This window comes from Hypomesus transpacificus, chromosome 24 (assembly GCF_021917145.1).
Source record: "Hypomesus transpacificus isolate Combined female chromosome 24, fHypTra1, whole genome shotgun sequence".
NCBI lineage: Eukaryota > Metazoa > Chordata > Actinopteri > Osmeriformes > Osmeridae > Hypomesus > Hypomesus transpacificus.
In genome coordinates, this window is record NC_061083.1 from 80,962 (window position 1) to 153,050 (window position 72,089).

The 72,089-nt window shown below is 41.5% G+C and overlaps 1 protein-coding gene across 1 annotated transcript; it reads right to left on the minus strand.

The window, feature by feature from the left end:
• Window positions 1-34,677: 34,677 nt before the first annotated feature.
• Window positions 34,678-55,421, minus strand: znf131 (zinc finger protein 131). Its single transcript, XM_047048380.1, has 9 exons — window positions 55,319-55,421; window positions 53,968-54,108; window positions 53,694-53,795; window positions 42,343-42,487; window positions 41,978-42,104; window positions 36,860-37,048; window positions 36,300-36,675; window positions 35,888-36,018; window positions 34,678-35,761 (listed from the first exon to the last, which is right to left on the minus strand). The coding sequence occupies exons 2-9, from the start codon at window positions 54,092-54,094 to the stop codon at window positions 35,303-35,305; spliced, it is 1,656 nt and encodes a 551-aa protein (XP_046904336.1). The 5' UTR covers window positions 54,095-54,108; window positions 55,319-55,421; the 3' UTR covers window positions 34,678-35,302.
• Between the last annotated feature and the right edge of the window lie 16,668 nt (window positions 55,422-72,089).

Genomic DNA, 72,089 nt, shown 5'->3' on the forward strand with positions numbered 1-72,089 from the left:
CAGAGGAGAGTGTGGTTGGACATGGAGTCCATGATCACTCTGAGGGAACATGGATACCACAGGAAACTAATTAGAACCAGGAGGATATGGAGGGTACTTGGATACTGCTGAACTTTATCAAGCAAAACAGCTCACCAGAGATGTGTTCACCACTCTCCAATCACATTTATAAAATCATCAACTTCTTCAATGAGTAGAATCGACCCTTTACAAATATTTCAATCCAATTAAAGTGCATACCTTGGAAGGATCTTTGAAGCAGAATATTGATATGAAATCAATACGAGTGTGCAAGAATGCAACAAGATGTCGAGAGCTATACAAACAGTAGTAAATACGCAGGAGTATATCGCTGGTGTGTATCGCAGGTGACTGACACGATTGACTCATTTGACCAGATTTTCCTGACTGTGTTCTAATTCTAAAGTATGACATCACAATAGGTTGCTAAGAAATAAGAAATGCTCCTTTTCGGATAACACTTTACAGTAACATTACATGCATTAAAACTTGTACTCGGTTAGGGTTAGGGTTATACTCACATATATGAACTAATGATGCATGCTAATCACAAACTAATGAAGAGCAAACCTTAACTATGACTTCATGTGAGAATGATGACCATCTTCTTTAAAATCAAATCCTTTTTATTGTCACTCAACCATATACCGCAGTTCCAGGCAACATAGCAGTATAACGATTACTCTAGATTATCATTCACGCTTAACACAAGTTACACATCTGTTACACAACACAATGTACAATATACAGGAGATAAACAAAAGTGGCGTGGCGACATGTAGCTGTCGGTATATAGTCATTTGCCACTATGTTATGAGAGCAGTATAGAATGTGAACTCAGCCTGAGGCTGAAAAATACGGTGCAGATATACAGTATATAGGTATGTATCGTGAGCGATCAACAGTTCAGAAGTTTGATTGCTTGGAGGAAGAAGGTGTCATGTAATCGGCTGGTGCGGGTCTTGATGCTGCGATACCGCCAACCTGATGGTATACTATTTCTGCAGTGACAGAAGCCCATGGCTCGGGTGGCTGGAGTCTCTAATGATCCTCCAAACTTTTTCCACACACCGCCAGGCCTACATTTACACTTTGTCATTTAGCAGACACTCTTATCCAGAGCGACTTACAGTAAGTACAGTACAGGGACATTCCCCCGAGGCAAGTAGGTGCCTTGCCCAAGGACACAGCGTCGTTTGGCACGGCCGCGAATCGAACCGGCAATCTCAGGGTTTCATTGGGAGGGTCAACTTTTCTTTCGGGTCTCTATGTGAAATCGTAAAAAACATGGGGGTCCACAAATGCTTCTATTGTCACGTGAACCTGTGATATTGTATGGAGTCTCTATTTCCAGCTCTCCAGGGTCCTGCTGCGATGTGCACCCTGGACTCCACAAAGCCATAACAAGTTGGACACCATCATCATTTTATAACTCTACTTTGTGTTTCTGTAAAATTCTGTTTGACATCATTACAATTCACAATCTGTTTCCTCTTCATATCCTACATGATGAGGTTGCTTCGGTCTTTTGTTGCCTAGACCTTCTCCATGAATAAATCTTGTTTGACTTTGAAGACCAACCGTTATGTGAAGACACATTTTTCATCTTTGAAATGTGAAAATACAGATTCAGTGGAAGAATTACAACCTGTTTTCCAGGTCAAGGGGATGAATTTACTACATGTCTGACCTCTGCGGGGAGCAACTCTGTTAAGCTATACTTATAGACCTCCCACCTTAGCCCTATTGTACTAGCAAACTATAGGTCAGTGTTCGGTACTATACTAGAGGACAGCGTAGCCTCACTATACTAGCACACTATAGATCAGTGTATATTATTTCACTGGTATGGGTGAATTATAGATAAATATGTACCACCATTGTACCACATGAAGCAACCCAAAATGTCACGCTACACCAATACATTCAAATATTTTTTTGAATCAAATAGAATATGGAAAGGGAGATTGAAAAACAATTGTGCATTGAAGATTCTATTGTGTCATATCTACAACAATTGTACACACTTTCCTCCAATAGGAGACAATCTCCTTGATTAGGAGAGGATTTTCAGATGTCAAGGACATTAGGAAATAGAAGATTCACTTCAGTATTAGATTCACTACATCAACTGCATATGTTGTGCCATAGTAAAGGCATCTTCAGTTCAAGTGTAAATACTCTTCTCCGATATAGGAGATCACATCCTTGACTTCCGCCTGAACAAGCTGCATAGCCAGGCTGTGCAGCTCTTCCTCTTCCTTCGGGAGTCTTTAGGAGAGTAGCCGAACGTCTTCCCCAGCTCCTGGAGCTCCGTGGGCAGGGCCCCGTTCTCGGTGTAGATGTCGTGGAGGCGCTTCCCCCAGTACTCACGGTCCTGTCCAGAGACACAACGAGCCCAAGGTGTGTATGGGTGCATGTCTATGTGTCTGAGAGTGTGAGTGTGTGTCTGTGTGTGTGTGTGTGTTGCTCAGTCAGCTTACCTTTACCACAGGGGTGCGGAGTTCCTCCAGGGTGTCTCTCCTGTGCTTCTCCACATGCATCTCCAGCCAGGTCTGGGGCCTGTCTGAGTTGGCCTCTCTCTTGACAGGGAGGTTGATGCAGTAGGGAGTGTCGTCTCCCTTCTTGGTGCCGCTAGCGAAGTGGACAGAGGGCTTCAGGTTGGCCATCAGCTTGGCAGCGACCATGATGCAGAAGATTACAGCTAGCTGTGGAATCTTTAGCAGGTTGGCTCTGTTTAGCTTCATGGTGGGTAAGAAGCTGGACGCTTCCTCTCTCATGGACCAGGCTATAGCCTGGCAAAATGTGGTCTCCTCTTCTGGGTGGGTGAAACGCCGCAGGGTGTTTAAGAAGACACGGTTGCGTCTGTACCTCTCTGCCTCCCTCTGCACCAGGAGGTGAGTGTGCTCCACCAGCGCTTCATGAAAGTCCTGCTCCTTCCTGCGTCCGGCTGTGGTCCAGGGCCAACAGTGGTGCTCAAACACACCAGTCAGTACCTGCAAGGGGAAGGAATCTTTAAGGTATGTTGACCTTATTTTGCCTCCTTGTACACTTGCAGTTTATTAAACACAGTCAGCGAAGTTGGGAAACATGTCAACATTTTTTCCAACCCTTGTGCTACCTTAGGGTAATTTTGACCCGCAGCTATGTCGTGACAACTTTTCATGATAAAACATAAAGTGAAACATTTTCTTTATCCTTTGTAGGGTATCAGGGTCGTTATGATCCACAGCTATGCTGTGACAACTTTTCATAATAAAAACATAAAGTGAAACATTTTCTTTATCCTTTGCACGGTATCGGGGTCGTTTCGACCCATAGCTTTGTTGTGATAACTTTTCATGATAAAAAAACTAAGTGAAACATTTTCTTTATCCTTCGCGCGGTATCGGGGTCGTTGTGACCCATAGCTTTGTTGTCTGCGTCGTTGTCTATTACATCACCCTCGAGCTGTCTCCGGGTCCTTGTGACCCCCCTGCCGTGTCTGCGTTGTGTATTACAACACCGCCACTAATGTGGCATTGTACTAATTTGTTTTGCTCCTTGTTTATTCTAAAATAAGGAGGAGGAGGGGGAGCAGGAGGACCGGCATACACCTGGTCCAAGTCACTAGTCTGAAACCTAGTTTCATTCTCAATATAATGTTTCAGTGCTTTTGAAACCATCATGAGTCAAAGTTGAGTCATAATTGGTGTGTGATGATGATGATGATGACAGTGATATAGACACATCCCCAGACTACCAGCACTAACTGGGAGGGAGGGTGAACACCTCCAAAATAATTGAAACTAACACACACACACACTGTGTGAGGATCATTGTCAACATCTTTGGGAGCCGACAGGTCGGCGTTGCGTCCTTATTGTTCTTCTTCTTGTTCTTCTTGTTCCTCTTCTTCCTCTTTTTCTGATACATTCTCTGCATGGCGCTCTTCCACATCTTCTTCTTCTGACACCTCCTCTGTCTCCTCTTCAGTGTCACCCTGCTCGACATTTGCAAACATGTGCTGTAGAACTTGGAGTGCAGTGAAATCCTCAGCCATAGCTGCATGACTCTAGAGGACGGCTGGCTGCTGCTGACCTGACCCTAACCCACTGAGCATGTATGTAAGTAGTAGCAATTCCCCATACAACAGTTGCAGGAGTGGGGGATGGGCGCTCATGTCCTCCGACCGAGTTGCAGGAGTGGGGGATGGGCGCTCATGTCCTCCGACAGAGACCAAGGCCGCTGGACGGGTGCTCATTTGTCCGACCGAGACGAGGAAGTGTATTTTATCCGACAGAGACCATGGCCGCTGGACGGGCGCTCATTTGTCCGACCGAGATGAGGAAGTGTATTTTATCCGAAAGAGACCAAGGCCGCTGGACGGGCGCTCATTTGTCCGACCGAGATGAGGAAGTGTATTTCCCCCAACCGGGATGAGGGAGTGCATTTTGTCCAACCCAGAGACACAAGGAAGTGTAGTCCTCCTACCAAGACTTGTATGGGCTCTGGGGGTGAATGAGAGAGAGATATTAAACTCCACTGAAGGGAGAAGTGTACTGAGCTCCACTCCGCTCAGCAGAGGAGACAGAGACCCAGGCTCCGCTCAATCATGTCCTACTATGAGGTATGCAGCAAGGTCTCATTCAGCTTTCTTGTTGTTGTTGTATTTACTTATCTATGATTTGTAGGTGTACATTGAAGGTAATTTTACAACTGCTGCTCCCCAAAGGAAGGTCTCACAGTCACAATGTGGCAGGTCTGTCTAGTTCATTGGGGTCTTTGAAATCAACCTTTAGATAAAGGATATTTATAAAAAGGATAAAGGATAAAGGAAAGTTGGCTTGAAACTGCTTATTCTCTCTCACTTCATCTACTAGTGTCTTTCTATGTATCTCATGACTGTTGCCATCTCTCTCCCTAGAGCATATTGAGTTTGACTATGACATGAACGACACTGGTTCTGGTGACTTGGGGCTGACCCTGGAGGATCCGTGTGACCCGGATCAAGTGATAAGCCCTGACCTCCGGCGAGTGTTCCTCCCTGTGGTCTATGGCTTCATCTTTGTCCTGGGCATCATTGGGAACGGCCGGGTGGTGATGGTGCTTGGCTACCAGCACAGGTGAGCATAAAGATGGACGATGAAGACAATGACAAAGATGTTATAGTAGTTTAGTTCATTAGTAAGTTTAGTGAGTTACTTTGTAACTTTCAGTGCAACTAAATTTTCTTGAAGAAAATAACATTCTGGAAGTCTCGCAGTCAGGTTTCAGGAAATATCACAGTACTGAAACTGCTCTCACCAAAATAATTAGCGACCTCAGACTAAACTCTGATGCAAATAAAGTCTCTATCCTTATCCTTTTAGATCTCAGTGCAGCATTTGATACCATTGATCACAACAACCTAATCATTAGACTGGAAAAGCTTATTGGGTTCACGATAGTGTATTGAACTGGATGAAATCCTATTTCACAGGAAGGAAGTTTTATGTTAGTTTAGGAGACCATAGGTCTAAGAAACATGAGAACTGCTACGGGGTCGCTCAAGGAAGCTGCCTAGGTCCATTACTTTTTTCTCTTTATATGTTACCACTCGGTGACATAATCAGAGAACATAACATGAATTTCCATAGCTATGCGGACGACACACAACTATATATATCCACTGAACCCAACGATGCAACGGCCATCAATTCCATTAACAGCTGCCTGTTGGCAATAAATAAATGGATGAATGATAACTTTCTTAAATTAAATGAAGACAAAACTGAAGTCCTACTATGTGGCCCCAAATCCAAAAGAGAGATGCTTACTAAGAATCTAGGAAGTTTAACCCCCTGGCTTAAACCAGAGGTGACAAGTCTTGGTGTAATCCTGGACTCAGATTTGAATTTCAACACCCACATTAATAAAGTGACCAAAACTGCTTTCTTTCACCTGAGTAATATAGCAAAGGTACGACCATTCATAAACCAAAATGATGCAGAGAAGTTAATTCATGCTTTCATATCCAGCCGGCTGGACTACTGTAACACACTTTTCGCTGGTCTTCCCCAAAAAACCACTGAAAGACTACAGCTCATTCAAAATTCTGCAGCTAGATTATTAACCAAAACTAAAAGGAGAGAACACATTAGTCCTGTCCTAGCTACTTTACACTGGCTCCATGTTACCTTCAGAATTGACTTTAAGGTCCTATTCCTCACATACAAAGCTCTACACGGACAAGGACCTAGCTACATTGCTAACTCTCTTATAAACTACACACCAGCTAGAACACTGCGATCATCAAGTGCAGGCCTATTAAAGGTCGCCGGAAGCAGCCATAAGAAGATTGGTGATGCTGCCTTTGCCAATTATGCCCCAAAACTATGGAACAAATTACCCATAAATATCAGAGAAGCAAATACGCTACACATTTTTAAAAGAGCTTAAAACCTACCTTTTTACCAAAGCATTTAACAAATTTTTATCTCAGAAGGGCCTTACAACTGGTAGTAGTTATATTATTGTTTTTATAGATTTGCTTTGTATTCCCGCAAAGATTGCGGCTTGTGTTTGACTTGCACTATTATGTGTTACATTTGATCAATTTTGTTGAGTTATTGTATTTTGTTATTCTATATCTTTTATTTTTATTATTATTATTATTTTTATAATTTTACTTTATTTTAGTTTTTTATTTTATTTTAATTGAGAAACCACAAAGACTGTGCAAGAGTGCATGTGTTTTGTTATATGGTTGGAAACTGCAAGTGCAGCTCGGATCTAAGACGGATTTGAGAGACCGCAGATAGAGTGCGGCCTGTCTGGGTTGTTATATGTTTGGAAACTGCACGAGGCAGCTCGGATCCAAAACGGATTCGAGAGACCGCAGATAGAGTGCGGCTTGTCTGGGTTGTTATATGTGTGGAAACTGCACGAGGCAGCTTGGATCCAAGACTGATTCGAGAGACCGCAGATAGAGTGCGGCTAGTCTGGTTTGTTATATGTTTGAGATCTATTACTTTTATCACTTGTATTAATGTTTTTGTTGATTTTATGTAAAGCACCTTGAGCTGCAATTCCTGTATGAAATGTGCTCTATAAATAAAGTCTTACTTACTTACTTACTCACCAACTCCCTAGAAAGTTCACGGAGATCCTCCATTGTCACTATCCAGGCACTCTACTTCAGATCAAAGTAATGGATCAGACTATATTCGCGCTAGCCCCACCCCATTGACTTTGATGGGCGAGTTTGACAGATAACACAATTAATGAAGCACTGAAACACAACTCGTTGTGAAATGTGCATGAAATGTAGCCTGAAATGTAGCATGAAATGTAGCATTGGGAAATGTAGCAATGGGAAATGTAGCATTGGGAAATGTAGCATTGGGAGATGTAGCACTGGGAAATATAGCATTGGGAAATGTAGCATGAAATACTTAAATAGTGAAATAAGAATATATAAAAACATTAAATGAATTGGTATTTAATTAATTCATGACACATTTAAGAACACATTTATGTATTTAATGTGTATTTTAATTCATGACACATTTAAGTAAATATTTAATGGTGTATTTATTTATTTAATGGTGTATTTATTTAATTCATCGTGGCACTTTTAGTCCTCAATAGGCTTGCCCCCGCCCCTCGGCTTGAAGCAACGGCCCCGGTGGATGTATGTGGTATTGCATTTACGGTTAGGTTCCCGTGTCTTCCGGTCGTTTTTATTCTATTAACTCCAGTCAACATTTACAAAACTATCTCACACTACTAGCTTTTTCATAGAAGAATTTTTCCAGATTTTTACTAAGTTTGAAACCAATCCGAAATGGGTAAACTAGCACCCCATTTATTTGCCTACGTCAATAAACGTTGCCTGCAAATGTGCTCGCGGATACTAACAGGGCACAAGCACAAAAGTTCACATTGGCCGATAGACGATTTACATTGAGCTGAATGAGCCATAGACTTAATGAATGAGCACAGGGAGCTAGTTTAGCAAATGGTTGTCACGCATACATAAAATGTTGTTAATATAGTTTATTCCCGTTATTTTAAAACAGATTAGATTCTTCGTAAAAACGTTCATGACATGATGGCAAATATATTATGTTAAGAGCGAGCATAGATTGTTGACATGTTTATCTGGAGCAAAGACGAAGAATAATACTTTAACTGTTAAACCACAATTTATATATTTAAATAATGTTAGTCTTGCCTTCAGAAGCTTTTGTTAAACACACCCATTATTCTTTTTTTGATCGTGTCATCCAGCCAGACTGCTTTTGTGGGACAATGAAGGTCCTCAGTGATTATGTTTCACCCCCACTTACATCTGATGGAAACGTCTTGTAGCCTATATGGTTCTGTGAATAAGCCCCTTTAAAGGCATTTTAGTAAATAAAGTATATTTTAGGCACAGTTCTCAAGCTTTTATTTATTACGTTATTACCAAGTCTTGTTAGATCAAGTTATATCCATTAATAGGCGTTTGGTTTTGTAGGATGAACATAAAACACTGGCCACATTTCTACACTGATGATAAATTGAAGGCAGTGTGAATTTCGTGGCATTTCGTTTGAATATAAAGTTGACAGTAAGCTATGGTAAGTCTGCATTATGGAAGATTTCGGTTACCAAAATAACTATTATGTTTTCTTTGCCTGGCGAGAACAACGACGGAGCTGTTCATGTTAACAGTTTATTTCATCCGATACAATGCGTTGGAAATCATACTCATATCACAAAGAAAAAAACGACATATGAGATGAGTTCCATCTAGAATAGCTCTATATTTAGCCCTATATCCTATTTCTAAAAAACATATGAAAAGAATACTATACAGTGACAGAATACATTTCCGTTAAGTTTGTATCATGTGTCTGATTCTTATCGGACTTGTACCCCATTCTGCCCATAGATTCTGCAACTGCAATGCCTTAGCTCACACGCTCGTAACCATATCAATCTATGCTCGCGACTGGTTGTCGCAAAGTATGACGTGTACAGCTAGTTGCAAGCGTGCACGAGGTCTCGGAGCTAGGGAAAAAAAGAGCCACTGTTACAGCTAGACCGGAAGACACGGAAGTGGAAAGATGGCCGCGTCCAGTCTTGCGCTGTCGCTTGCCTCTGAGCATTTTTCATAGAAATGAATGGGGACCCCATCTTGGAAGACAAAAGTAGCTTACTCTAGTTATATTAACTCTATGGAAATAGGAGCTGCTCATGTTCGGCTCCCATTTCCTGACAGAGCAAGGAAAACAGGCGTGCATTCAATGGCAGTGCCTTGATAAAATTGACTATTTGCACTGCCTACTTCCAGACACTCAGGCATTTTTTTGGATGCGAGCAAAAAAATGTGCCGGTACTGAAATCATTGGCAAATCATTATGAAATTTGAGATTTCTACAGAGCAAAACAAAACTTGGGAGATATTGCTGGGACAACAACAATTTATTGTTAGCCTATTTATTAACAACATAAATTCATAGCCTCGGGAACATATTTTATCAGGGGGGTGGCTTAATGTTGCAGGGCGGCAGGGACGGACTAGGAGTAAAAATAGGCCCTGGACTTTTATCCAGACCAGCCCACCAGAACCGGCCCCCGTATACGCCACCACAGCTGCTGCAAATGCATACATAGTCTGTGTTTGATGTGATGCTAGTTCTGGAGTTCGATACTGAAAGGCCAACTTTTTTGGCCTTTATTTGAGCGGCAAATAGTTTTATGTTGTGTAAAATAAAAATGGCAGTTTTTTAATTGGTAAAACCTTGTCTAGTGAAAGTTATGTCTTTTTTTTGTTCAGCCCCACCCCTTACGTTTCTCATCCTGGTTTTCCATTGTTTTTCTTCGCCCGGTGTTCCAGATGGCCAGTGGCTACTGCGGGGCTATTCCGCGGTGGTGGATTTTAAAGTCATATCATTTTTAATTCTCGTGCTGTCAGGGGGTGCTGCAGCACCCTCAGTACCCCTAGTTCCCACAGCCATACATAAATGTATGTATTTATTTAAACAAGTTTGAAGCTCATGATTCGTAGCCTACCCGATGTTTCTGGTTGGACTTGGACCTCTGTTGGCTTGTCTGGCTCTGGCACACGCGTTCTTTTAGTGCCTTTCTGAAGCCAGGCTAACATAATTACTTACAAACGAAAGTCGTTTCGTTTCTAGGTTTGAAAGCAGCAGTGAAAAATGTGTTTTACTCGGGCATCAGCTGATGCTGTCTAGATAACTTTTTCGAATCTAGCGTACCGGCACGCAAGAAAAGGTGCCGGTACGCTTAACAGTAAAATGTAGAGGTGCCGGTACTGCGTACCGGTGAGTACCGGCCCACTTCGAGCACTGGATGCAAGAGATTCGCGATGAATCATGCAGTGGGTCCACTTGGCTAAAAGGGCTAAATGCTGGACACGAGTGACCAGGCCGCTAATCCTCCCAGTCATTGCACGGGCCCCGTCCATGCATATCCCCACACATTTATCCCAGGATAAATATATAAGAGATGCTTGCATCTCTTATATACCCATCCAGAACTTCAAACAATGCCTTGCCAGTTGTGTGCGCTGGAAGAGACCGACAGAAAAGAATGTCCTCCTCGATATTAAAATGTTTAACATATCTGACATAGGTAAGGAGCTGGGCTAACCCTGCAACATCAGTTGTTTCATCAAGCTGCAGGGCATAGTACTGGCTTTGCATGATGTTAGCTAGCAATTGCTCCCTAACGTCGCTTGCCATGTCGGATATTCGGCGGCTAACGGTGTCGTTAGACAGGGGGATGTCACCAATCTGCTGGGCAAAACTGTCTCCAAACATAATTTGACATATGCCCTTGGCAACAGGCAAGATCAGCGCCTCGGCAATGGTGTGAGGTTTTCCTAATTTTGCTACTCGTTGCGAGACGTGGTAGGACGCTTCCAGACATCTGTTTGACACTGTTGTGTGTTTCCTGATGTTGCTTTATTGTTGGGCAAGGCAAGACCATTTTTGTTTGAAAAAATCTAAAGGTTTTATTTTTTCATGTTGGGTGTTTTGTCTCCAAATGGTGCTTGAGCTTACATGGCTTCATGCTATCATTAGCTAGCAAGTCCGCGCAAATTACACATTGGGGCAGCGGTTCAGAATTCGTCCCAGCCACAGTTAATTTCAAATTGAAGATAGCTACCATCATATTTACGTGTTTTGGACTTATTAGTGGTTGGTGCTGACGACGCATCGTCGCCACAACTCTTTTCGCACGCGTGACAAACTTATCCATTGGAACTAGCCTACTATGGAAGTAGGTCTACAATCACCGACTTCTGAAAGGTGCCTGCAGTGTGTGTGACTCAAGCCCCCACCCCTCGGCTTGAAGCAACGGCCCCGGTGGATGTAGGTGGTATTGCATGTACGGTTAGGTTTCCGACTCTTCCGGTCGTTTTTATTCTATTAACTCCATTCAACATTTACAAAACTATCTCCCCCAATAATTTTTGTTTGATTCTCGAACCTGGCTCACACTACTAGCTTTTTCATAGAATAATTTTCCCAGATTTTTGCTAAATTTGAAACCAATCCGAAATGGGTAAACTAGCAACCCATTTATTTGCTTAGTCAATGAAAGTTGCCTGCAAATGTGCTGGCGGACACTAACAGGGCACGAGCACAAAAGTTCACATTGGCCGATAGCCGATTATGAGCTCTCGGAGCTAGGGAAAAAAAGAGCCACTGTTTAAAGCTAGACAGGAAGACACGGAAGTGGAAAGATGGCCGCGTCTAGTCTCGCGATCTCGCTTGCCTCACTGCACCACTGAGCACTTTTCATAGAAATGAATGGGGACGCCATCTTGGAAGACAAAAGTAGCTTACTCTAGTTATATTAACTCTATGGTGTGACTGAGTGTGACAGTGAGTATGGCTATTCATAGATGCCACCTACGTCACTTCCAAACAGAACGCTGCCATATTTAGTACCGATCTCGCTCAAGATGGCCGCACACACTGCTTATTTAAATGATGAACAGCGATATGTCGAAAAAGTGTCAATTTTAGGCTCCGATCCTTATTTGTTACCCCCAGTTTTCTTTCGTCCCTTATTATCTGCCCCTCACTTGCCTCAATTGGCTTTCCATGACATCTATATTTACCTTGTACATAATCCCTCCCCATACAGCGGGGACAGCTTGAAGGCGTTCAAAAGTACCGATGCCTATCAATATGCTGTGGCTGGATGGGTGAAAGACGAAGTGCGGCATATGTCCACCAAGGATTTATATTTAATCATGGGAAATGTAAGTATTAAAAAATATGTATATTTTGGTGGTAGTTTACGCTGACTAGGTATTAGCGAGTTGTTTGCTAAGTGGCTAACAGATAGGTTAGCACTCATCTTAGTGCCACTTACATGTATTGAATTGATATTACAGTTGTGTGTAGAATGCAAAAAGCAAAGAAAACTAGAGAGCATACCATTTCTGGGGAAATTGTGGGGTGTGCTTGCGGCTGCCCCAGCTGCCCATAGTCTCCTGGTGTTTACATATTTAAAAAAGCATTTAAGTGTATGACTGCAGTTCTGACCATTGTGTTCCCGTGATAATAATTTTGTAAGAATTACATGTATCACTCAGATGGAGGATGTGTGATATTAGTTGGTTGGAAGAGAAGGAGGCCAAATGTAGCTCATGAAGATGTAGTGCTTAGTAGATAACTTAGTAAACTGTAATCAGATATAAACAACTTGTTGGTTGCCCAACAAGAGGAACACACAGCATCTGCTTCTTCAACTCCTTAATCCTCTTGAGGCACCTGGTCATGAGGTTGTAGGCTATGGGACGTCTAATATTGCATTTGTCTAATTATGTGTAGGACAGTGTTTCTCAAGTGGTAGGACATATTGATTCATAAAAGCATCTTAATGAATCAACGTCAATATATTAATGTTTTCTGTTATTTTAAAGCAAGCTCAGAGACGTATGAATGTGGAGTTGCTCGCTATATAGAGTAGGACACCGTGAGCTGAGTACTCACAATGTAGCCTACGTGACGCCGCTTTTTATGACACACTTCAAATATGTAAAGATGGTACCATTTTACAACCCCATGGTTGTAAAATTACAATGGCACTTTGAACGGTCTAATTGTTAATTTTTTTACATTTTGGGTGGCTCTTAAAAGAGTCGTTGTTGTGTGTGCTGTGGCTAGCACAGGAGTCGTCGGAGACCGTCTTGGATGTTTCCCAAGAACACATTGTTTCCAACGTGATCAAGGTGGACACCGTCGGGTCGGTACATCCACACGAAACCGTGTCGTATTTGGGGGTGTTTGAATGCTCCCCATCCCACGGTCGGCCAGGAAGCTAGACACCGCTGCGTTGACTCGACGTCTTGCCCTGTCAATACCAGAAGCGCTGGTGCTCATCTGATACCTCCAGACGCAGCGTTCCAGGATATCCGAAAACACCAGCAGAGTGTTTGGGAACATCTCCATGATGGCCCCCAGGTCTTGCTTCATCCGCCTCGTCAGGTGTAGCCCAGTCACTTGGCTGAGGTTGTTTCCCCCGACGTGGAGCACCATTATGTCCGGGCTGGGAAGCATGCCACGCTTCTCACGGAGCTTAGGCACAAGGTCTGCCCACCTCATGCCCCTCACCCCTACCCTACCCATTCAATATGGCACTCCAGTGCAAGGTCGGGGTACAGTCCGACTTCCTCCGCGTGTTGCGCAAGCCAGTATACCAACGAGCTGCCAACGATCCAGACGTGGGGACGACTTTGGTTTTCCATGGTGTGATATGATCCAACATACAACATCTGCCTCTAGCTGGCTTCCCGCTTTTCAAACAATGCAAGGCTAACATCTGCCTGTTTATTTGCCGCCTGTGTCTGTGTTGTTTTTATTCACAATATTCTCATTGGTTGGCCTAGAAGACAAATAGCTCTATATTATTTCTGAGACACTCGTGTCCTATTTTGTAATTTTACCACCCTGATCGGCATCATTTGAGTCATGAGGGCAAGTTCAGGCTAGTTGATTACTTAATGTTTTGTTTCATTATGCAAGATAGAGGAGCCTAGTTAGAGAAGGATTTAGCAGTTTTATTATTACATTAGCCTATTTTATTAATAATTTTCAGAGTAACCTCAAACCTTTCTTTTGTTTCTTTGACCTAACATTTTCTTTAAGGGCTTAGTGGTCTCGGTTTACATCATTATTTATAGCGACATCATCATTTATAGCGAGCATTTGATACCGAGGTTGTCTATGTAGTCCAAATATTAACAAAGTTTTAGGGGAGCAAAAAGAAATAATAATAATATTAATAATAATATATATGTGAGATAACAATGGTTTGTGCTCGCCCAACAAGAAATTAAGTTGGTATCCAGATGCTTATAAATGAATTAATTGATATATTGAATTGATATTACAGTTGTGTGTAGAATGCAAAAAGCAAACAAACAAGAAATTAAGTTGGTATCCAGATACTTATAAATGAATGAATTTATGTATTGATATTACAGTTGTAAGTGTGTAGAATGCTAAAAGCAAACAAATAAACAAGAAATGAAGTTGTTATACAGGTACACTTTTATAAATGAATTCATTGTATTGAGTTATTACATTCTTTTTTTCCTTTTCTTTGTCATTGTATGTTTTATTGTCTGTAAATGTGTTTTTAGTCATGTGACACATTTGATCCATACATCCACAAATGGACAATAAACAAATAATGATTAACAATTGCATGTATAGTAGTTGGTCATTGTAGTTCAGAGTTCAAACAAATACATAAGAGACAATATGTACATTAAATTTACAAGGAAAGCAATTGTACCACCTCTCTACTCTGTAGGGACAACAGATGGACAAATGTTACAAAGAGCACAGCAGACTGTTGCCATTTTGTCAATGGAGACCGGTCCTTGTGTGTTGGCTTGGCAGAGGGACAGAGGGATGGTGGTTTGAAGAATAGTGTACTTATTCCTCACCAAGCCAATGACTCGCTTGACATGGATCCGGACGGCTGCGAGTCCCCTAGTTGCCTCTAGCTCCAATGGATGCATCTGTTGCTTGCCTTTGGTAAACGCTGGTATTTTCAATTGAGCACAATACAGACCCACTGTCTCTTTCCCATTGAAGCCTCTATCAGCTAGAATGACATCTCCTGGTGACAATTTATCAAGAAAGCCACAATTTTCCATTATGTGCTTGTCACTTGTGCGACCACCCCATCCTTGTGGTGTTATTGAGATCAGATATTTTGCAGTGTTGTGGTGCTTATACCGTGAGTATGTCTGTGCATGGAATCTGAGTTTACTTGGCTTTTCTATAAATATTTCGAAACAGTCAATGATGGAGGTGCAGTTCTTAAAGTTATTTCTGAAACACATTGGGAGACTGTTTAGAATTTGTTCTTTTGGTGGCCATAAGATTAGATCGGATAATCTGAAAAACATTACATCTAATGTGTTATTGAACACTCTGGTGACAGTTGACTTGGATATTTAAAAAAAGTAAGCAAAAAAGTAAAGCGTCACATTAAGCCTCAGTCTCATTAATGTTAGGATCAAACATTGGAATGGGGAGATTGATAGTCCAACTTTAAGATATTCTGATAGAAAATTAAACACAACCATTAATTTGGCGACGGATGGAAGACCTGTGAGTTCCAGCACCATGGTGTCATTATCCCTGAATGCCTCCTCATTCAAGGACCTCTTCTCTGCCCGGGCCCTTAACTCACGGACCTCGGCTCTGAGCCAAGCACACTCACTTTCCAGTGCTGACATCGTAGCCTGGCAGGATGGATTCACGCATGGTTCTACGATGCCAGGGCCTGTGTCTGAGTTTGAATAGTTGTGGTCAGTGTGATGGTCAGTGGAAGTAGTGACCTCATGCTCCTCCACGTCGTTCACATTGGTGGTTGAAGGGTCAGCCAGACTGCTGATGGTCTCACGCATCTTGCGCTTCATCAGCTGAGTCTGTTTAAACTTTTTGAAGGAGTAATGTTGCTTTTCCCTCTCCCTCACCGAGGTGTGTGCAAAAAGGCTGGGCACAAAATCAGGGCTCCAAAGGATTGTCCTGTTTTGTTCCTTAAAAATCAGAGCACAGTAAAAGGATTAAAAGATTACATGTGTTAGACATTGTCCAACCTAAGTAAATATCTCCCTCTTAGAACCTATGTAGGTTGCAATAAGGGACAGATAAGGAAAAGGGGAGGTTTTAAATGACTGGGTTTGGCCCAATAATTAGTTCCTTTTAACTGCTTGGATAGCACTAAGCAAATGATGGCTGATAAATCTGTTCATGAAGTACACGGGTTAAATAAAGGGACTTGCATAAGTAGACTGTCTAAGCGAAAAATGTCTAAGCTAACTAATTTCAGGATTTGTGTTTATGTGAAATATGGGTTTAAAGGAGAACCGGCCAATTTTTTCGTAAATCTTGATCGCTAGCTATAAATATGCGAATACTGTACATAAGGCAGCAAATACCAATACAATAGCCAATACAGCTAGCAGCTAATACAACGTGATGTTTACAAAACGGGTGAAACTGTTGATATATTGATATGGTCAATCAAGTTCTAATGTTCTCTTGGTTCTCCAAACATACTGTAATGTTATAACGCTAGCTCTTGTTGTTAGCCGTTGAGGCAAAGGCTTACCTAACACGAAGTGTTCATTGCATAGTAAGGTGTTAGAAGTGGGTGTCCAATGATCTCTTCGAATGACAGCTAACCATATCTTTCTTCTTTCCTTTTCTTTTGGTATCACATAAAACAGCAGTCCGGGTTTTCTCTTTCGGCTGTTGTTGCAGCCAACTGCACAACATATTGCAGGCATTTCTAGTGACGGCTGAGTTGGTACAAAAGATGGCTGAGGGAGTCAGATGGCTGAGCGGTGAGGGAGTCGGGCTAGTAATCGGAAGGTGATGATGTTGTGTCTTTGGGCAAGGCACTTCACCCTACTTGCCTCGGGGGGAATGTCCCTGTACTTACTGTAAGTCGCTCTGGATAAGAGCGTCTGCTAAATGACGTCAGGTGAATCAAGGTGACGTCATGTGAATCAAACGAATAGCCTATATTCTCAGGACAAGAACACAAGGACAAATAAATTGTTCAAATTTAAATTAAAAGAGATGCTTATAAGTCATTGGTCCGTGGCAACACCGCGTGGACATGCGCAGCTCATTACCCTTGATTTCAGCTACAGTCAGCGGCGTAACAAGGACTTGGCGGGCCCGAGTGCAGATCTCACCAACGGGCCCCTTACCGACCTATCATCAGGCGAAATTATTGAGTTTTCAGTTTAGCGATGCGCAATAAAAATTTAGGCTACTCATGATGTACAATTAAGGGTAACGACTGCTCCTTCTATGTGAAGATAGATGACGGTTTTCAAAAGTGAACGGCTCTGACTCGCGAGTCTCTGGCTCTAGATTATGCTTGCTACAACACGGAATGAGCATAATGGAACAGTCAGTCATGAGCCGACGTATCTGCGACGTTTGAAATAGAGCACAGAGATGAGAAGAAAATCTGATCATTTACCGAGGCTTATCCGACGTTATGAATGACGTTTCATCTGTCATGTGTGCTATCTGGGTACTAGTAAAAAAAAAAACAGTCACTTCGATGGTGAATATTTGATTTTATGTTCGTTACATATGCTAGTTTACATTTAGTCTATCTAGCTTTAGCTATTTTCCGACTACATCCTACACATAGTTACTATATCTAACCTGGCCGCTGCCTGGTAGCCTAGGCCTATATGTGCATTTTTATGACGTTTAATAGCGGTGTCAACTGCATACACCAGACAGTAAACGTTATGTAATTATTAGCCTACCCTGGTGGCTGAGTTTCACACTCATTGCTGTTGCCGGGCTGGGGTCAGACGTAGCGTCCTCTTCAACACGCTTCGCCACAATCCAAATGAGGATAGTTTTGACAGCTTTGCCACCCTTACATCTTGCTCTTTTCGTTCCTGCCGCTTTCTGGAGCCACTTTTATGTTAAAGGGCATGGCATGGGGTAGCCTAATTTGCTTCAAAACGCTAATGCAACACAATTGTAGTATCCCAACAACAACTGGATGGGAACAATCGTGTGTGGGTGGGCGGGAATCTTTGACAACAATATTACCCAGACATCCTTGCTATTTTTCGAGGGCAATATTACTTAATAAAAACGACATTTGTTTCATTCAGCAAAAGGCAAATGAGGAAAAAATAATTATTTGCTGTTGTTAACACTGACTGTTTTTAAATGTTTATTGGACAGATGATAGCTCGTAATTCTGAATAACTGACACCATAATTGAGAAATATTTGCGAATTGATAAGAGTGGATCATATGTGATCTACAATGTGCAGTATTACAGCTGTGCAAGGGGCCCGGTCAGATTGCCTTAAGGGGCACGGTCAGGTTGTCTAACTTTTACGGTGAGATCGAGGACGGGCCCCCTTTCGCCACGGGCCCTAGTGCAGCTGCACTCCTTGCACTCCCTACAGTTACGCCACTGGCTACAGTGCGGTCGCGGAATGTGCCGCTCCGGCCACGGAACATAGGCCGAATCCCAATACTCCCTAGGGCTACATAGCCCTAGGGAATGGGACGCCACTTGGTTACAGGTACGTCATCTAGCACGTATCGATATCTCCAAAGCAAGTAGCGTTATGCACTGGTATTAGACGAAATTCCCTGCTAATGGAGTTTACTTAGAACTGTAGACATGCTAGTCAAAGAAATGCGGGACTGTTGTGCAATTCAGAACTGTAACATTAACGTACCAAACTAGCGATTTTTTTAAACGTTTCAATTAGGAAAATGGTTGCAAATATATATGTTCATGACTGTATATAACACAAAACAAGACTGTCATAACTTTTTTATCAATTAATTAAGCCGATAATATAACATGTATCGGACTCTCTGGATGATTTGGTCGCCATTGTTGCCGGTCGCGCAGTTTTCACATAGCCCTAGGTTTCAAGTAAGCTCCCGATCTTACTTGGTTTTAAGGGGTGTATACCCCTTAGGCCGAATCCCAATACTCCCCCTTACCCCTTCCCCTTCCCCTTAATTTACCCCTTCCCCATGGCCCTCGAAAGTAAGGGGTAAGGGCTACATAGCCCTAGGAAATGGGACGCCACTTGGTTACAGGTACGTCATCTAGCACGTATCGATATCTCCAAAGCAAGTAGCGTTATGCACTGGTATTAGACGAAATTCCCTGCTAATGGAGTTTACTTAGAACTGTAGACATGCTAGTCAAAGAAATGCGGGACTGTTGTGCAATTCAGAACTGTAACATTAACGTACCAAACTAGCGATTTTTTTAAACGTTTCAATTAGGAAAATGGTTGCAAATATATATGTTCATGACTGTATATAACACAAAACAAGACTGTCATAACTTTGTTATCAATTAATTAAGCCGATAATATAACATGTATCGGACTCTCTGGATGATTTGGTCGCCATTGTTGCCGGTCGCGCAGTTTTCACATAGCCCTAGGTTTCAAGTAAGCTCCCGATCTTACTTGGTTTTAAGGGGTGTATACCCCTTAGGCCGAATCCCAATACTCCCCCTTACCCCTTCCCCTTCCCCCTTCCCCTTAATTTACCCCTTCCCCATGGCCCTCGAAAGTAAGGGGTAAGGGCTACATAGCCCTAGGAAATGGGACGCCACTTGGTTACAGGTACGTCATCTAGCACGTATCGATATCTCCAAAGCAAGTAGCGTTATGCACTGATATTAAACAAAATTTGCTGCTAATGGAGTTTACTTAGAACTGTAGACATGCTAGTCAAAGAAATGCGGGACTGTTGTGCAATTCAGAACTGTAACATTAACATACCAAACTAGCGATTTTTAGAAACGTTTCAATTAGGAAAATGGTTGCAAATATATATGTTCATGACTGTATATAACACAAAACAAGACTGTCATAACTTTTTTATCAATTAATTAAGCCGATAATATAACATGTATCGGACTCTCTGGATGATTTGGTCGCCATTGTTGCCGGTCGCGCAGTTTTCACATAGCCCTAGGTTTCAAGTAAGCTCCCGATCTTACTTGGTTTTAAGGGGTGTATACCCCTTAGGCCGAATCCCAATACTCCCCCTTACCCCTTCCCCCTTCCCCTTAATTTACCCCTTCCCCATGGCCCTCGAAAGTAAGGGGTAAGGGCTACATAGCCCTAGGAAATGGGACGCCACTTGGTTACAGGTACGTCATCTAGCACGTATCGATATCTCCAAAGCAAGTAGCGTTATGCACTGATATTAAACAAAATTTGCTGCTAATGGAGTTTACTTAGAACTGTAGACATGCTAGTCAGAGAAATGCGGGACTGTTGTGCAATTCAGAACTGTAACATTAACATGCCAAACTAGCGATTTTTAGAAACGTTTCAATTAGGAAAATGGTTGCAAATATATATGTTCATGACTGTATATAACACAAAACAAGACTGTCATAATTTTTTTATCAATTAATTAAGCCGATAATATAACATTTATCGGACTCTCTGGATGATTTGGTCGCCATTGTTGCCGGTCGCGCAGTTTTCACATAGCCCTAGGTTTCAAGTAAGCTCCCGATCTTACTTGGTTTTAAGGGGTGTATACCCCTTACAGTGCGTTCACACTGCAGCGACGCGAATCGCTTGCCATCGCTTGCCTTCCCACAGTTCACCACGCTCGGGGGCGTTTCAAACAGATAAATGTAGAATGTAGTTCTCTAAAGTCACTGTTGTACAGTAGTTGTCATGGCCAAGTGTGCAGACTTGGGTTTACGTAGTTGCAACATCGATCAAAATACAGCTTGTATACAACATACAAAACTGTTTAATAGACATACACGTTGACATGTGTAAAAAACGTTTTACTATATTCCTCAGTCTCTGCTAATCTGTCGATACGATAGGGAGTTCCAGCCGGGCTAGCTAGCTAGTTACCACAGAGCAAAGTTATGTAATGTGACTAAACTGACAGGTACAAGCACCCACAACTTCGGCAAACCTTGCGCCATGCATTGTTTTAAAAAAATTAACATCTCTGTACAAATACAGTTATGTATCGTACAAGACTGGGTAAGCAGCCACACAAACGATTAGTTTCTCCTCCACCTTGAAACCTAGAAAGCTAAAAAAATGTTAGCCATGGTTGCTACGTTACGAGAAACAAGAAAACACTCCGATTGGCCATCGCTAGCGAAAATCGCTCCTCATTTGCATAAAGTTTAGAAAATCTGAACTCTGTTGCGTGGCGTCGCTACCCACAATGCACCACGCAAGCAATTCGCCTGGCTTCATAGGAAATGAATGGAAAACATGTTGTCGCTCGCATCGCGTCGCTGCAGTGTGAACGCACTGTAAGTCTTAGCCCTTCCCCTAGCTCCAAAAGAGTATTGGGACACCACTAGCTCTCACGGGAACGCGCAAAACTAAGGGGAAGGGGTAAGGGGTAAGGGGGAGTATTGGGATTCGGCCTTAAACTTAGCCCTTCCCCTAGCTCCAAAAGAGTATTGGGACACCACTAGCTCTCACGGGAAGCGCAAAACTAAGGGGAAGGGGTAAGGGGGAGTATTGGGATTCGGCCATAGACGCAGAGGGGAAATGCAGAGGCAGAGTGGACGCAGTCTGTAATACTTTAAACTACTTGTTTTTATACTACTTTAAATGCAGAAAATACACCAAGAGTACATAAAATATGCTTTGTCTAATTGAAATTTTTTCTTGTAACGTGAATGGCGCCGCACCCCCTTCCGATCTCTATTTCTAGCATGTGTATTGACAGGGAGAGCCTAACCTGTCAGCTGTGTTGTCGATGCCTCGAGAGAAAAGTGGAAGTAACCAGAGCTTGCCGTGAAGCAGTAGCTCTGGTTGTACGTTGTGTATGACGTCAATGCCATTTTCAAAGTTTTTTTTAGAACAGAAAGGCGACTTTAAAAAATCCAACACCCCGTGGTGTGTATTTTTTTTGCCTCCCCTTTCGATTTCAGAATTCAAATTACCAGACAAAAAATTATATCCTGAGAAAAGTGGATTTTGAGGGGTATAGCTCCATAGACCTCCATTCATTCTGCACTCAACCGTTAGCGCCCTCATATGGAACTTGAGTGGAACTGCAACCAGTTCAGAACCCGGAAGTTTCCCGAGAGTGGGAGTTCTCTCTTTATTAGACATTCTCTGACCAAGTCACGCTAAGCCTGACAGTTAGCCTGCCCCGGATCAGACTAGTTTCGCAGCCTAAGTTGCCATAGTAACCGAGTTTGACCTACGTTGAGCTAGCTTTATGGAACCGAAATTAAAAAAACTAGAAATGAGTCCGATTAACTGACATAAGTCTGGCTTATTCGGTAAACTCGCTTTATGGAACAGGCCTCTGGGCACTGTACGGCCCACGGGCCACAACCGGCCCACAGGCTGTCCCAAATCAAAAATTTCAAATAAATGTTTTGAGCTGTAGTAAATATGTAGTCCTGAAAGAGTGATCACCGATCAGGCGATTTACAAATGTGCGTTTGCGCAACCCCACCGACAGGAGAGTTAGCTGTTGGTTAGCCCTGGAAAATGAAAAACGAAAGGTTGATACAGAATGTAGAGTTTTTAACAAGAGATGGACTTCTAAGTATCTGTTTACTGAGGTCAAAGTCAAAGCTGTGTTCTTAGTTTTGGAGAACAGGTCGCTGTGTTGAAGGATTATAATTTGAATCGCACTAAGGGACTAGAGAAAAAAACGAACGCGGACATAATAAGAACTTGACTGATTCAGCGCGGGCTGATGGTTAATGGTTTGCTAGTTAAATTGCAGACCCGGATCATCACCTGTCAGCTGACCTTCGCATTTCCACCTCAGACATTCAGCCAGATTTTGATGCACCTGTTCAAGCCCACTGGATTCCTCTCGCAGAACAAAATTAATTGGAAAAAAGTATTGCTTTTGTATAAAGTTGATTAAGTGCATATCTTTAACATACTGTTTGTGAAGATTAACGAGTTACAAATAAAATGAAACACTGATGTAATGATTATTTTAGTTTTTACTAGTGCTATCAGTTTAACGCATTATTAACGGTGTTAACGTACACCCATTTTAACAACGTCAATTTTTTATCGCACGATTAACGTTCTTTTTGGCCCAGCAATTGTTGTAGTCTTTTCACATGCTGTTGCAACAACTGCTGACGTTCGAAAAACTACAACACCACACCAGATGTAGCTACACCGGAAACAAAACAACAGGCACGCTGTACACACTTGTTTGGGCTTGCGAGCCGGCTAAAGAGTATTAACTTTTTGGACGCTTTGAGTAGATGGCGAGCGCGAGACGCCGAAATGGATGCCAATAAGATTCTGAATGCAAAGTTTACTATTTAAAAGTTGTCAAATGGTCCCATTGACAAGAGCAAATTGCAATATAAATAGCAAATTGTGAACTGAGCTATCATCGCAGCACGTCTAGTCTGAAATACCACTTGATGGCAAAGCACACAGCTGATGCGAATTCTCCACCCCCCCGTCAAAGCTAGACGGTTGCAATGTTATTTTCAAGAAAAAAAACCATTTGCACCAAGTAATCCGATCCACTTTTCCATGTTGATAAAAGCATTAAAATGAGGAAAAATAATTGGAGAAAAAGAAATCAAGGGACATTTAGAATAGACAAAAATGTGCGATTAATTGTGATTAATCGCAAGTTAACTACAGTGCCCTCCAAAAGTATTGGAACAGTGAGGCGAATTCCTTTATTTTTGCTGTAGACTGAAAACATTTGGGCTTGACATCAAATAATTAACGTGAGACCAGAGATCAACGTTTCAGCTTTTATTTCCAGGTATTTACATCAGGATCTGATGCACAACTAAGAAAATATCACATTTTGTTTGAATCCACCCATTTGTCATGTGATCAAAAGTATTGGAACAGATATACTTAAAACATATTTAAGTGAATAAGACTTAATATTTAGTTGCAAATCCTTTGCTTTCAATAACTGCAGCAAGTCTGTGACCCATTGACGTCACCAAACTTTTGCATTCTTCCTTTTTGATGCTTTCCCAGGCTTTCACTGCAGCCTCTTTCAGTTGTTGTTTGTTTTGTGGGGTTCCTCCCTTCAGTCTCCTCTTAAGCAGGTAAAATGCATGCTCTATAGGGTTTAAGTCTGGAGATTGACTTGGCCAGTCTAATACCTTCCATTTCTTGCCCCTGATGAACTCCTTTGTTGTTTTGGCAGTGTGTTTTGGGTCGTTATCTTGCTGCATGATGAAGGCTCTGCCAATCAGTTTGGTTGCATCTTTCCTTAAATTGGCAGACAAAATGTTTCTGTAGACTTCCGAGTTCATTTTGCTGCTGCCATCATGTGTTACATCCTCAATGAAGATTAATGAGCCCGTCCCAGAAGAAGCCATGCAAGCCTAAGCCATGACATTACCTCCACCGTGTTTCACAGATGAGCTTGTGTGTTTGGGATCATGAGCAGTTCCTTTCTTTCTCCAAACTTTAGCCTTTCCATCACTTTGGTAAAAGTTAATCTTTGTCTCATCAGTCCATAAAACTTTGTCCCAGAATTTTTTAGGTTCATCTCTGTACTTTTTGGCAAATTCCAGCCTGGCCTTCCTATTCTTCTTGCTAATGAGTGGTTTGGATCTTCTGGTGTAGCCCTTGTACTTTTGTTCATGAAGTCTTCTGCGAACAGTAGATAGTGATACCTTCACTCCTGCCATCTGGAGGTTGTTGCTGATCTCACTAACAGTTGTTTTAGGGTCTTTCTTTACAGCTCTCACAATGTTTCTGTCATCAACTGCTGATGTTTTCCTTGGTCTACCTGTTCGACGTCTGTTACTTAGTACACCAGTAGTTTTCTTCTTCTTCAGGACATTCCAAATGGTTGTACTGGCTATGGCCAATGTTTCTGCAATGGCTCTGATTGATTTTCCATCTTCTCTAAGACTCACAATTGCTTGTTTTTCACCCAAAGACAGCGCTCTGGTTTTCATGTTGTTTTCACCTCTGAATACAGTCTGCATAGACAAAACCTATCTTACCCAATCTGAACCTGAGTGTAGACATTCAGTGGTATTTATTGATTGAATAATGTATGTAATAGGACACACCTGGGCAACAAAACACACCTGTCAGTCACATGTTCCAATACTTTTGCTCACGTGACAAATGGGTGGGTTCGAACAAAAAGGTGATATTTTCTAATTTGTGCATCAGATCCTGATGTAAATACCTGGAAATAAAAGCTGAAACGTTGATCTCTGGTTTCACATTCATCGTTTGATGTCAAGCCCAAATGTTTTCAGTCTACAGCAAAAATAAAGGAATTGGCCTCACTGTTCCAATACTTTTGGAGGGCACTGTATGACATTAATGCGATTAATCGCGATTAAATATTTTAATCGTTTGACAGCACTAGTTTTTACTGTTACTTCGATAGTCTTTTCCTAGTTGACCAACATGTAAAATATTTATATAAATATTTACAGAATATCCTTATTCTTCTGATAGCCAGTAGCAGCTAATCAAAACATATACTTTACTGCTGTTTACAATGGGGGAAAATGAATAGTGAGCTGAATTAAGTTCAAGTTATTATTGATCCGGTCCTCCAACACATTTCAAGTTTCTCATGTGGCACCTTTTCAAAATTAATTGTCCACCCCTGAGTTACGGAGCTGGGCCATGGAGCTAACGCATGGAGCTGGGATTTTGATGCTAGGGAGAGTGTGGCAAATTGGTTTTGTGTGGCAAGAAAGCCAAACTAGAACATGCATTTCCTGCTGAAAATGCGTTGGAATGCTGAAATCTGAAAAATCTGAAAATACCAGAAATGAGAAAAAACCTGCAAGCTGAAATTAATTTAAAAAATGTGTGACTCACTCTAAAGAGGCAGAGTGGTAGCTGAACTGCATCATCTAACAAAGCTAAGAGCTTAAATAACCTACAATGCGGGAGAAGCTGAAAGTTGAACTGTTAAACAGAAGAAGAAGTAGGCTAGCTAGTTGTAACAATAATATTATAGTTTTAACAGCTGAAATTAGTTGGGATAGTAATATCAGTAGCAGATGTAGCCTATCATTGAGTGCCTTTACTCGGCTTTCTTAGTAGGATTCAATGTGTTGATTGAATGAAACATACAACATACAGGAAGTCACAGCGACACTTTGTTGCAGAAGGATGATGGTGCAAGTTTTGTCCGTGGAGCATACAACGATTAATAAAAAGAATCATGTAGACGTGTTTGAGTAATCACATAACTAATTACACATGTAAACAGAGTAATCGTATTATTGGCATAAAACAACATTGCTATATAGGGGGGGGGGGGGGGGTTAGGGTTAGGGTTAGCATTTAATTATCACGTCAAACAATTACACTGCACTAAACTGTAAGTGTAAATGTAAAGTGAAAATAACAAAACCAGTCAGTATGATGACTTGAGCGAATATCATTCATTCACGTCTTACTAAAACAGCGGCCACGCGAAAGGGAATAAGGAAACTGTTTCCTATACTAAAAAATACAATGCGGGTCACGTGAAAAAAGGATCCAAAGACTCGTAGAAAGACCGAGTCGGGGAAGGAACTAATCATTCGTTTCCTCTAGCTACAGAGCCTATGCAGGTCACGTGAAAAATGATCCAAAGACTCGTAGAAAGACCGAGTCGGGAAAGGAACAAATCGTTTGTTTCCTCTTGCTACAGCCTATGCAGGTCACGTGAAAAATGATCCAAAGACTCGTAGAAAGACCGAGTCGGGAAATGAACGAATTACTCGTTGAGAGGACTCGTTACTCCCGAGTCCTTATAAGGATTTGTTCAAAATGAACGAATCGTTCACGAACGACACATCACTAACCAGGGGTCTCATTTATAAAACTGTGCGTAGGATTCTCACTAAAAGTGTACGTACGCCCAAAAGCCTAAAAGGGCGTACGTACTCAAAAATTCAGATTTATAAAACCGTGCGTACGCACACCTGTACGCAATCTTCCCTTTATAAATCACAGATTACCCACAAGTGTGCGTATGTGAATCAGCAATGTACCCCGCCCTGAACACGCCCATTTTTAACCATAAATAGTCAATGCAAAGCACCTCATGAATGATAATCTAGTATCTCATCATGACCCTGGCATGCGATTGTTCTTTACGGTGAATCATAGCGCATGACAACTTCTCAGACACTGTTAGCCCATTGGTGGAGCCCGAAAACTCCGAAAATTTGGTGGCCTGTAGATCACCAATTAAAAAAAACTGTGCAGTGGCGTCAACTGTGCCAGTGATACCGCGAGTCGAGATACAATTTGAAAACAAAAGCGCTTTGTTATGAACAGTAGATTAAAGTCTGGACTGATAACGAGGACGTAGAGTGTAGCGATTCACGGGAGCTTAACGACTGTATTTCCAGTTTTTGACACATGAGGATATTTGCACAGTATTAAATAAATATATTTAGTTATACACTGTGTTCTGCAGTTATCTAAAGGTAGCATATGTGATGTTATCCTGTATTCGATGCCGAATCTCCCCCTCCTGCACCCCCATAGTGGACAATCTGATTGTAAGGAAGTGCTGAATTTTGATTACAAATTTGAGTTGGATTGTACAAGGTTTTTATGGAACAATTATCACTCAGTACAAGCGCAATCAACACTGCTGGATGTAATCTTCATGATAATCATGAAATTGAATGAAAAAAAACGTGTACGAGGGAAACCAAATATATAAATATTACGAGTAATGTTCTTCCCACATTCAATTTCTGCAGTCTGACTACAGTTTACGGTGATCTGCGTCGCCAATTCCAACTGTTTCCAAAATGTGCGTAGGCCTACGGGAGGGTCAGAGTTTGCGTGGAGGACCGCACATTCTCCCGTCAAGTTTGTTTGTTATAAATCACAACCTTTGCGTGGAAAGTGGCGTACGCACATTTTCAGCCCCGTTTAGTGCGTACGCAAGCTTTATAAATGAGACCCCAGGGGCGGATCTAGAAAAATATTCATGGGGTGGCAAGAGGGTGGCAGGAGATTTTTAGGGGTGGCACCCCCATGGCAGAAGTATATATACTGATTTAATCGCAGTCATATTAATCAAGGTCTATTTGGAATCAATGTTTATTTGGAATGCCCCCAAATTAAGATGTTTTAACTCAAAAACATTAGGCTACATTATTATGGCACGTTATTAAAGCCTTAAATCAAAGATATTGAGGAAACAAATCAACATGTATGTTTTCATTGATTCAACCCAACCGAAGGTTGGACAACTTGGTCAGCTAGTAGTAGAAGAATGTGCAAAAAGTTTGAAGTTTGTATGGTTGAATTTGACAAAGATATTGAAGAAACACTGAAAATTGTGTGTATTCAAATATCTGTTAGGTTTTTCGGCATTCAGACTGTCTACTTTTTTACCCTGGTCCCTAAATATGACACGGAGCCTGAACGGAGGTACGAATATGAATGTCTGTTGAATCTCGAATATAAAACAGATTTCACCTCAGTCTCAGCGCATTGGGGAGGGTGATTGGAGTTGTCTAGTGCTGCATTCACTTGCAGTGGGATATTAACAGGCCCAAACGTAATTCGCGAGAGCAGAATTCCGACAAAAACCAGCGGAATTTCAAATAGAATGCATTGGTCTGAGGCAAACATTTAATGAACTTGTCCACTTATTTTACGTCTCTATTCTTTCAAAATAATTAACCTTTAAACAGAGCCCATTGCCACTGATGAAGAAAGTGTTTCGTCCGTCTCTTCCTAAACGGAGTGACTAAATTCAGTTGAGTTCTGGATTTATCAATCTGCAGATTGGGAGAGAAAACCAGACCTCTGACAATAAATGACAACACAACACCAGGCTTAGGTCTCAATGATGTCTCTCTCAGCTCTGAAGGCCGGAGGACCATCTTTTATAGTGCACAAGAATGTAAACATAGATAGTGACAGTCAGGCAGTAATGACGTTACAACAGTCTCAGAGAAAGAGATTCACTGCTCCCAACACATGACAACTCTCAGACTAGAATTCATTGGTGGAACTCTCCTTGTAATCATGACAAAGGACGTTTAACCAGTTCTTTCTCCTGATCCCGAACATCTATTAATCCTGACACATAGACACAATCTACTCTTATTAATAGCAAGTTTACATGAGAATATACTAACTAGTATGTAATGACTAATTCTATTGATTAGTGAATAATGTAAGCACACAGGAACCAGGAATACCAGGCATACATACACGCCCCGACAACTCCTTATAAGGGCACGCAAGAGCAGTGACGTATGCAATCAGAATCGACACAATTAAGAAAGCTACAGGAACGCAAGTCATGTCCAAGCGAAAAGCAACCGGTGCACAGGTGTGCAACATCATACCAGTAAGATGAGCAGTGGAATTGTTCTCCACTGGATCTAACAGTGTGCACACTAACAAGGTTAGTTATTATAATTATTTAAATCCGAGGATGTCTGTTATGGCAAGCCGTTTTATCATTTAACCAACAAATTCTTGATATCCAAAATTCGAATTCTTGATATCAAAAATACAATTCTAAGCTTTTTTAGTAAGTATGATAAGCCGTGTTATCATTTAACCAACGAATTCTTGATATCTAGAATTCGAATTATTGATATCCAGAATTGAATTCTTTATATCCAAAATTCGAATTCTTGATATCCAAAATGCATTGGTTAAATGTTAAAACGGCTTGCCATAGTCTGTAGAGTTGATGTGAACGCAATCACCAACGATTTCTCATAACTTAATTAACACTTCAAACACTGAGTTTTCTTAAATGAGATTCCTTTGATCCTTGTGTTTTTTTAAGGAATGGCATTTGAGACAACTCTTGCCGATTTACGACTGCTATTTCGAGTTTGGAAAGTGTTCTGAACAGAACAAATCCCAGATGAGAAAACTTTCTTGAATGCCAAATGTTTTCCTAAATTCAATTCAGAAGAAATTCCTTCTTAAATTCTTAACTGCGTTTGAAAATGAGTATGGAGTTAGATTAGTTTCATAATTCAAACAAACGTAACAAGATTCAAACAAACGTAACATGATTCACAAATGTATTTCATGATTCACAAATAAATGTAACGCGATTCACAAATAAATGACCCCATTACATTTGTTTGCAACCTGAAAACACAAGTTACAAATCGGAGAACACGAGTTACAAATCGGAGAACACGAGTTACAAATCGGAAAACATGAGTTACAAATCCCTGCATTCGTTGGTGTGAATTTTTGGAACTTTCCTGAGGCCTGTTCCATAAAGCGAGTTTACTGAATAAGCCAGACTTATGTCAGTTAGTCTGACTCATTTCTAGTTCATTCGGTTCCATAAAGCTAGCTCAACGTTGTTCGAACTCGGTTACTATGGCAACTTAGGCTGCAAAACTAGTCTGGTCAGGGTCAGTCTAACTGTCAGGCTTAGCGTGACTTGGTGCTTAACCAGACGTTCCTGTAACACTGACCCTAACGGGAAAACTATGATTTACAACGTATATTCTCGTTTTCTTTTTCTCATCAGTTCAATATGTTCCACATTGATAGAACATCAACCTAAATAGCCTACATAGCTACATTTAGCCTATGCATTGAACAATGATGAACAATGCTTTGATAGGCTACAAATCATAACCGTTAGATGTATGGATGTTAGTTTGTGATTTCAAATGTTTAGGCATCAGGCATAGGCCTATATCTCAATCTAAATTATCAGAGTATATTTATCATAGCAATATAATTGTTAACAGTAGCCTACAATTGCAAAACAAACCTAAATCCACCCTCCATTTTTCCGACACAAAAACCATGCTACTAAGTTAGGCTACTGGATAATGTATTGATTAATAGTAGGCTATTTATTTTAAACAATGTCAAAAAAGATGAGTTTAGAGGGTGTTTTTTAATCAACGAAGTAAAGGTCTAAAAAGGTCCTCCTACGTAGCCTATTGTTCACGACGTCAATCATGGTGTGTCATTTTATTTTGATTAAAGCGGTGGATGAGGGAGCAGTCATTGTCATAGAGTTAATATAACTAGAGTAAGCTACTTTTGTCTTCCAAGATGGCGTCCCCATTCATTTCTATGAAAAGTGCTCAGTGGCGCAGTGAGGCGAGCGAGATCGCGAGACTGGACGTGGCCATCTTTCCACTTCCGTGTCTTCCTGTCTAACTTTAAACAGTGGCTCTTTTTTTCCCTAGCTCCGAGAGCTCATGTAAATCGGCTATCGGCCAATGTGAACTTGTGTGCTCGTGCCCTGTTAGTATCCGCCAGCACATTTGCAGGAAACTTTCATTGACTAAGCAAATAAATGGGTTGCTAGTTTACCCATTTCGGATTGGTTTCAAACTTAGCAAAAGTCGAGAAAAATTATTCTATGAAAAAGCTAGTAGTATGAGCCAGGTTCGAGAATCAAACAAAAATTATTGGGGGAGATAGTTTTGTAAATGTTGAATGGAGTTAATAGAATAAAAACGACCGGAAGAGACGGAAACCTAACCGTACATGCAATACCACCTACATCCACCGGGGCCGTTGCTTCAAGCCGAGGGCTCGGTCATTGTACACGATTTTAAGGGAACGTTCTTTCTGGAAGAAGTCACGTGGCCGTGTGCATTGCTTTTGCCGTGGTGGATTGTATGATCCATGTTTTACCTTTTCGGGCTGCTTAAGAATAGGGTGCACGCGCAATTAGCTTGACTACTTAAATCTGACTTGAATTAGTAGGACTGCGTGAGCTGAAATTGGCCTTTATGGAACTGCTTTAGCCCCGCTTGACTAATTAAACTTATTCAAGTCTGGTTTAAGACTTTAAGTCTAGCTTTTTTGAGCGGCCTTTATGGAACAGGCCCCTGATGCGCTTATACATTTTTTCTAAAGTATATTCTCTGCAGCCTATCAGATCGTCTCTTCCAATTTACATTACATTTACATTTACATTTAGTCATTTAGCAGACGCTCTTATCCAGAGCGACTTACAGTAACTACAGGGACATTCCCCCCGAGGCAAGTAGGGTGAAGTGCCTTGCCCAAGGACACAACGTGATTTTGGCTTGGCCGGGAATCGAACTGGCGACCTTCAGATTACCAGCCTGAAGCCTTCAGATTACCAGCCTGATTCCTTCACCGTTCAGCCACCTGACTCCCAATTTTAGCCAATCACATTAACGTGTCTATGTGGACTTCAACAACCTGCCATAATAACGGACATCGTCACAAGCAATGTCGTCTGGTAGCATGTAGGTGAAATATTGCTTGTTAATCGTATTAAACCGATGATCATACGTGATTGAATATTCTTGAGAATGGCAGAATCCATGTTTAGTCCTTTTAAGTGTGTCCTAGGCTAACGTAGAGCCCGTCTACCCATATTAGACATTCTCTGGCTAACGTTTAGCAGGCTAGCTGTGATTGGCTAAAATTGGAGACATCTGATAGGCTGCAGAGGATAACTTTGAGAAAAAATGCATTTGTGAATCTAAGCGCGTCAGTAAAGTTCCAAAAATCCACACCAACGAATGCAGGAATTTGTAACTCGTGTTTTCCGATTTGTAACTCGTGTTCTCCGATTTGTAACTTGTGTTTGTCAGGTTGCAAACAAATGCAATGGGGTCATTTATTTGTAAGTCGCGTTACATTTATTTGTGAATCATGAAATACATTTGTGAATCGTGTTACGTTTGTTTGAATCGTGTTACGTTTGTTTGTTTGAATTGTGAAACTAATCAAACTCCATAAATGAGGCCCATTGACTTTAGAGTATACTGAAGACATAAACACAGCAACAACCAGACGTGACCCAGATAGATCTAAGTCCTAGACCCGATGTTCCTCCTTACCAGTCCCCGGTGCATCCTCCTGCTTACAGTCAGGTGGCTTGGCAAAATAATGGGGAAACTATGGACAAAAGCAACACATTTTTTTCCACATGCTCTCCGTCACCATACCTTTCAATTTAGAGGGGGTTCCACTTAATCAAGATGGTGGATGGCGACCATCTTGGATTTCAGCTGTTAGCATGTAAAACGTATAAATGTAAATATATCAGCTTCCAAGTCACTTAGAAGGTCAATCTTGGTGTCAAAGTTGACATTTTCTGGGTCAATGAATGCAGTAAAGATGTTAGGAATATCAGTAAGTGATGTTCGCACCAGTCTCAATATATATATACAGTGGGGCAAAAAAGTATTTAGTCAGCCACCAATTGTGCAAGTTCTTCCACTTAAAAAGATGAGAGAGGCCAGTAATTTTCATCATAGGTATACCTCAACTATAAGAGACAAAATGAGAAAAAAAAATCAGGAAATCACATCATGTAGATCTTCTCTAGAGCAGTGATGTTTTGGGGCTGTCGCTGTGCAACACAGACTTTCAACTCCCACCACAGATTTTCTATGGGGTTGAGATCTGGAGACTGAATGGGCCACTCCAGGACCTTGAAATGCTTCTTACGAAGCCACTCCTTTGTTGCCCGGGCGGTGTGTTTGGGATCATTGTCATGCTGAAAGACCCAGCCACGTTTCATCTTCAATGCCCTTGCTGATGGAAGGAGGTTTTCACTCAAAATCTCACGATACATGGCCCCATTCATTTTCCTTTACACGGATCAGTCGTCCTGGTCCCCTTGCAGAAAAACTGCCCCAAAGCATGATGTTTTCACCCCCATGCTTCACAGTAGGTATGGTGTTCTTTGGCTGCAATTCAGCATTCTTTCTCCTCCAAACACGACGAGTTGAGTTTTTATCAAAAAGTAATATTTTGGTTTCACCTGACCATATAACATTCTCCCAATCCTCTTCTGGTTCATCTAAAAGCTCTCTAGCAAACTTCAGACGGGCCTGGACATGTACTGGCTTAAGCAGGGGGACACGTCTAGCACTGCAGGATTTGAGTCCCTGGCGGCGTAGTGTGTTACTGATGGTAGCCTTTGTTACGTTGGTCCCAGCTCTCTGCAGGTCATTCACTAGGTCCCCCTGTAGGCTTCTGGGATTTGTGTTCACCGTTCTTGTGATCATTTTGACCCCACGGGGTGAGATCTTGCGTGGAGCACCAGATCGAGGGAGACTATCAGTGGTCTTGTATGTCTTCCATTTTTGAATAATTGCTCCCACAGTTGTTTTCTTCACACCAAGCTGCTTACCTATTGCAGATTCAGTCTTCCCAGCCTGGTGCAGGTCTACAATTGTGTTCCTGGTGTCCTTTGGTCTTGGCCATAGTAGAGTTTGGAGTGTGACTGTTTGAGGTTGTGGATAGGTGTCTTTTATACTGATAACGAGTTCAAACAGGAGCCATTAATACAGGTAACGAGTGGAGGACAGAGGAGCCTTTTACAGAAGAAATTACAGGTCTGTGAGAGCCAGAATTCTTGCTTGTTTGTAGGTGACCAAATACTTATTTTACAGAGGAATTTACCAATTAATTCATAAAAAATCATACAATGTGATTTTCTGGATTTTTTTTTCTCATTTTGTCTCTCATAGTTGAGGTTAACCTATGATGAAAATTACAGGCCTCTCTCATCTTTTTAAGTGGGAGAACTTGCACAATTGGTGGCTGACTAAATACTTTTTTGCCCCACTGTAATATATATATATATATATATATATATAATCACACTGGTCTCTAACATGATGTGGTAACTCCACTGACATGTAAATGACAAGTCAGTATTTGACAAAATCCTTCTCTTTATTTTGACGTACAAATAAAAAGACAATTGTATAAAAAACAGACCATTGAAACTTCCAGCTTTGTGAACACCCTATTTTGTGGGGGCTTCAGTTGGAAAACACATTTTGGAAACTGCAAGTCAACAGTAAAAGTAAATACGTTTCAGAGATGTGATGGGAAATTTTCCGATATTATTTTACAATAAAATATCTTCTCTTGCTATACAAATAAACTAAAATATTCTAACTTGAGCTCCTGATATATGTTGAAGTCTGGCAGATCATTTTACTTAACATGCCCCCGTTCACCCAACTTTATTCAACAAAATGATCAGAACTTAAAAACCTTTGTCATTTGCAACAAGGTACATGTTCTGTATCAGTTGTGGAAGTATATTGAATTGAATATTATTGAATATATATTTAATATTTCAATAAAGAATACATAGTTCATAGAGTAGAAATGAGAAAAGAGGCAAGTAAAGGAAAAAAGGTTTATCAGAAACTTTGTTTGATAATTTATGAAAAAGTTTGAAAGTGAATCAGAAGCTGACACAGAGGTAAGAAGAAACAAATGAAACCAACAAAACAGGCTCAAAATAAATAACAGTAAATACTTCCAGTCTCAAACAGATTCTGCTGCTTTCTCCACCACTATAACACTCCTTTTTACCCTCACGTCAGAGTTCCCCTCCTCTCCTGATGACACATGCACCACCTGGATTTCCACCCCTGCCTCTTTCAGCCTCACAACATCCTCCTCACACATCTCTGTCATCACCTCATCCTCCATCCCCAGGGCCGCATGCTCCATTGCCACAACATCCACGGGCTCCACAGTAACATGCTCCACATGCATGCTATCCTCGAGCAAGATGGCCTCTCCATGCGTCCCAATGGTGATGCCAATGTTTGGGTCAGCAATGAGTTCCTGGACGCCGTGCGCTTCAGTGAAGTGGACTTGTAGGTCTTGGGGCTGGGTGAACCATAAGTCACACATGGTGCAGTGGTTAGGCTTGTCTCCTGTATGGGTCACCAGATGGTCCTTGAACAAGTCCCAGCAGTTGAAAACACTGTTGCATACCTGAAAGGCCATTTTTGGGGGTTAAATCAGAAAATGTGAAAGAGGGATAGACAACACGAAAGTACGAAAGTCTGTACTTCTTAAAAACGTTTGACATTTGCAACAAGGTTACACATGTTCACATACCTGACATTCATAAAGCTTCTTGCGGCCCTTCTTGGCCCCAGAGCCGTTTTGACAAGCTGTCATGTGACATTTCAGTGTGCTGTTTCGGGCAAAGCGCTCATGGCAGTCAGGACACTCATAGGGCTTCTCACCTGCACATGGGTCCAATCAGAGTACACAACCGTCACCATATATTGTGTTACACTCACCTATACTAATACACACACACACAAACTCACAAACATAATTATGCTTGCTGTAAATTATTCTTAAAAATGTAACTTACAGTTTAGGAATAAACAAACAGATGATTTTGTGTTATCTTTTTAAGAGTGGGATGATTTTGCCAAAGGTTTGGTAGCCAACATCCATGCATTGTTTGTTAATAAAGAAGGACAATCGGTACTCTTCCCTGGTTTGTAATCACTCTCACCGGTGTGCTTCCGCAAGTGCTCCTTAAAATGTCCAAAATGATCAAACTGTTTGTCGCAGTACTCGCATGTGTGCAGTTTCTTCTGAGGCTTCTGACCTCGAGATAGCTCCTCTGCCTCAAAGTGAAAGGTGTTGATGTGCTGTTTGAGTGCCCCTTCTCGCGTGTAGGCCTTCCCGCAGTGTCTACACACGTGTGGCTTGTCCAGTGAGATAACATGCGCTCGCATGTGCTGTTTGAGGTGGTAGTAGAGCTTGAAGCTGCGGTCGCATTTATTGCAGCGGAACATGTTGTCTAGCTGGGAGATCTGGACTTCCACCACTTCCACATTCTCTAGAACTTTTGAGTCTGCCACAGTCTCCTCCTGGTATACCAGCTCCTGGGAGAAAAATACACCAAAACACCACATTGTTAGTTTGTCAATGAACCAACACAGCTATTTCCACAATCCTGTATTTATGAACTATATTAAAACCTACTATTATAATTTTAAATAAATACTTTCAATAAATGTCTATACTCAAACAAATATGATAGAGGCAAAATTTCAGCAGGTGCGATACCTCTGGATCCTCCTTCTTCACTACATGCAGTGATGTTTCCCCCTGTTGGTACTTGCTGGTGATGTCAGCAAGCAGTGCTAATGCAGAATCATCTGAGGCCTGCTGGGCGTTCCTGGCTGCATCCACCACCTCTTCTAGCCCAGCCTCCTCCACCTCGATGGCCCCCTCTCCAATCACCTCTATCTCTACCTACCAGGAATAGAAGCTGGGGTCACCACAAAAATTCAGATTATGAAAACAGACATTTAAGAAAACACCACATAAAGCCGGGATCACACCGGGCGCCTCTGCGGCTCACTGAGGTTTTGTTCCATCCTCCATGCAGCGTCAACTCACACCGGGTTGGGTTAGGGTTAGGGTAGGTAATGTTGGTGAGAATAACGTTTTGCAGTATTAAACTAAAAAAAAAAAAAAATAGACATTTTAATAGCAATCAATAAATATAAAAGATTGACGGTAAAATGAAATCAATCCCATATCTGTGGGCGTTACACGACTGTAAAAAATACGACCAATCATTAAGGTCGGACCGGCACTAATGATTAGACAGCATTCAGACTGAATGCAATGATTGGACGGATTACTTGTCTGTCTACCTACCTTCCGGCAGTAGTCAGGCAGCACGTTCATGTGTTTTGGGAGAGTGGCTTTGAAGGGACAGGGTGGGATATTTTAGTTTTAATCCTTTCGAACTCTAGCTTAGCTTGCTAAAATTGCTAGGTTATTAAAATGTACCTACCCTACCTTTAATTGTGTTATTGTTATGTCCTACTTTGTTGTGCTCTAGCCGTAAACAAAATGAACACACTTAAAAGTACAGTTATGGACGACATAGATAAAAGATTTGTAGCTGTAGTCGTTAAAAATACTTTCATCCTGAATTATTTTGTATCTATATGTAAGGGTTAATGCCCGAACGAGGTGTCCAATATCACCTGATAATGGATGATGCTTCCGCGGAGTCCATTATCAGGTGATATTGGACACCTCGTCGGGCATTATCCCTTTCAGGCGTTTTGCAAAATAAATGTAAAAGTTTTTTAACGTTAGCCAACTCTGATATTTTACAGTCCGCTCAGCTCATAGAACCAACACCGGCTTTCCCTTGGCTGAGCTATTAGCAGGGCCGGATGCCTTTGACTGGGGGGGCAGTGAACATTTCTGGGGGGGCATCATGATTATGGAAGGGGGTCGTATAATTTTTTATATACTATTGTTATCATTCTTGAGTCTGCTTAACGATCCAAGTGTTAATCAGGCATGGAGCCGGACGTTATACACATTCGGGGCTTAACCCACACCCATGACATATCCTGAGTTTGATGTGATGCTGGATAGGATCCTCCATAGTGCTCGCGCGCTGGGCATTCATTTGAGCGCAAAATAGTTTTTTGAGCTCTATGTAAAATTAACCGCCGCTGTTTTCCAATTGGTAAAAAACCTTGTCTATGAAGGTGATGTCTATCATTCTGGCTCCAAATTGTCGACAGGGGAAGCAGAAACATGCATGTAGCTTGGCTAAGTACTCTAACCAAGTTTGAGAGCGATGCCTAGGCCCTTGGCTGAAAATGTGCATGGGGTACGTTTGCAGAACAAGCTGCATTGGATTGCTGTCATTCAAACCATGCTCGCCTTCCCACAGCAGCGGTAACGTTGGTACCGATAGACAAGGAAGTGCTTCCAATAGGACCAGCAAGCTCTGCCTGCTCTGGAGTATGAGTTTAATATCCCTTGTCGCAGGGGCAGTAGTAGATGGTTTGGGGATCAGAAATCGATGCATGATAAAAGCTTTTTCTTTGTAGGTACAAACACGCACGCAAAGAACAATCCATGGCTAACTAAGCTAAAAGACTGTCTTTAACCCGTGTATCTTCTATGAAAACAAATACAGATTACACGAAGTATGAAATTCCAGGGTCTAACATTAAACACCAATGCTGCACTTTACTATTCTTCAAAAGCCCTCCACAGAAGACCGATATACATTAACTTCGAGACCAAGTGAGTGGCAAGAGATTCGAGGTTGATTTCACTTTTATCGGTAAACGTGGATGCGGAGCTCTATCCTACGTTGCCCATTATCAACCAGACAATCACTGCGGAATCTTTTAAAAAGATTGGTTGAAAAAACTGCATATTACTGAACGCACTAACAGACTTCATAGCTTCAACGTGTAACTATTTGGGCTGAAGTCAGAAGGAGCTTGGGGGGTGGGCGGCAGAAATCTGGGGGTCGGGGGGGTGGGGCTGCAGAACTCTGCGCAGCCCCCCCCAGATCCGGCCCTGGCTATTAGCCCGAAAGCTAACATTATGCTAGCAAGATTCAGAGGCAATAACATTGTGTATGGTTGACAAACAGTGAATATAATTGTACAGTATGATTGACAATAAGATTTGCCAGCTAAGCAGCCATGTCACAGACCCAAAATCAATATCAAGATTTTCACGAACAATATCGGCCATATAGCTACTAGTACTAGGCTACAGTATGGCCGCAGCCTGTGGAGCGAGTTGATTAGCAAATGGATCAAATTATAATTTGAAAGTATGTTTAACAACAAGACTAGCCAGCTATCGAGCCATGTCATTGTCCCCAAATAAAATCAAGATTTTTAAGAGGAAAATAAATCGGCAATGTGTAGAGTTGCTGCTACTGTCGTGTTGGCCGCAGCCTGTCTGAAGTAGATCGACTAGCGAGGTGATCAGCGGTTATGTGACACTGACACAGTACATTCAGAAAAGAAACATTTTTCAAATAGATTAAAATACATATTGAAGTTACTCATTGTTGTAAATGTTGAACACCTTTTATGCTCGATTTGAGTCCCACACCAGGTCAGAGGTACTGCTGGAGCAAGACAGCTGCCCTCTCTAGGTATCTGTGACTGATGTGTGCAAGTCATTCAGGAGAGTGAATGTGCATAAAGCTCCAGGACCTGACAACATCCCTGGCCGTGTTCTCAAAGCCTGTGCTCCTGAACTGGCAGAGGTGTTCAGTGACATCTTTAACCTCTCCCTGTCCCAGTCTGTCGTCCCCAATAGCTTCAAGAGGGCCACCATCATCCCAGTCCCTAAGAAACCATCAGTGAGCTGTCTCAATGATTACCGCCCTGTCGCACTCACCTCTGTTGTGATGAAATGCTTTGAGAGGTTAGTCAAAGACCACATTACATCCTGCCTGTCACCTGCATTAGACCCACTCCAGTTTGCATATAGGCCGAACAGGTCTACAGAGGATGCTGTAGCTTTGGCCTTGAACACTGCTCTCTCTCACCTGGATCAGAACAACACGTACGTGCGGATGCTCTTCATCGACTTCAGCTCCGCCTTCAACACCATAGTACCATCCAGGCTCATCATGAAACTACAGGACCTGAACATCAGTCCCTCCATGTGCAGCTGGATATTGAACTTCCTGACAGACAGGCCACAGGCAGTACGGCTGGGTAACATCACCTCAACCAGTCTAACACTCAGCCCTGGTGCCCCACAGGGTTGTGTGTTAAGTCCACTGTTGTACTCCCTGTTCACCTATGATTGTGCAACCACTAACAGCTCCAACACCATCATTAAGTTGGCTGATGACACCACCATTATCGGCTGCATCAAGAATGGTGATGAGTCTGCCTACAGAGCAGAGGTGGCAACAATGACATATTGGTGTCAGGATAACAGCCTGCTGCTTAATGTAGTAAAAACCAAGGAGTTGATAGTGGACTACAGGCGGCTGCAGGGAGAACATGCACCCATTCACATCGGAGGCACGGCTGTGGAGAGAGTCAAAAGTTTCAGATTTCTTGGTATCAATTTCAGCGAGGATCGGAGCTGGACACACCATATTGGTGTGGTTACAAGGACAGCGAAACAGAGGCTCTTTTTTCTGCGGCGACTGCGGAAATTTGGCATGGACTGCACTGTACTGGCCAATTTTTACCGCTGCACCATTGAGAGCATACTGACTGGTGGAATTACAACATGGTTTGGCAACAGCACTGCCCAGGACAGGAAGACACTACAAAGAGTGGTCAAATCTGCACAGCATATTACAAGGACTGCATTGCCATCCATTCAGGACCTTTACAGCCAGCGCTGCAGGAGGAAGGCCAAGCGAATCATTTCTGACCCTAGTCATCCCTGCCACAGTCTTTTCTCCCTCCTGCCTTCTGGAAGGCGATACAAGAGCATAAGGTCCCGTAGCAGCAGATACAGGGATAGTTTTTACCCACATGCCATCAGGATGCTGAACTGAATACCTTGAAATATCTTTTTGCCCTACAATTTTTATTTTTCTCTTTTTCCTACCCTTTTTCTCCATTCTCCAGTATTAAATTTATTTATTCTCTAAATTGAACGGACATTGAGCACAAAGAATTTCATTACTGATAAATGCTGTTTATGAGTAAATGACAATAAACTTGAAACTTGAATACAAGTTAGCTTGTTAAAGTCTTTCAAAATTGTAAATGGAGGCTTTGACTCCGTCACTGTTGTTATGGTTACTTATTTCAGATACTTTGTACAGGCTCCTGTGTAGCCAGCGGAAAAGACAGTTTTGCTGCAATGACACAGTAGGTGTCCATTATCACCCGATAATGGACACCCCTGCAGCAAATCAGAATCGAGTATTCACCCAGACCATGGTATAATTCACTGTAAACTCTGCGGCTTGGACTACGCATCCATAAAAAATAGACAAGCTACCTATCTTTAGCAAAGCAGAGTGGAGAGCCACTTCTAGGACGCTTCTGAAATCTGGTGGAGTATCTGGTGGACAGACAAGCATTGACTAGAGTGCCCGCAATCAGCTCTGGTGGCTGTCGGAGCCGTAAATATAAGTCTACATCACACGGCCAGGCCAAATGTATGTGGACAATTCTTTCGTGGCTGGGTCTATAGAAAAGCCTGGCCTATCCTATAGAAGATGCCCATAATTTCAAAATGAAAGTAGGTGTCCATATGATCAGGTGTCAGACTTTTGTCCATTTAGTGTACAGAATTTTGCATGTAGCTAATGGCTGATTATTCATCCTGAAAAACTCCACCCAAATAATGGATGTTATCAAGAATTAAGAAAAGTTGTCAAAGTAAGCCATCACCAGCAATTTGCCCATCTCTAACCTGCTCAGTCTCCACTGAGGGCAGAGTCTCGGTGATGACGTTTGACGTTTCGGAAATCTTCCTCTTCATTGAATTGCTCTTCCCCATCAATGGCTGGGAAGGACTAAAGTTGGAGCTGTCACTTACCCTACAATTAGAGAATGGATTGGAAATGAGTCAATACCAAGCTTAATGAAGCTAAAATGAAAAACTGTGAAAAACTATCGATAACAAATACAAATAGTTCAAATACAACTGGAAATTAACAAATTCTATTCCTCCTGTCAAGCTACATTACGGAAATAAAAGATTGTTTTTATTGTGCATAATGTTAACTGTCCAGAAAGAATATATTCTACTTAAACAGTGTACGGTTGTGGTCCTACCTGTTGTTGAGAGCCTTGATGGCCCCCTGCATCTGGAGGTATTCTGCTGCCTTCCAAACGTCGCTAACCTCCTCCTGCCCACTGACAACCAGGGTTGCAGTGTAGGTGAACTCCATCAACTGCCTGAAGGCCGAGTTACTCACTCCTGTCAGACAAAAATGAGACATATTACACGTGTATCTTTTGTAAATAAAGATCTAAAGAATTATTGGCTATTCCCTCAAATGTAATTCTAGCTGTATTACATAAAGAGCATTTAAACTATAGCCAAAGGTTTATTGAATATATTGTCATTGTTTAAATATAGTTTAAAAGATTGTGAATGGAACACAGACTACCATTGAAAATTCAAACTAAAACCACTTCTTTTTTCAGATTAACTTTTTTGTAAAATTATTATTAAAGAGGAGCTAAATGTGCGGTGGTGCTGCTCTGCGGTCGACACGCAGAAGTGCTTGGTTGTTTATCTGTTTTTACGTGTGTTTTTTGACTGTTGTTCAGTTTTAACGAGGCGTACAGATCGATTATTTAAGATGTCAGCTAACATCGGCAGATCGGGATTATTGTTGCTGGTTCTATGGATTACTTTCAAACTTTTCACATGCGGAGAGTCGCTCATTACTTACGGGAGGAAGGAGCTGCTACACTTGGCTCAGCGAGCACCGTGCCAGCCCTGGACACCGACACCTGACTTCCCGGCAGAATGCTTGCAAACGGCGGAGTGTCACCGGCCCCCCACACGGATTACTTAAACGGAACGGGGAAACGGGGGGCGAGAGGCGGCATTCGCAGGCGCATTTGAGCGAGAGGCACAAAGCCGCCGCTCCCCACAATCATTCTCACCAACGTAAGATCACTGAGAAATCAGATTGACAAGCTTCTTGCTCCTGCACAATACCTTACAGAGTACAGAGACAGCTGTCTTCTATGCTTCTCTGAAACTTGGCTAAACACCAGGGGCGGATCTACAAACATATTCATTGGGTGGCAAGAGGGTGGCAGGAGATTGTGAGGGGTGGCACCCCGTGGCAAAAGTGTGTGAGCTAAAAATGACAAAACAAAACGCTGTGCAACATCTATACACAATCAGTGAACACTGAAATGAATTTGCGGATTATAGGTCACATGATCAAAAAGCTATTGAGATTTGAAGATTTATTTTGAATACAATTAAAAAAAATATATAACCTGAGATGAAAATAAACTAAATAAAAGCTGTCCAGCATGAACACACACATCTTCAACAGTTAAACATTATTTTGACGCTCCTAGTTCATGTTGAAAAGCTATTGAAATGTGTAATATGTTGTACATATTACATACACGTTGTTTAGGCATCGAAAAGCATTGGCTAAGCGGCCGGTTGTAGCGGAGCTAAACACCGGTTAAAATAACACAATACTGGGCGTCCGAATATCTGTTGAATATCGAACTTCAAACTAACTTTACTATGGTCATCTTTGTTGTTGCTTTCCCAAAGCATTCACGAGTGCTGGCTTGGGTAAACAAAATAGAACCTGTATGAGTCAGATGGCTGAGCGGTGAGGGAGTCGGGCTAGTAATCAGAAGGTTGCCGGATCGATTCCCCGCCGTGCCAAATGACGTTGTGTCCTTGGGCAAGGCACTTCACCCTACTTGCCTCGGGGGGAATGTCCCTGTACTTACTGTAAGTCGCTCTGGATAAGAGCGTCTGCTAAATGACTAAATGTAAATTTTTCAAAATTAAGGCCAATCTGTGGCCAATGTGTAAGGCCAAGTATGTTCTATTGAGAGGTTTATTGATTGGCTTTTGTGAGGGCGTCTGACAATCATTACTCTGTTTTGTTGAGTAAGATTGAATATTACAGAGCAGGATATTATAGTATGAGACTACATGTCTTAAATGTATTTTATATTCAATAACAAGTCAAATTTTGGGGATTTTATTATAAAGCAGTATAGTTTGAGTGAATAAAACTACCTCACAATTTCAGCTTTGTTCCATCTGAACTTGTTATATGGACACTGTAATATGTGACTACATGTGTTAAATTGGCATATACACATAAAAAAATATAACACTGTGGTGTATGTTCAATATTGTACAGCCTATGTGTGAGTGAATAAAACCCTCACTATTTCCTCTTGTTATCCTCTAGTTATTTGAAGTTTTTAAGTACACCCTTTAATGTTATTTCTAGTGGTGGGCATAGATATTTTTTTGTAATCTAGATTAATCTCACTGTAATCTTGGAATTAATCTAGATTAATCTAGATTGAAATGGCTCATTTGAATTCCGCCGAAGGCATTCAGAATATGTGTGCTACCCGAATAATGACTAAAAGTAAGTCTTTGAGAACGGGTTTCTCAAGCCAGGTGGTGCATTAGACCAGGGGCTCATCTCCTGTTTCCAAAATGCATCACAAACAGCTTGAGAAAGCTGTTCTATTATAATAATTGGTGATGAAAAACAATTATGTTCAATAAGATGTCTTCTGTTTACTAACTGTTTATTCAGTTAAACATGAATTTTGTCTGATAGAGCTGTCCTGACAGGCTTGCCTCGGTTGCACTCACACATAGCAGTTTGACGACGACTCTTCCCCTGCGCTCCATCAGTGCTTCGCCAGGCATCCATTAGCTAAGGGATGCTTTGCGTTTAGGTGGTATTTGAGACTGGAAAAACTCCTACAGTAAACTAATTCCGCATTGCACAAGGTGCAAACAACCGTAGTCTTGTCGAGGGTTCCATTGGGAAGCGTCTTAAAAATAAAATTTCCCTGAAGCAAACCCGGCGGCTTCATTGCTGCATCCATGTTAGCACGTCTCGTTTGATGTGGTAATTTCATACACAAGGAATATATCGCAAAATCAAGGAAACGGCTGTGGCCATCAAAAACCCCGTTAGGCTGCCCGACCTGGTTGATTCGGTGGGCAGAGCTGTTGGAGCTCAGACTGTGAATTTACAACGCAGTATGGATTACAACAAGGATAAATTTGCGGCTTTGCAAAGGAAGATGGAGGAGTTGAAGACCTTCCTGAAGGGTGGACGTGAAAATTGAGTCGCGGCTACTCGTCTAAACAACTACGACAATCTTATCTACTTTTGGCCCCCTAACCAGCACAGGTCTTGGCCAAGGCCGTTGCTGGAAAACAACTCCCTCGGAGAGCGCTGAAGCGAGATTATCTTGCTCTTCCCCCCCCCCCCCCCCCCCCCCCCCCCCCCCCCCCACCGACATCTGTGGTTTGGTCTCTGCCCGGGTCATGACCAAGGATGTCTCCTTGTCAAAACAATCTGCATAGGGAGGATCGGACTGATTGTGGCCTAGGTCGAGGGCACCAACCCAGACCTACTCACACATTAACTTTCACCTACTACAGATATCACCACCACCCCACCCCCATCCAACGCCTTCGACTGCTTGTTTCCCCAGGGTGTCTGGCGGGTCTGTGTCCAGCGCCTACCTTGGCTGCAGGTCCAGATGCTGGTGTCTACCCCCCCCCCACACTCCCCTGAAGTCTCTCGGCCATGAGTTGGAGGCGTGTTCGGGCGAGTGTTATCATGGCAGAGGAAGAGTTACACGCTATAAAGTACAGAGGCAGCACGGCTAATTTAGTCACCTGAAGAGGCTACATCCTATTTGTGTGGAGACGTCTGCCTCCCCCTCGGATTCAGCTATGGCTACAGTCAGTGGCTAGCCTCACCGGTACCCAGGGTCGGACTGGCCATCGGGAGACTCGGGAGATTTCCCGAACGGCCGGTCAAACAAACAGCCGCTACAGCCACGGCACTATTCAAGAAAAAAAATCTTTACGCTCACTTTGAGGACGGCCTTAATACCATTCAACTGTTTAACTGGAGAGATCCAAAATCCAAAGGGTGGGGGTGGGCATTTTCCCTGTGTAAACTCGAACGGTGCACCGTCCATTTTACAGATCACGATTGGTCAAAAACCATTCTTTTTCCGGGTACAGACAATTCCTTGGAGCTATTTTAGCAACATCGTTGTTTCTTTAGCAAAGGAATGGAAAGGAAAAGAAAAGGAGAAAAACAACGGGCATGTAGAAGTATAGAATACATACAATACACAGAGGTGCCAGGTGCAAGTAATTGTAAACTGCTGTAATTTCGACATTTTGAAAATTCCAATATCATACCAAACCATGTTGTTTGAATTTTTCTAAAAACATTGTACATTTGTTATTACTGTTAGCCAATATATAGGCTATACAATTTAAATGAAGTAAAAGAAATGGCCAAGAGAAAAAGGCACTCATCTAAGTATGAACAACATGTTTTTTGGCTTTAAATAATAAATGTACTATGTGGCTCAAATGCAATTGTCTTGATTTTTTGTTCTGTGTATTAAAGCAGGCACAGGTGACACAGGGAAAGAGATGGAGGCTGCTGTGGTGACAGGGTCCAGTGGATAGACTATGACAGGTGCAGCACTAAAACTGTACACAATAGTCAGTCTGTTAACAGGGTTATTATATGGAAATGTGTTTGTTGAATTGATTGTCATTATTGAATATAGTTAACTGATTATTGTTATTTTGCAACATCAAATAGCAGATGCAGAAACAGAGACAAGTATGGAAAAATACAGTGGAGGGGGGGCGCGGGCCGGTCTGTGTTTCAAAGTCCTGGGCTGTTTTTCAGTCCCAGTCCACCCCTGCCGGTACCCCTAGCAAGAATAGGAAGCTATTCTCAGAGAAACAAATCCCTGTTGTGTATGACAAAGACCAGAGATAGTTGAGTCATTGAAAACAGTAGGTCCTTAAAGTAGGACGTATGAGTTCAATTTAGTGTTTGGCGTTATGACAGTGTTTACAGCGTGACAGTGACTGCCAGTAATAGTTTACAAATTTTTACATTCAGAGAACACATACAACAGGAAAGAGGGACTGGTTTAAGGCAAGGTCCAGGCCTGATTGATTTTATCTATTGTCAGAGACTTTGTTTAATATGTGAAACAAAACTTTCACTTGTTTAGTTAATTGATGACTTGCAGTCTGTCAAAGAAATAAATCATAATGTAGCCTACCATATTGTATTCCATAGCATCATATTCCCTTTGCATCACATCTTGTTGAATCTTAACGCGTCGAATCGCACTGCATCTCAATAGGGGTGAATCGTATCGTATCGCTTTTTCATATCGGTTGCTTTTATTTATCTTTAATGTATCGGATCGTTGGCAGTGCAATCGAGATGTGTATCGCATCGTCCTTAGTGATAGAGATGCACATCCCTACCGTCTAGTCAATGTCAGCTAGACTCTAGCTCATCTGCTTTTTATTAATGCTGATTTGCAAGGAATGCAAGAACAGCTAGGTAGCAAAAACACCTAGACTGTAGGCATGTAAACTAGTTTAGCTTGCTAACGCAAGAGCATAGGTAGACTGTGTGATAATTTAGCCTAGTTTATTGGCAATGGGGCTAACGTTGTTTCATGTTCCTGACTGTGTTTCATTCAAATACATTTCAAATACAGTACAATTCACGATGCATGATTGTCCAGATCTTTGTCAGGTTATTTTTCAGCAAGATGTCTAGATCTAGCTAACTGAAGCCGAGTTGAATCATTATATAATTTGGTTACTAAGCTGTAGCCTAACGTTCTACCCACCTAAGTCAATCCAGTTTGCTTCGACAACAGAAGTGGAAACAAGTAACATTATCATTTCAAATGATATGTAGTCAATCTGTTGAAAACAGTTGTGTAGACACAATTGATTTATTTGCGTGTTTTTATTTCAAGTCTCCACCTTCGGTGTTTCAGTGAATGCTGCTGTTGGCCGTGTTGCGTTTTTGCTCCCCAGCTTCACTCGTTGAAACTAACCAATCAGCGCGCAGCTTATCTAAATATTAAAGAGCATTCCATAAAAGTAGAAAAGCGTGTTTTTTTACGGGAACATTTCAGAGCCATCAGGCCATTTTCAACCCAACCAATGTTACATACCCTATTCAGAGACCTTAAGGAACAGTGTGAAATACCCCAAAAACCCAGTCAATTGCCCCTTTAATTTGTTTATTAAACATAACTTAACACAGGGGCGTCGTTAGACCCTTTTTACAGGGGCACGTGCCCAGTATATTTCTGCTGTGCCCCAGTAAAATCTAAAGTTTGAGTTTTAACAAACCAAAAACACAAAGCTTGCATTAACTATTGATGTCCCTGCCAAAGCTGATATCAAACTTGCGTCCCTGAACTGTTATATAGTGGGTTAAGCGAGGGGAGTTTCTGTAGCCTAATAGTGCATTGTGTGCAACGAGCTTGGAAGAAGGGATATGAATAGGGGCCTGTGCCCCAGTACAGTTTTATGTCTAACAACGCCACTGACTTAATAGTTAATGCTAGACAACTAACAATTTTCACTCTGATAGAACTAGAACAAATAGTTTAAGAAACGTGTATATAGTTATAGTTAATATTTTCTTAAAATACTGGGACATTATAGACTATGTAAGCACGCCACGGATTAAAAGCCTTGGGTAGTCAAAGCTAAGTAGACCCAGAGCCATATGAAAAGAGAGTTGGGACTTCCATTGTAGCCTAATCGAAGAAGGCAGAAGTTAAGCGTGTCAGTTGCGTAATAGTTTGTGAAAGACCCAGAAAAACACACATTTCCGACGAGGCAAAATCCCAGACAATTTTGGAATCCCTGCCGGACGCATTTTTTAGGTCTCGAAAAGAGGACATGTCCGGGTAAAAGAGGATGTCTGGTCGCCCAAATGCTATATAGCCAGCTTTAGTTCAAGTTTATTGTAAGATATAGCTTGTTAGATTCTAAATGCACATCTGATTAGAGCTTATCGTCCAGCTAGCTGTCAACGCTCGGCAGGAATTTCAGGTCCATTCACTAAAAACAAACTAAACCCTCTCACTGGACATATTGCATAATGAAATGTTTTATTGAATGCAATTGGTTGCCTTGTATATTCTGTTCTATTTACCAAACTCCTTTCTTGTCTTAAATTGAGCTGGCGTCACGCAAGTGTCACGCATTGAGTGACAGTCACTCATTTCGGTCTTTAGTCACGCCCTCCCGCCACACATTGTATTTCTCACACTGAATTTTTTTTTTAAATAATATATTGTATATGCCGCAGCACCCAACCAAAATTCCTCTGGCCGCCCCACTCTCACTATGGAACCGGCAGTCAAGCGCGTCTCCCCTGGAGTTCTTAGTCGAGCCTGCCACTTATCAGCCTATCAAAAAAAAGAAAGGGTCTAAACAATAGTCAATCGGAAAATAGCACCATTGTATCTGGGTAAGATTTCATGCAACAACCAATGAAAAAAAAGCATATCCTGTAATTTTTCGGGTTTCTGCTACGTCTTCCGAAAGTTTTGTTCACCTACAAAGCAAACCGCTGGAGCTCGAGCATCACTTTGAGCACAGTCATGATCTCCTGTTTTAATGTTACAACAAACTCACAACTTGTTGTGACAACAATGACAACTTGACTGCTGTTAAAAAATGTTTCCCAGATAATTAGCATCTGTTTTTCACGAGTCTCTTAACCAACAGTTTTACAGCTTGTTCACTGACAACACCTGCTCAGAACAAGTAGGCCTAGTTCATAGATGTAGCCAGTGTGTATCGGTGAAACTCACTCGTCAGGTAAAAAAAGCCACCCGCATCGATGGCTATCTAGCATTCGTTGGCGTAGTTGGTAGTGGCGCCGCTTGCTAGTCAGAGACGGCAGGATCGAACCCTGTGTGGGATGTATGTAGTGTCGATTTTTTTAACTTTTAAAATAATGTCATATTTTATTATTATATCTTGGCCATGGATGCATTAATCATTGCTGCCTTTCAAAGATGTCAGGTAAAAAGCAATTAATTAATTATTTTTGACCCACTGACGGGGGGGGGGGGGGGGGGGGGGGGAGGAATGTCACTCTTGCCTGTCTTCAAAACTTGAGAGCCCTGTGAATGTTAATAAAGTATCAGACATATACATAATACAGCACACCAGTAACCAATTAATATTGTGTTAAAATACCGAAAATGTCAATAAATCGAGATGCTGCTACTGTCTGTCCCATTGAAAACCATTTAAACAGGTTGCCAGCAGTGTTTTTTTTGCGAGCTACTTGAACCAAGTGATCACGTGTCGGCGAGATCAGAGAGTGTCGTAACTTTCTTTTTATATGGCTCTGGCCCACTGGTTGCGAATCGTCGCTCGCGCGTCATATTGCCATGTTCACATCGTGCAGTCGCGACTCCGTCACTTGCTTTCCATGTGAAATCAATGGTATGCTTCACTTCATCGCATTGTTGTTCCGTGTATTGACAACAGCCTGTCACTCACGCACTGTGTTTGTAAATTATTTTTCAAGTTCGCACATACATATATTTAGGTGCAAATGCGAATGAAATCCTCGCACTGTAGAGCCCTGCAGTGCAATACAAGCTCTTCTACTGTTTGCCCCCCCAATGGTAGAATCAACTCCCCACCTCCATCAGGGATACGGACGGTCTCCCTACCTTCAAGAAAGGGCTCAAGACGCACTTGTTCCGGGAGTACAACGTAATGATTGCCTGGATGTTAGTTTTCCCCCTTTTGTTGGTTTGTTGTAACTATCTTAAAATTATTGTATTCGCTGTGAAATATATTATTAATGCTTGCTTTTTCCACAGGTACACTCTTGCACTTTTGAGGTTCTTGCTGTTTAATTGTAACTTGTCTTACTACATGCTCTTATTGTTCTTCCCTTTGGGACTTATTTGGTTTCACAATGTATGCTACATGTTTGGCTACCTGCAATGTTCGGGGCTATCTCGTTGTTATGATCAGTAACCTATGCACTTTTGTATAACTCTCTTGGAAGTTGCTTTGGATAAAAGCGTCAGCTAAATGCATAAATGTAAATAAAATGAGAGTGGATGTAACAAGCACTGTGTGTTGGCGTTGTTCAGCAGTTATGGGGTATGTGAATGGAAATACATATTACATGCTAACGCATATAACGCATCTGGCGTGTGCTAAATGACAACAAATATATACAACGCCATCACCCAGGTTTGCCAATCACTGGAAAGAGACAAAAAAAATGTCCAACTTCTCCTCTCAATGCTTAACCAGCCTTTCGATACACATACAAATAAGGCGAAAAAAATCACAAAAAGTTGAGAGAAAGTGCATGCATTTCAAATGACTTTTGTATGTTTTACTTGATCTACAATGGGAGTAAATTGTATACGCCTATTATCCTGCTGCTGCTGTTGAGCCATCTATTTAGCCAGAAAGAAAACATGTGAATTTGGGCTGTGTTATAACAAATGCAATATATAAATTGTCATATGTGCATTTTTTTGGATCTCAGTATTGAAGGGGTGGGGCCCTATGTTTGAATGCCCAACAAAAGTCAAGCAAATCAACGGTAAAAATTATCTGCAACTGGGAGCTGGCAGACAGGTCAGAGATAAACCAATCCATTCTCGCTCGTGTAATGCCTGAGGTGTGGGATTTGCCTGTCAACAATGTACAGAGCATCCTGAAAGTATTCACAGAGCTTCACTTTTTCCACATTTTAAGTTACAGCCTTATTCCAAAATTGATTCAGTTTTTCTTCTCCAGCCCAACTTTTTTTTTAAATTTTTTACAATGAGCACTGTAGCCCTTTACAGAAAATGTGAGGGGCACAGGCACACCTTAAATCAACCTGCAACACAATTGTTCACATTTTCCCAATTTTATATGCATTACTGATAATGTACAGTTTTATATTAGTTCACAGTAGGGCTGTGCGATATGACCAAAATCTATATCCTTACATAGATCCTTTCATATCCTGATAACAATACACAACACAATATGGCACACTTCTTAGCGGTCCAGGCCCATGGCCGGGCCCAGAAACGATGCCTCCCCAGCTACTGCGCACTAAATTCGAACAAATATATTTGATTTGACTGCTACACATGCCATATTTTGTTGGAAAGCTACGATTTGTGTGCTTATATTGATATAACCATTTCAAGATTGAGTTGCAACAGCAGGTACAATCAACGTCTTTGTCCGACCAAGAACTTCGTCAAGAACGTGAGGAAACATTTTTTACTTACCTAATATGGCTCAGATCTATCCAGTTATGCTAAACATCCCAACAACAAAATGGTCTGGTTACATTCCCATTTTTGTAGTGCCGTCTATCGTAGCTAAACCTATGGGCTGAATACACGGTGATTAGGAAAATAGAGTTTTAACCTGTTGCTGGTGAGCCATCAACAGCTGGCTGCGGTCATTTTTGGTGGTTGCCTTCTCAAATAATGTTTGATTTTAGTTCGTCTTTTAACTCAGAGTTCAGGAACTGGATGTGTTGCCTGCTGTTTCTCTTCCATTCTTGTGCCTCTAGCTCAGTTGTTTACAATACCTCTGCCTAGCCTGATTGAAACTACAGTAACGTGCATTGAGTGGAGGAACAGAGTGTGCGCAGGTAGGCAGACAGAAAGGAAACCCAACCAATCATTAGTCTGGGCCTGGCTTAATGATTGGTTGTGTTTATTCTGCGACGCCCACAAATGTCGTATTGATTTAATATTACCGTCAAACCTTTATATTTATTGGTTGCTATCAAGATGTAAAGTTTATTTAGACAAATATGACAAAAAGTGCTTCTGAACAACTTTGCCTACCCTGCCTTTAATTAATATAATAGTAAAAATATTTTTTAACTGTCTCTCAAAATAGTGGTTTCTAAATTTATATATTTTTTACCTGTGAATTGGTAGCCTGGCTCTGCCCTCCTACGTACTTCAGCTCAATTTGGATTTAGCTTCTGTACTAGGTCTGGGAGTTTGACTTTGAAGTCGGTTTTCAGAAAGACATTTTTTGTAGGTCCAATCAGTGAACAGAGGGATTGGCTGAGAACGATGACGTTAATGTCGTGCAGTAGTTTGAGTAGTTCAGTAATGGCGGCGGAGAAAGATGCGAGCGAAGCTATTCTGCGGTTGTGGCAACGCTGCCGAATATCCATAAGTTAAAGCCGGAGCAAGAACATTTCTTGCTGAGTTTTGTTGGTGGCCATGATGTTGTGGCCCTCCTCCCCACGGGGTTCGGGAAAAGTTAGATTTTCCAGCTACGGCAGCTAGCTCCGTTACAGTAGCGGTGAAGGAGTTGGCTAAGGCGAACGCTTGCGATTGGTTATGGCAAATCTGAGTGGCTCTGGGCAGATCCAATAGTTTTAAACTTCAACAGAGGACCCGCCTTCAAGGAAGTTAACGTTTGTCAATGGAGCGATCCCAGACCCTCTGTACAGATGAAATGTACGACGGTCTGGTTAGGACCAGGCTAGTGAATTGGTCCCTAAAATAAATAATGCAAGTGCCCACAGCAAGGAGTCAAGTACACATACCCTCTATCTCCACCAGAGGCTCCTGTGTGAAATCCTGAAAGAACTTGTGGAAGAACTGGCTGCAAGCTGCCAGCACTGCTTTATGTGCTCTGAACTGGTGACCTACATGGATGGTAAAGAAGGCAATGTCATTCAAAAGCAAAGTAAACCAGGAATTAACATAATGTTAAGAACAATATAATTCAACTCAATTCAACTTTATTTCGCCATGTATACAATACTAGGAATTTAATTTGGTTTTCTCAAATCGTTTCACATCGGGGGAACAAATTACCATCCACTATGAGGGTGATGTCTGTAAACTGGTCTAGTTGCCGCTGTTCATTCAGTTTGTCCAGCATCACTTTATAGTGAGCAGGAAACTCACTTCCGGAATCCACCTCTGTCTCTTCTGTCATCATTTTGCTTTCCTTACCTGTGAAGGTCATGCATGACAGTTTGATTAGTACAGTAAAATATTAAAGCTTTATGGTTTCACATCCTGGTTCAGTGTTCACAACCTGTAAAAAGCTAACTAACATGAATGATTTCTTTTTAATGGTTTCTATGGACCAAAAAGGATTTGACAAATAACAGAAATGGCCAGAGGAATTGCATTTACAATGTATCCAAGAGAAATAAATGATGGCCTTGTCACTGTCCATGTGTTTATTTTCTATTTGTGCACTCATTAGAATTGGGCACTCCTGTAATATTCAAGTACAACTCTTGACCATAAAGTACTTTATAAAGACTTGACTTTATAAAGTACTTCATCACAAAATGTAGCAAGCTTCTGTCCACACTTAAAGTGACAGTTCACTTAAAAATCTAAAAAACATTTGTATTCGAACTTGTAGTGCTAGTAAGGGAAACAGTAAACAATTCATTTGTTGTTGTAGTTTTTTTTGGGGGGGGGGGGGGGGGGGGGGGGGGGGGGGGGGGCATTATCCCTTGAAGAAGTGGCAGCGTCACATTACATCGTCCAATAAAATCCTGTAGAGTCAAGATAGGCTTTAAAATTGTCCAATAATACATGCAGTCGCTAGTTGGCCAATGGAAAATTAAATGTTCTCAAAGACCAACCCACAGCTGCATAGCACACGGCCATAATGCAATAAGGAACGTAGGCAATCTGCCAATAGAGTGAGCCAAGTAGCTAGCTAGCTAGCTAGCTAACTGGAAAGCTAGTTACAAATTTGTCGAACAATATTAAACTTCCTGAATTGCAAAGCTGTAGCTTAAATACTAAACATGATATGTAACTGTGTGATGCCAACAATGAACTTTAATGCTTGTAAATTAGTCTGTGTGTCATTAGTAAACGTGCTGATAATAACCGTGTATGTAGGCTACATTTGATTCGTTTAAAGTATTTTATCCATACCACAACACGCCGAGTAAAAGAGGCCCTTGACTCTTACATCGAATGCAATCGCTCTAACCAAGTGCATTGTGCGGCTGCCCGGGTGTGCAAAACGACATATACAATTGAAAGTAGGCCTGTAAGCGCACTCGCCATTTCGAGTTTGTACCTCGCCATTACGTCATCAAATCGCGCATTAAAATGCACGTTTTAACGAGAAACTGTTGGTTTAAAATGCTCTCGGTTCAAAATATTTATCCTTGCGCATCTGTACACTTACTTTAAATTGTGTTTCACAGCCGAAACAAGTTGTTGATGCGTATATTTCTCTCCCAACTCTTGCAGTGTTGCTGTTCTCTCGTTCTTCCAAAAAGGGCGGTCGCTGAATGGCCTGGCATCAAAATCCCAGGAGCCTTTGCACACTCGTAGGACGCCAGGTCTCGTTGCTTGGCAACGGGGGGAAGGGGCAGGGCCAGTCTGGGAGTATTTATTTTATTTTAATTAAGTGAACAAGTGATCAGGTCTCAAATACAGAAGCATAGTACAAATACAAGTACTGTTTACAAATACAATAATGAAAAACTAAATACAAAAAACCCCAGTAATGACACAAAGATTGAAGTAGTGGATAACAATCAAGACAGTCAAAAAGAGAAAGAGATATATAATCAGAGCAGAGACATTTGAAAACAGTTCCTTATAATATTGAATAGTATGTAATGTAAGGCTTTCTTATTTCGTACCAGATTAAGAGATTCTATCAAGAGATTAAAGTCTATTAGAAATACTGGGTTAGTTACTGAGTTATCAGTATATGGACAAGTAAAAAATAAATGTATAAGAGTTTTAGCATCAGTGTTGCAAAATATGCATTTGACATTGAGATGGGTAGAAACTGTATAACATCTTTAAATGAACCTCTCTGACTTTGTTAGAGATGCAAAATCTAAAGGGACAGAGCCAAGCCTTTCTTCATTGTATATCTTCCAGTTGTGAGTTCCAAAACGATTTCCCTCTTGTTTCTGGAAGCTTGTTTCTCTCTGGTTGATCCTCTGTCTGGTTTCTGCTGTTTCTGGTTGAGTCTTTCTCTGTAGTCTCTCAGGATGAGTCTCTGTAGTCCTTATGGAGCCTTAAGGCCGATATATGCTTCTGCGTTTTTCGAAAAACAGACACATGGGAACGCCCTCGTCTCCGTGGAACGCGCTCTCCAAGCTCCCCGAGCTCTCCGAGAGTCCTTGGAGAACCCCGGAGAGCTCGACGTGCACCTCCAGAATTTTCTGAAGGCCGAAATATGCTTCTGTGTCTCCCTTTACGAAAGGGCGGGCGCACGGATACGCACAGATACGCACGGATACGGACGGATAGATTGCGTTTATGTTCTCCGTAGGCTGTGGGTGCTGAAAACAATTCACCGCCAGAAGAGTAGGTGGCGCAACGGTTTTTTGTAAGACGTCATCGAGTGTTTATTTACCTAGGTTACCGAGAAGTCAGAGCAAATTTACAAATTAGCCGTTTCATCAATAAAATATGCAATTTTTCAGCAACTAAACTGCCCATGTCTCGTCACATTTTAATTCAGATGCTGACTTACATGTACTGTTTAGCTGAAATATGAATTGTAAAAACTTACAGCAATGGCGGTCAAAGGATTCTGTTCGTCCTGTTTATCACAGCAACCCTGCCCCTGACGCAAGCGGTTCTTAATACTGACCAATCACAGCCAAGGGGTCTCCGTAGCTCTCTCCGTAGCTCTCCGTAGCTCTCCGAAATTATGACGGATAGTTAGAGAATTCAGGATGTGCACCTCAAGGTGTCCGAGGCTGTCTGAAGGCTGACGGAGAGCTCGTTGAGGGCGTTCCACGGAGACGAGGGCATTCCCATGTGTCGGTTTTTCGAAAAACGCCGAAGCATATATCGGCCTTATCCGTCGTAATTTCGGGTAGTTACGGAACCCCCTTGGCTGTGATTGGTCCGTATTAAGAACCGCTTGCGTCAGACGCGGGGGCGGCGTTGCCGTGACCAACAACACAAACAAATCCTTTGACCGCCATTGCTGTAAGTTTTTACAATTCATACTTCAGCTAAAAGGTACATGTAAATCAGTATTTGAATTCAAACGTGATGATAAATGGGCATTGTACTTGCTGAAAATGTGCTTATTTTATTGATGAAACGGCTAATTTGTAATTTTTTTCAGACTTTGTGCCCCGATTTTGTGTAGGGGGCGTGACTTCAACTCAGATGCGGGAATTATGAGTGACAGCCTAACAAAGAAGCAGAAGACTCGGCAGTCAGCATGGCGTCCGCTCCGCCAACCCAGTTTCATACTCCTGCGTATCTATGACACGGGTTTACACATCTATTTTGCGACCCATATATACGCCAAATCGCTGTTTTGCATGCAGTTTATACTCAAATTCCTCCCATACATTTTTATCAATAGAAAATGCGTCTCTACCACACGCAGAACATCATTAACTCTTTATCCATTACGGTGCGTTCACACTGCAGCGTTTTTTACCACTCTGCACCGCCGGCCTTCCCACAGTGCACCACGCTTGGGGGCATTTCAGACAGATTCATTCAGAGCTGTAGTTCTCTTAAATCACTGTTGTAGTTTGTATAATGTCATGGCAAATGTGCAGACAAAATACAACTTTTACACACATTAAGCAAAAATCCGATACGCGTTCTAGATCTGACATGATGTTATCTACAGCACACAATAGGTTATCTTTTTCCACACTTTTTTCGGCAGAGTGAAAGATTAAATGCCACCCGCACTCTATGGAACGGGTCTTTTTCCGGCTGGAAAAAAAAATGCATCAGACATAAACTTTGACATGTGTAACCTTTTATTGTATTACTCGAAATCTCTGCAAATCAATCGCTAGATTATGCCTTGCCACTGCACATTCACTGTATGGATAGCGAGTGGCTAACAGCCAGCATTTCAGCGTTGAATGTCAATCGTGTGCCGGGTGAGCTAGCTAGACTATGCAGCTAGCACAGAAGAAAGTTACGTAATGTGAAGAAACTGAATTAAAGTATAAAATACAACACACCAGGGACGCCGACAACCTCAGCAACCCTGCGCCAGGCATATTTTTTTTTTTTTACGTCTCTGTAATCGAACATAGACGTATCATACAATACTGGGTATGAAGACACACATACGATAAGTTGCTCTTCCATCTTTAAATTGTCAAACCTAGAAATGTTTACCATGACAAACAGTTGCTACGTTACAAGAAACAAGAAACCAACCCGATTGGCCATCGCTGGCGTTTTCACGCTCCTCATTTACATAAAGTTGAGAAAATCCAACTTTCGCCGCCCCGCTCGCCTTCCCACAATGCCCTACGCGAGCGTCGATGCCCCGCTTGCTTTCCAACAATGCCCTACGCGGGCGTCAAAGCCTGGTTTCATTGAAAATGAATTGGAAGCCGACGCCCCGCTCTGCCCGCCCCGCTGCAGTGTGAACGCACCGTTATACATCATCATTCAGACTCGGATTTTATGGAGATTCACGATATCGAAGCTTCCAAATGTATTTTTTATACGTTTTTGTGGGGAGTCAGGTGGCTGAGTGGTTAGTGAATCGGGCTAGTAATCAGAAGGTTGCTTGCCTCAGAGGACTGTCCCCGTATTTAATGTAAGTCGCTCTGGATAAGAGCGTCTACTAAATGACTAAATGTAATTTTCACCTCAACCACCTTGAAATAACAACCAGTAATTATTATTTGCCACCAACACCAAGCAGCATTCTTGTAACTATAAATAAGAAAAAAAGAGAGGCACACACGCAGGAAATATAAATCAAATCAATATGTATGATTCAGCGCGGGCTGATGGTTAATGGTTTAGTTAAATTGCAGACCCGGATCATCACCTGCCAGCTGTCCTTCGCATATCCACCTCAGACATTCAGACAGATTTCGATGCACTTGTTCAAGCCCGCTGGATTCCTCTCACAGAACAAAATTAATTGGAACAAAAGTATTGCTTTTTCTATAAAGTTGATCAATTGCATATCTTTAACATACTGCAAAACAACTTTTTAGTGTTTGTAAAGATTAACTAGTTACAAATAAAATGAAACACTGATGTAATGAATATTTTAGTTTTTACTGTTACTTCCATAGTCTTTTCCTAGTTGACCAACATGTAAAATATTTACAAAATATCCTTATTCTTCTGATAGCCAGTAGCAACTAATCAAAATAAATACTTTACTGCTGTTTACAATGGGGGAAAATGAATAGTGAGCAGAATTAAGTTCAAGTTAATGTTGATGCGGCCCTTCAACACATTTCAATTTTCTCATGTGGCACCTTGTCAAAATTAATTGTCCACCCCTGAGTTACGGAGTTGGGCCATGGAGCTAACGCATGGAGCTGGGATTTTGATACTAGGGAGAGTGTGGCAAATTGGTTTAGCCAAGGCCAAAGTGCAAGAAAGCCAAACTAGAACATGCATTTCCTGCTGAAAATGCGTTGGAATGCTGAAATCTGAAATAATTAAAAAAAATGTGTGACTCACTCTAAAGAGGCAGTGTGGAAGCTGAACTGCATCATCTAACAAAGCTAAGAGCTTAAATAAACTACAATGCGGGAGAAGCTGAAAGTTGACCTGTTAAACAGAAGAAGTAGGCTAGCTAGTTGTAACAAGAATATTAAAGGTTTAACAGCTGAAATTAGTTGGGATGGTAATCAGGGTCGTGCACAGGAACTTTGAAGGGCAGTTGCTCTGGCCTGAAAAAAGCCCCCCCCCCAAAAAAAGAAAAGAATTGCCTGCCTACTAATCATAATAATTAATGTGTTATGTCCCCGGCCTAATCCGGGCCGGGATTTCTGTTTTACCCATGTGCGGCTCCAGGTTTCATGCCATACTCCATTCCTTCTGTGTAATTGACACACCTGCAACCCATCCCCTCATCAGCACCACAGTATTTCAACCCCGGTTTACCTGTCACTCATCGCCAGTTCAACACTTCGTCCAGAAGGTAGTATCGGCTCCTAGTATATGGTACGATAGCTAGTCCATCCTAATACCTTGTTTTCTCTCTGCCTGCTACAGACCACATCCTCCGGTTCATCAGCCTGCCTGCCACACCTGCCTGCCCCACCGGATCTCCTTCGCTCTCCTTCACCTCAATTTCAATAAACAGTCAACCCGACCTTCAGTGGAGTCGTGCATTTGGGTCTACACCCCATTAGCCAGTTGGTCCAACATAACATAATGTCATGCATTACTTCCATCATTTATTCTTCTTGTTAAAACAAAATGTTATGAACTAACCATCAGCAGCTTAGTGTAACCATCATGTAGCTTAGTTTTCCTACCAAAAAATGTGCATGTGATAACGGGCTGGTTGTCTGGTAGGCAAGCTAGCAGTCTGATTATTTAGGCTAAACGTGGCTAACTGAGCCTGGATTTATGAAGATTTTAATTGATTTCATAAAACTTGATGATGATTGTTCGTTTATTATACATTTCTACAACTTAAAACTCACCTTTTCTGACAACGTCAAAGCAGTTTTTTATCGACACAGAATAAAACAACCGTGACCATCTCTTAAGTGCAAGAAAATGCAGGCTCAGGTGGCGGTCGCGTGCCAGTACCCATAGAGTTAATATATAGAGAGTAAGCTACTTTTGTCTTCCAAGATGGCGTCCCCATTCATTTCTATGAAAAGTGCTCAGTGGCGCAGTGAGGCAAGCGAGAGCGCGAGACTGGACGTGGCCATATTTCCACTTCCGTGTCTTCCGGTCAAGCTTTAACCAGTGGCTCTTTTTTTCCCTGGCTCCGAGACCTCGTGCACGCTTGCAACTAGCTGTATACGTCATACTTTGCGACAACCAGTATAGATTTGTATGGTTACGAGCTGTTACGAGCGTGTGAGCTAAGGCATTGCAGTGACAGAATGGGGTACAAGTCCGATAAGAATCAGACACATGATGCAAACTTAACAGAAATGTATTCTTTTACTGTATAGTATTCCTTTCACTTGTTTTTTAGAAATAGGCTATAGAGCTAAATATAGGGCTATTCTAGATGGAACTCATCACACAGGTTGCTTTTTTTCTTTGTGATATGAGTATGATTTCCAACGCATTGTATCAGATGAAATAAACTGTTAACATGAACAGCTCCGTTCTCGCAAGGCAAAGAAAGCTTAATAGTTATTTTGGTAACCGAAATCTTCCATAATACAGACTTACCATAGCTTACTTTCATTTTTAGGCTTTATTCAAACGAAATGCCACGAAATTCACACTGCCTTCAATTTAACATCAGTGTAGAAATATGGCCTGTGGTTTATATGTTCATCCTACAAAACCAAACGCCTATTAATGGATATAACGTGATCTAACAAAACTTGGTAATAATGTAATAAATAAAAGCTTGAGAACTGTGTCTAAAATACACTTTATTGGACATTTGCCTTTGAAAGGGGAATATTCGCAGAACCATATAGGCTACAAGACATTTCCATCAGATGTAAGTGGGGGTGAAACATATAGAGTCACTGAGGACCTTCATTGTCCCACAAAAGCAGTCTTGCTTGATGACACGATCCAAAAAAGAATAATGGGTGTGTTTAACAAAAGCTTTTGAAGGCAAGACTAATATTATTTAAATATAGGCCTATATAATTTCTTATTGTGGTTACCGGTTAAAGTATTAATCTTCGTCTTTGCTCCAGATAGACGTCAACAATCTATGCTCGCGCTTGACATATTATATATGCCATCATGTCATGAACGTTTTTACGAAAAATCAAATCTGTTTTAAAATAACGGGAATAAACTATATTAACAACATTTCATGTATGTGTGACAACCATTTGCTTAACTTGCTACAAAAGGGCAGGCAACTCAAGCCAGTTCTCCCTGTGCTCATTCAATGTAAGTCTATGGCTCATTCAGCTCCATGTAAAGCGGCTATCGGCCAATGTGAACTTTTGTGCTCGTGCCCTGTTAGTATACGCGAGCACATTTGCAGGCAACTTTTATTGACGTAAGCAAATAAATGGGGTGCTAGTTTACTCATTTCGGATTGGTCTCAAACTTAGCAAAAATCTGGAAAAATAATTCTATGAAAAAGCTAGTAGTATGAGCCAGGTTCGAGAATCGAACAAAATTATTGGGGAGATAGTTTTGTAAATGTTGACTGGAGTTAATAGAATAAAAACGACCGGAAGACACGGAAACCTAACCGTAATGCAATACCACTTACATCCACCGGGGCTGTTGCTTCAAGCCGAGGGGCGAGGGGTGGGGGCTTGGCAGTACCACAGAGTAAACAGAGTAGGGGGCATACCCCCTCCCCTTGTGACTTCCACTCTCGTTGCCCATAGGATTATCGATTGGAAGTGAATAAGGCTACATTATGAAATGTTTCGGGAGGCGATTTTTAAAATCTAGGTCTACATGAAATTCGGCAGCTGTTTAAATTCACTATTATTTATTTATTTTCCTCGGAGGGGCACTTTGACTCGAGGAGGGCAAACGGGCAGTTGCCCGGGCAACTTGAGCCATAGCGTGTGCACGTCCCTGATAGTAATATCAGTAGCAGATGTAGCCTATCATTGAGTGCGTTTACTTGGCTTTCTTAGTAGGATTCAATGTGTTGATTGAAACATACAACAAGACACGGCGACACTTTGTTGCAGAAGGATGATGGTGCAAGTTTTGTCCGTGGAGCATACAACTATTAATAAAAAAATCATGTAGACATCCCTTACAAAAAAGAAGTATACTTCAAGTTTATTTTGTAAGTATACTTAGTATAAAAAGTATACTATTATTATGTTACTTAAAGTATACTAGCAGTGTACTTATTTATATACTTTTTTTGTACTAAGTAAACTAAATTGGCCCACTTTTTAGGTCATTTAGTACACTTTTAAGTACACTTATAGTTTACTTTTGAATACTGCAAAGTAGCGTGTGTAGTGCACTTTCAGTTCATGAAGTATACTTCCTAAAGAGTCTCAAAGTATACTTTGCAATACTTTCAAGTGCACTTTCAATTAATGTAGGTACCTCAAGAGGTAAACTTGATCAAATAAATGTTACTATGACTTACTAATAAATTAAAATGTTGGGGCCCCTCAGACGCCTCAGATCTAGTGTCACATGGCGAGAACGGGGTCCCTCACAATGTTACACTGCAGATTCTGAAAGAATATACCTACTGTGCAAAATACAGCGAATGTGGATTCAGCTCTTCTTATGAAACGTAACAGTCATTTAACTCATGGTTACAATGGTAAACCAGCACAACAATGACAATTACCACGCAACAAAACACTACATTCTAAGCAGACACATTTAAAATTGAAATTCATGAAGTTACATTTGTATTTCGAACAAACGTCAAACTTATCAGCACATTTTTACACTATTTACCGCCTTGCATCATGGGAATTGACTAGCCAATGAGCCACACTATGTTCATTATTTCACGTCGTTATTTCATTCTTCAGTCAGTTTGACAGTATAAACTTCAAATTCTCAAGTAGCTTTTTCGTTTTTTTTCCATTAATACTCCAATTGATAATATATATAAGAGTATGAGAGCATAGGGCTTCAGAATGTTTTGGCAGTAATTAAGGTTACAGCTTCAGTAACAAAAAAAGATTCAATGTGCAAGTATAATAGATTTTCATACACATGTATAATTAGAATGAGATGGATCTAAAAAATGTTACCTGTAATGTACTATAAAATTATTTTGACTGCTTTTGCTGTATAATAATAGAAAACGTACATCTTACTCCACAAGAAATGTATACCATTTTCTGTTTCTAAGCATACTTCTTAAAAGTATATCAAAAGTGAACAATTTTCAAAGTATCTTAAAAGTACATCAAAAGTTAACTTTTTTCTAAGTATACTTCTTACAAAAGTGAACAATTCTCAAAGCATACTTTAAAGTATATCAAAAGTGAACTGTTTTCTAAGTATATTAAAAGTATATCAAAAGTGAACTGTTTTCTAAGTATCTTAAAAGTATATCAAAAGTGAACTAAAAGTGTACTAACCATATTTTAGTATACTAATAGTATACTTTAATATACTTCTTTTTTGTAAGGGATGTTTGAGTAATCACATAACTAATTACACATGTAAACAGAGTAATCGTATTATTGACATAAACCAACATTGCTATCGGGTTTCTAATGGTCAGGTGGTGAACCCACTAAGTGGCGTAGTAGAACTAAACATTTCTATTAGCATAGTAGTAGGTAAAAGACATATTAGCAGCATCTTCAGAATTAGTAGTGGCATAAGATATAGCAGTATCAGTAGTGGTAGCAGGCCTTGCGCCAGGCACTGATTTGCGGGGGGGGGCATACGTTGCTTTAAGGTTTTTTTTACAGCCTATGGTAGCATAGTAGGTCAAGTTTTCACCTATAATCCAACTCCGGCACAAAAAGGTGACAAACGGTATTATTTACAATCTCACAATCTAATAAATAGGCCAGCTAGGTTGCGTACCCAACGAATAATACAGCGACAATATATTCTATGTAGCCTGCCGAACTGAGACCCACACAGGACACAATAACTTTTTCCGGTTAGTTTATTAACTGTTACTTTCATACAAAGTCCACCCCACAAAATGATTTTAAACAAAATAATACAAAACAATGCAAAACAATAAGGCAGTGGGCTTAGGACTCTGACATAGAAAAACTAAACAAAAAAATTGCTGCAAGCAGCGATGCGGATTCCTCCGCAAAATATTATAAAAATGTACACTGTAGAAGATTGAGAGTTGGACAACAACAGAGCAAAACTACTTCATGTTTGGCCACCAACAATAGGCTGAATGGGGATTTGAACTCATGAGCATAAGGTTACAAGTCAGTCTCTATACTCTCTGCTACACACCAACTGTTGAGATTGTATGAATAGAGAGGGCAGAGTATTAGCTTTGGTCAGCTTTGGGACAAAGGTTAGGAGTTTCAAGGTGAAATTGCATGAATTTGTGCAGGGTATTTCAGAATGATGTTATCCTGTTTAACTAAACAGATAATCAAAATTATGAAAGGCCAAAAGATTATGGCTGGATTCCAGCCTACGACCTTATACTTTACAGGTCACCATCCCAGCCCATTGAGCTATTCTCAGTGTTGAATATTGTCATGTTCAGTTACTGTATTAAAAAGTAAGCTGTTTCTCCTGTGGTGAGCGTTGTTAGATTCAGCCAACTTTGAAACTGCTCTAATTCAATCATATTTTGAAATACCAAGGTGAAATTGTTTGTGGGACTTCAGAATGATGTCATCCTATTGCACTAAACGGATAATCAAAATGATGACAGGCCTTAAAGATAATGGCTGGATTCCAACCTATTACCTTATACTTTAGAGGTCACCATCCCAGCCCATTGAGCTGTTCTCAGTGTTGAATAGTGTCATGTTCAGTAACTGTATTAAAAAGTAAGCTGTTTCTCCTGTGGTAAGCGTTGTTAGATTCAGCCAAAGTTGAAACTGCTTGTACATTTCCTATAAAAATGGGACAACGGGATGACTGGGTTGCTGCTGTAAAGAATAACTTACTTTTATTAGTTTACTAAGTTTTATTAACTTACGTTTTTTTAAAAGGTTGTTTGGAGTGCTATAACTTGTCATGGAAGGGAATGTCAAATCATGCCTAGCATCAGTGGGGATGTGTCCTGGCTTAGGTTACTGAAATTAATTTGTGCAACAGACAAGGGATCCACCTGAACAATCAATTTACTTAATTAGAGATAACCATTAGCGTTATCTCTACCATGCGTAGACTACAAGTACATTTAGTCATTTTAGCAGACGCTCTTATCCAGAGCGACTTACAGTAAGTACAGCGATATTCTCCCCGAGGCAAGTAGGATGAAGTGCCTTGCCCAAGGACACAAAGTCATTTGGCACGGGCGGGAATCGAACCAACAACCTTCTGATTAATAGCCCGACTCCCTAACGGCTCAGCCATCTGACCTCTAGTAGCTAGCTACTGTGCTGAACCTGGCTTGTTTTGCAGTGGTTTACACAGTCTCGCTAAACAGATGATTGGAGTGTTGTGATGGGCTCTAATAAACACGCATTGCTATGTTTAACAACCAGAGGATTTATCGGGAAGACTAGAAACCGTTTTGTCAGAATAAAAAATAAAAAACTGGTTTTGAACCTACAAACCTTTGCTTACCAGCACAACATCTCAGCCAATTGAGCAATTCCCAGGCATGGAATACACAAAGATCAATAACTGGATAATAAAAAAAGCTGTTTCTCCAATGGCGAGCATTGTCAGATTTGGTCCAAGTTCAAACAGCTGTAATTCAGTCATATTTTAACATATCAAGGTAAAACTTTCCATGGTACTTCAGAGGCATGTCACCTTAAAGCCTATTAGGTTTGAACCATCCTTCAAAAATACATTTGATTTAGTGACACAAACATATTGAGGCATTGTGGACATTTACATAAATACACCCCTTTCAGCTATTTTGTACTTGGTTCAATTGCCTTAATTAGAATTTCTAAATACGTCAATGATACATATCTGTACCAAATTTCAAGTCAATTGGACCTTTGGTTCAAGAGAAGAGAAATTTTGAAGGTTTTCCAAAATTATCACTGTACAGGAAAATCCATCATGGCAGACCTTATGGGTTTTTGAGGATTTTTTGTTCCTCAAGAAAAATGAGGCATGCACACCAAGTTTCAGAATAATTGGAGCAATGGGGTGGAAATGCCATCTTTTTGAAAATTGGACTTTTGGGCATGGCCTGTGGCGCCCCCTATGGTCCGATGTGGCCCAGATTTGGTGTGGGGGTACCCACTTGAAAGTAGTATCAATCAGCCAAATTAGAAAATGAATAACAAGGGACTTTTTGAGATATTGGGGCGCAAGGAGAAGAAAAATAATAATGAGAAGAATACCAATAATAACAATTGGTTCCCTCCTGCCGGAGGAACCTAATAATAATAACAATAATAATAATAATAATAATAAAACTAACGAAAACAAAAAACCTGACGGAGGAACCCTTATAAATATACTGTCACGGAAACACATACGAAACCATAGACATCCAAAAATCAATAATAAGCACAAGACATCATCCAGTCAAAAGACTAACAGGTGTAATTCAAACATTCTAACATGATTTTAAAACAGTATTACAATATGTACTTAACAAGGTTTACTCCGGCATTCACGGAGGTGCTGCTTTCATGCTCGGGCAGAAAAGAAAAAGAGTAAACGACCAAGATGCACCGTCCGCGTTAACACTTGGCTCGTCACATCGCCACCTAGTGGCCGAAATAAATACATCAAAATACCCTGCAGGTTTATATTTACATTTAGCAGACGCTCTTATCCAGAGCGACTTACAGTAAGTACAGGGTCATTCCCGAGGCAAGTAGGGTGAAGTGCCTTGCCCAAGGACACAACGTAATTTGGCTTGGCGGGGAATCAATCCGGCAACCTTCTGATTACTAGTCCAACTCCCTCACCGCTCAGCCATCTGACTCCCTATATATACACTGTATTTTTTGTTACACACCCGGCTACATATAATTTGATTTATTTAATTGTCTTCATTTTCAAACTAAAACTGATGACCAAAACGAAGCGCAACACAGCAGTTAGTTGTATTAGTATAATAGTGCTGTATCAGAATATAGTTAGAATATAATTTATTGTTTTGTATATCGATATTGAAGGTCCTAACATGTACAAAGTCATCTGTTTCAAAATAAATTTGTAAATCGTTTATTCAGATTATGGTGTAGTTGCCTTCGTTATTTGTAGAGAATGTAGAGATCTGAGCGATATCCCGATGGTAGGCCTTCAGCAAGCCGCAGCCAGCGGGGCCAGTAGCGGACGTCTGTCGGTAAAGAGTAGGCTGCCATTCTGTTGTAGCCTACAACAGAATTTCAGAAAACATTGCTTTGCATTACATGTTTGTTTTTCCAAGAAACAACAAACACATAGGCCTACAACCAACAATTTAGACTAGTCCATATAGGGCCGGCAGGCTGGATAAAACCAGATAACTCACCATTAGTAGAGCGGGAGACCACGATTGGCCACCGAGTGAAATCTGCGTAGGACAATGTCCCTCCATTTACTCCTGAACTTCTTTGTCAAGTCCTTCTCGAAAGCTAGCAATATCAGGTTGGCCTTTCGTTTGTGGAGAATCGACTGTCTGTGATCTGAGAATAATTTTTTTTAAGTGGAGAAGGAATTCTCACAGAGGGCCGTGCTTGCCCCAAAAGTTAGTGCATGTTTCAGAGCAGTTATGACGCTCGGCATTGCCTCAAGAGGCTGGTGAAGGTATTTCAGAACTTTTGCCATAGTCCATCTACCTCCGTCAGATGGGGAAGTGTCATCCATTCGCGCACGTAGGAACTGGTAAGCAACCGTGTACTCCGTATCCACCACAAATGTGTTGCTGAGCTTCAGTAGTGGGGTGACCTTAGATGCGTTGAGGAAAACGGTGTCCTCCGGGTCCAGCGCCTTCAATGCACCCATAACCGCGCAGTTGCGCTCTCCAAAGCGCTCCTTGATTTCCCCACACACTGAATCAATGCAACTGAAATATAGCCTCCACGGTTCCACCTCGTTGTTGGGGTCCTTCTGTGCGATTCTCTTCTCAACAATGTACATGTCAAATGCTGGGTTGATGGTGCGCCTTCTCTTTTCCATGGGCGGCTCTGCACTCCAGCAGCGCTCCAAGAGATCCATGTCCTTTGACTGTAGCATGGTATTAGGGGGGTCGAGGTATGACAGGATAGAGTGAACCATCTCGGCGATGAACCTGAAGCTGGGCTCAGACATGGTCCGAAGCAGACCTACCACTTCAACGCGCACGTCTGCGCCATAGGTCCTCTGGCTGTCGATCTCTGAGGAGGGTGACCAGGTCATCAAATGATCTTAAAACAACAGAGACAGTGCCAAAGTGACCCATCCAGCGTTGCTCCAAGAGGTGTTTCAACCTCTCTCCCTTGTACAGGAGGGCTACTGTTGATTGTTATGCTCCTGCAGAATTTGTAGAGGATATTGCAGGTGCTGAAAAAAATCCAACAAAGCCTTTTCTGCTGCCAGGGCATGCGAGACCACGGATGCAATTGGTGGTTGAAACAATGGACATAAGGAATGTCTCGCTGCAGTTTCTCTTGCAACAATTTCTGCACCCCCCCAATTCCCCCCCAATTACATCTACTATTGATGACAGGTAGTATCTATTGCGCACAACTGTTCAGCGTTAACCAAAGTCGACACCTCTCTTCCTGTAGCAATCCTCATTCCCTTGTCTTTCCACATACTTTCACAGCATATGTTCTTTGGATGCTGCATGTTTGTTCAGCCCTTTCCCTATCTCTACTGCATGTTTCCAATCGGAAAATCCATTTACATTACATTACATTTACATTTAGTCATTTAGCAGACGCTCTTATCCAGAGCGACTTACAGTAAGTACAGGGACATTTCCCCCGAGGCAAAAATAGGGTGAAGTGCCTTGCCCAAGGACACTAAATCATATGGCACGGCGGAGAATCGATCCGACAACCTTTTGATTACTAGCCCGACTCCCTCACCGCTCAGCCATCTGACTCTCTTACATATACAGTAAAGGCAGAGTCCATGGAAGAACCGGGCGCCTGGAACTTTCTGCAGGGGTAACAGTATACAGCGTCTGCTTTAACTGAATACTCCAGCCAGTTTCTATTAGTGTACCAGGCGCTGTGGAAGGATCTCTTTTTAAATGAAAATAGGCGTGAGGGGTAATTTTTTATCACCAGTTGATTGGGTTGATCAATGCCCAGATCTCTTGCTGGTTCAGATGCCTGTGAGGACCTCTGCTTGCTAGTGCTGGCTATATCGATGGGGTGGCTAATGGTTTCTCTGGAGCGGCTAACGTTTAGGCCTCTGGGGCTGTGAAACTCCTTCGCTTTCACAATCTCTGTCCCCGTCCTCAGAGACACTCCGTGGTTTATTAAAGAAACGTCTTATATCCACATTTTATTTCTTAATTTCTTAATTCCTTTATCTCTATTTCTATATTTCTTCATCTCTATCGTTTTTTCACTTTAACCCTTTGCTTCCGGACCATTCAAATATGGGCATTAAAATGCCCATGGTTCCCGCCTTAATATCTTTGCCGTCCAATCACCAATATTTTATTTCTGAAAACTGCCAGATACTCAAGACAACTTAAGCTCGACTCCCAATAACCCCTTAACCAATGATATGTGGTGATGATGATATTTGATGATGATAACTGACTGATGATATTTCCCCTCGGAAACGGCAGATTGTTTTCCGAGGCGGATACCGTGGGAGATTACCTACAGCGTTAGATTTACAGCTTCGAATTGAAATCGGAGACGATATGAGTAAAGACAAGTTTTTTAATATGTGTTGTCAATATTGTAAATTAAAAGTCTAAACTTTTTACTTACAAAGAATTTGTTTGCTGGAGTGACGCAAGTTTTTTGAGGAAAGAATTACGTGTCCGGCTTGGCCGTTGGTGACAGGCAGCTATGATGGTAGTACCACTGTTTAGCCTCGATTTGAGCAGATTTAAAAAAACTTGGAAAAACATTAACTAGCTAGATTATGTACACTGTAAGCTAAATGTACATGCCTTGTTTGGCCAATTTGGTCGATTGTGGAAGAAACTCCATTGTTTTTCGTTATCGAGAGGAGTATTCAGCCATAGCGCTAGCTACTTTAGGGGGAGGAGAATTCCGGTTTCCCCAATGTTTCCACTAGTCGCTAGAATGGTCATAACTTTTAATCAAAATATGATATTTCTAATATGTCTTCTGTTCTACATTGCCCACAGATTTGTGGATATTTCACGTTCTCAAAGTATGTCTCCATCTTGTAATTAAAGTGGTTAAAAATTATGTTGTCTGCAGGGGCGTTTTTACACGGGGGCCTACAGGGGCCAGTGCCCCTGTAAAAATCTCCCTGACCCTGCCGGGCACCCCTGAGCTGACTGAAAAAAATAATTTGAACAAAAAAAAACCTTTTTCTTCTTCTAGTAGTCTTCATGAAACGAGGAAGGGAAATTGCAGCCTTTTTTTCCCCAGTAAATAAAAAAGTAAGAGTAAAGAGAAAAATATCAAGGTATTGAGAGAGCTGGGGAGCTGGAAGAGGGAGAGCCAGAGCCGTTTGTATGATTTTAATGTAAAGCAAAATCTAAGTATTTAATGTTTAAATTTAATTTGTGTCCGTTTTTAATGTGCCCCTCTGATTAAACACTGCCCCCTCCTTGGCACCCCAGTAAAATGTGTCTAGAACCGCCACTGGTTGTCTGATGAGGTATGGTGGATGGAGAAGATTTTGTAAAAAATGGCTGCCTGAAATCACCTTTTTGTAGCAGTAACGTGAGTTATTTCAGGAAAGAATTATGTGACCGGTTAGTTACTTCGGTGCAGACGTGTGTTTTTCGATATATTTAGTTGGAAGTGAGGTCTTCCACACTGTTTAATCCACAGCCGGCACCTAATGTTCCTGTGTTTTGAACTTTGGAAATATATTTTTTACGTGTGATAAAGTGACTGACTGGCTCGTTCGTCAAGGGCGGGCCCGACCATAGCGCCGGGTCTGAGTGGTAGTAGTTGTGTTGTGGTGCTCTTGGTCTTTTAATGAGACGAGTTGATTGAATAGCTTGTCTTGTGTCTCCACTAATGAGCTAATATCAATCACCTGTGTTAGTGGCGCGTGTTTGTGTGGTTGCCACGGTGATGGTGCAGCTATGATTGCTAACGTTCTGAGGGCAGAGAATACCAGAAATTTAGCTAGAATCCACACCTCAAACAAGTTAACCTAAACACAAAAAAGTGACGTGTGGTGAGGTTCGTGGTGGGGAGGCACTGACTCTTTCAAAGTCAGATTTACAAAGATATGATTCAACAGGGCAGGACGCACACACCTAGTTGGCTTTAGAAGGTTGTCAACGGGGCATGGAAGCTCCTATTGGGTCAAACAAGATGTCAATCGAAGGGGCAGAATGTGGCGGCCATTTTAAGACTATC

What these genes read in the sequence shown, in the direction of transcription:
- znf131 (XM_047048380.1), bottom strand. Translation starts at nt 54,094, where the DNA reads ATGATGACAGAAGAGACAGAGGTGGATTCCGGAAGTGAGTTTCCTGCT. An exon ending in GCCTCTGGTGGAGATAGAGG is followed by an intron (nt 42,488 to 53,693) that starts GTATGTGTACTT and finishes TTTGTCTGACAG; the next exon opens with GAGTGAGTAACTCGGCCTTC. An exon ending in CCTCAGTGGAGACTGAGCAG is followed by an intron (nt 37,049 to 41,977) that starts GTTAGAGATGGG and finishes TATTCCTGGTAG; the next exon opens with GTAGAGATAGAGGTGATTGG.